The 72,089-nt window shown below is 36.2% G+C and overlaps 1 long non-coding RNA gene across 1 annotated transcript; it reads right to left on the reverse strand.

Annotated features, from left to right (window-relative positions):
• Positions 1–14,634: 14,634 nt before the first annotated feature.
• LOC107310107 lies at positions 14,635–49,209 on the reverse strand. The gene is made up of 4 exons (XR_001553481.2): positions 48,849–49,209; positions 16,510–16,629; positions 16,090–16,223; positions 14,635–15,698 (listed from the first exon to the last, which is right to left on the reverse strand). It is a non-coding gene; the product is annotated as an uncharacterized LOC107310107 (long non-coding RNA).
• Positions 49,210–72,089: the final 22,880 nt, after the last annotated feature.

The raw sequence follows: 72,089 nt of genomic DNA on the forward strand, positions 1-72,089 counted from the left end.
TAACCTGCATTACTCACACAAGACTAGACACACCAAGGATGCTGTACGGTAGGTACAATTCAAACACAGAAATCCTAAACCTTTAACTTCAACTGTGCATCGCTATCCTTGAAACTGACATCATTTACTTAGGCATACAGCTCAGGATCAGAATGTTTGCTATTTGAGGTACAAAAGTTTTCTCCTTCCTGGAGCAACAGTACAGTTTGATACTAAATAAATGATCTATACTGATGGTCACATGTATCTACACATATGTGTTTATGTACATATCTATATGCATATTCTGCATATTCTGCATTACATGTGTGCCTGCCTGTGTATGCACAATATGGTTACTTACAAACAATACATTTATATATGAAATCTATGCAAAGGAACTTAGTTTTCTCCGAAGCTCTGTGATATACATTATTTTTTTTTTAAACTAATTTGAAGAAAAAAATTCACAACAATACAATATCTTTTTTCTCCAATATGTTTGGAATGAAATAATGCAGTATGAAAACTACTGATTGACAAAAATTCTTTACTTGTAAATTTCTGCCATCTAACATTCAGTACTGCATGACAGTTCATACTCTTTTCCCCTCTCCTCATTTTCTTGTTTTCTATGACTAACTTTCCTATATGATTTTACATCCAGAGGTTACTATTCCCTATATGTGTGCAATTTACTTGGCACTTTAGAAACACGACCTGGCTAATCATCATACTAGTGCTAAACAAATATAAATGTTTCACAGAAATAATAATAGGTGCATAACAGTTTATTGATTTTGGAAGAAATATGCCCATTATGAGATATTTTGTTCCTTATGCAGCCCTTCAAGATCTCTGTAGTTTTATTTTTTACTTAGTTTTTGCAGTTCATTAATTTAGACCTTGTTTGCATCTTAAGGACTGCAAAGGTAGTAGGGGTATATACAATATACCTTTCTATTCCTAGATTAAGTAATCTTAAGACTTGATTAATTACACCTCTTTTTACATTAGATCTGCTTAAATTTTCTATTCAATTTATAATGTCATCACAAAGGCTCCCTTCAGCATGGCAGGACTGACAGTAGTTCCAGTATGTAATTAGGACATATAAAAATCTTCACTATAAACAGAATTTTAATACCTACAACATCATCAGAGGAGGGATTTTATTTTATGGAATGCTTTTATCCTATTTTGAGGCTCTAGCATGAGCTGGTGTCTTGTTAATGTGCAATGAAACAATGACAAGATCAAGTCTTCTGGCATTCAAATTGTCTTATGTCAGGAGCTGTTTTGGGCTTTTTTTCTCCATCAGCCTCAGATGATTCTTCAGTACTAAGGCAATGCCAAGGCACTTCTGATACAATATACAAAATTTAACAGCTAAGACAGTATTCCGCTCGTACTTATCCAGTCACTGTAATTTATTTTCCATTACTGATCTATTTCTTTTCAATAGATGTGAAGATAATAATAGAGTTAACTATCATTTTGAATAGATAGATAGGTATTAGAAGGGTATTCTTTATCTTTCTATCTGTATGGATTTAGCTAGAATTAATTTTCATTTGCAACCCTGATCGCACAGAAATCTCATCCTTATATTGCTGTGTTCTTACTAGAGTACAGAGGTGTCAAATACTATCAGGTACTAAATTAGCAAGGACATTTTCACTGAAATTGATTTCTTGAGTCTTTGGAATCCTTGAAATCACTCAAAGTCCTTGTTGCTTTTCAGGTACCCTATTAATCTTTATAGGGTTGTATTGACATTGTTGGCTGCAGTTTTCCTGCTTTCCTGTCTGGACAGAAGTAAACAAACCACAAATGGCCAGAGATCCACTTTTAATTAAGAAAAATCCATGTCAGGTATCTAAACTGAACAGAAAAAAAATCATATTAAATGCATTAGTAATCACAAAGTGTAAATGGAAAGTAAGGTGCTGAGCTACTTCTGGGTAAAGATAATGTTCATGTCAGTCTCACTACTGACTTACCTTTCCTTATCTTTCAGTTTGGTTTGAAATGTAATAAAGACGTTGTTCAGAGTGAGGTGAGTGATCTTCATAAAAACTCAGCACTTTCCAAATATTAATAGCATTAATGGAAAAAAAAAAAAAAGAAAAAAAAAAAAAAGGAAAAAGAAAAGGGAAGAAAAACAGCTTGAAACAAGGAGTAGTGAGTGTGGTAGAGAGGAGGAGGTGGACTGTAATTGTAAGACCCCATTTGCAGGGAAACAAAGAGCAATCAATGTAATAGCAGTATAAAGCAGTCAGAAAAGGACAAAGGCTGCAGTCTGACATCTTTTATTCCTGAGCCCAGGTGGAGCTATAATTGGCGGTCGCAGCTTGGAGATGAATGCAGTGTAAAAGAGCCCTCTCCTTGGAACAGCAGACAAAGAAATGCCCTGGTTTTCAGAAGAACAGTCGAAGAATATCTCTAGTTCTTTAGGTGTGAAAAAAAAAGAAAAAAACTCCCCCCCCCCCAAACAGTCAAAGGGGCCATGGGGGGAATAAAATCTTGGCATGGTATAAAACCTGTGTCTGGAATCTGGGAAATCGAGGCCTGCTTGAGCTCCTATTATCTTCCTGCTCGGCGCCCTTGTGGGCCAGTGAGAACAATCAGCTAAAGAGACCCTGACATCCTCTCACAGTGTTGCTGGCCATATCTTCTAATTTGGGTGCCAAATGCTAACTCCTCTTCACAGTTAGCAAGGATGACAGAAAATCTGGGCAGGATCAGTCACGATCACTGACATTTAGGTTTTACTAAGGCAGAATGACTGGCTGCTTGCTAAACATGAAAGAAAAGACATTTTGCTGCTTAATATTCTCATCCGCTGTACAAAATTCCGGCTAAGAGGTGCACTCCACAAAGAAGTGCATGGCAGCGTTTTTGTTGTAACACAGGAATATTAAATATAGACAGATGTATTATGTCCTTTTTAATGTAATTTACTATCACTACTTTGATTCCCTATTTTTTGTCACTTCAACTCTGTAATATTTTTATTAAATTTATGAAGTACTTCTACTGTACAGACCAGAAAGTACATAGATTTGATAATAGAGAGTGCTTTGCTCTCTTTCTTTCTTTCTTTCTTTCTTTCTTCTCTTTCTTTCTTTCTTTCTTTCTTTCTTTCTTTCTTTCTTTCTTCTTTCTTTCTTTCTTTCTTTCTTTCTTTCTTTCTTCTTTCTTTCTTTCTTTCTTTCTCTTCTTTCTTTCTTTCTTTTTTTAAGAAAAGGAATAACAGACCTTAATAACAACAACAAAATCTAAAACTAAAATATATAAGAAAGACAACAACAAGGGAAGAAGAATAGTTTTTACAGCCTCTCTGAATAAACTAGTTTCTTAGGGAATAACTGTATTAAAATTAATCAGACACCTACACTTCAAATTAACCAGCAAAAAATGCTCATTTTCTTTTCAGATGTTCTATGCAAGTGTGCTTAACTATCATTTACTCAGTGGGGGACATGGATAAAAAAGGCATATAATATGAGTGTATCCGTTTACTCGTGTCTTATGGCCAAGAATAGTTTGGGAATAAAGGCTTAGTTCTCTGAGATTGTTAGTTTGCAGTCATTGACCTTTTGTTTCAAGTTTTAATTTGAAGTTTGGATGAAGGTTTTTATAACTCCTAGCAAATTCAACTGTCAGTTCTTGAGCTTCCAACAGAAAGTGTTTCTTTTCATGTGTATGTGTGTGTCTGCCTATGTCTATGTGTGTATAAGTTCATATACAAACACACGACACACATAACAGCTTAGAACAGAATATAATAACTGGATTAGGTCTCCACTAACAGTGACTTGCCAGCACTACCCATCAGTATGTGCTTAGAGTAAGTGCAGTATTTATGTGATGTTTAAATTTCCTAACATACAATTATTTTCAGTTGAGAGAATTTGCTGAGCTAGATGTGGTTTCTGTGTGCTTAGTGGTTCTTGCTGAGATTATTATTCATGTATTTGTCCAGTGTATTTTTGAACTCATTTACACCTTTCAGACTTACAAAGCTCTTTCCAAAGATGCTAGCTGTTTTTTTGGGGGGGCGATTTGACCTACTGCTTAAATTCTGCTGTGATTTAGGTTGAAACATCATGCAGAGATATTCTTAGAAAGCTTGTCACTGGTTTCCACATAGACAGAAAAAAGATCCTCCATCAAGTCCTAGTCTCACAGACTGCTGGCAGGGGAAAAACTGAAACTACAGAGTTACAATAGAAACTGTTGGATTGTTCTCTTCCTGTGATGTCAGTAGGCAGTGGAGTTATGCCTGCATGCATGTAACAACCTCTTTTACCCTTCAACACATTGCTACCTCATTTGTATGCCTATTGTTTAAAATAGTCCTTGTCCATCTAATTCTCAAAACTTAAAGGAAATTGCTAAAATGAGTGCTCATGTTGAGACATAAATGTTGGTCAAAAAATAAGTCAGAGGTGATTCTAGAAATGTGATGTTACAGAGGAAAAGGTTCCAGTGTCCAGGAACTTTCCCAGATATCCTTTCATTTATTACCATGATCATAGTCTTTCAGAAGCAGTAACTGACTTGCCTTATTTACTGACCTCTCATGCCAATCCTAATAGCTATTCCTGATCAGTTCACAATCCTTATACCTACCAGTATTTGAATTCCTTCTGCTTCTGTATCTTCAGCCTGATTTCTGTTTCTCCCCTTTGGACTGCTCTTTACGGAGTTAAAGTTCCATGCAGCCTTATAGCCACTATATTCAATGATCCATACAATTAAAAAAATGGAATCCCATTTAGTTAGTTTCAGTCCAGAGCATACAACACATTCAGCAGTGATCTTTTCCAGATCCTTATCTCGCCACATACCCTGTGTTGTGTAGTCTTTCTTCAGAAAGAGGAAGGAAGACTGGAGAGGAAATCCTTATGAAGAGATGTAGGTATAGATTACACAAGTGTTTCTTCCTGATGGGGAAATGTCCAGCACTTCAAAAAACTACATCTAATTATTATAAAATGGATCAGTGATTATTATTTGCTCCTGAGTGCAAATGGTGTGCCCTGACCATAGTCTTCCTCTGCATTTCAACTAGGCATATCCCAATTGGAAGTGTCAGTTCAGTGAATTCAATGAGAGAAATCTGTTTTACTTTCCAGCACCATTTTCACTATGGTAGTTGATTTTATTAATGGCTCACTTTGCCAGTGGGTCCTCTAAGATTGTTAGGCCTGAATTTCAGGCTGCACTGGTTGTTTGCTTAACATCATCTGTCAGTTATAATGCATCTTTTAATGAAATCAATTTAATCATTTTGATGATATGTACACTATAAACTGAAATTATAATGAAAATTAAGAAATAATTTCTAGTGAGTGCATACACTGACAGTGATTCCATACAGCCAATCTATTGGTTATTTATAGTTCTACCCGTTGCTGTCTGGATTACTATTTGCAACCTATTTATCTAGTTTTTTCTATAGTCTCTTTCCTATTCTTGCTCATATAAGGTAGAGCAATGATGTTGAATATATATATTAGCTGTATACAAGCACTGAACTCAGATGTACAGGAAATAATACCTCCATGCATTTGTGATTGGATGCACTTCATATATATGGAAAGCCTTACAATTTCTGATAGTCTTTGTAACTGATTTTTACCTTCTTATATAAGGCACATATGTATGGTTTCTAAGCATATCTAAAACTGCTATCATATTTTTATTAATAAAATTTATCTACATGCCAGCATAAAGTATGAAGTTTCTTACTCAAAGAACTTTAAAATCATCTGCTAAATTTTGAAGCCGACAACAGGAGAAATATGAAACTGAGGTAGGAAGATGAGCTTTAATAAATTTTATCCATCTTATTTTTTACTCATTTGGTCCTGTACTATTTATCACTTGCATTTACCTGCTGTATTTGCCATAAAGCCTGCAAGTGCCTAAGGCAGGGAGTATTTTCTTGTTATATGTCTGTATACTATGTAGTACAATTGATCTTTGATTAGGTGCCTAGGTGGTAGTGTGATGTAAATAAATAATAATAACATTACTGTGCATGGCCTTTTGTGACTGAATTAAAGACAGAATGAGAAGGTGAAATAAGTATATTGCAAATTGAAATTAATAAGGAGAGTATCATAGAATCATGGAGTGGTTTGGGTTGGAAGGGGCCCTTAAGGTCATCTAGTTCCAAATCTACTGCTATAGGCAAGGACACTTCCCTCTACAGCAGGTTGCTGAAAGCCCCACCCAGCCTGGCCTTGAGTGCTTCCAGGGAGGGAGCATTCACAGATTCTCTGGGCAACCCGTTCCCTCTTGCCACCCTCACAGTAAAGAAATTATTTTTAATATTTAGTCCAAATTTCCCCTCTTTTAGTTTAAAACTATTTCCCCTAGTTTTGTTGCTACATACCATATTAAAAAGTCCTTACGCAGCTTTCCTGTAGGCCCCTTCAGGTTCTGGAAGGCCACCAAAAGGTCCTCCTGGAGCCTTCATTGCTCAAGACTGAAAAGCCCTATTATTGGCCTCTCCTTGTAGGGGAGTAGACAGCTATTATAGTCCCAGAATACGTCAGAAGAGAAAGAGGCTCAAATTGAAACTTTATTTTGTTTGGAAGAGCCAATAACTGACACTTATTTATACTCATTTTATTTCATCACATAATTGGGATGAGATTGCGTACTTTCTAACCAAGATTCAGATGGATTTGCTAGTCCTATCTGACAGAAACTGGAAGCCTATCTAATTTGAAGCCTACTATTTTTGTAAGACAGTCAGAGAGTCTTTTCTATTCAACCCTTTCTTACAACAACTATAATTTTTGAACTATTCTTGTGAATATGTTATATTAAATGCTAAACTGAAAGGGATGTTACTGGAGATTATCAAATATCTACATATCTTAATGACCAGAGCCGCTACTCTGCTTACTGGCACTGCCTTGGAGAATAAAAGGGCTTAGCAGTGTTTATAATCTGTTAATCCTTGTGCTTTCTAACAGTGTAAAAGAGGAATGTTAACTATTAAAAGAATTGCAAGAAGTAAATGACGTAGACACTTTTTGACTTGGAAAATATTTAGAACAACATACTCATAGGAAGATGTATAGAATAGTGAAGTTCTAAGGCATTTGTGATCATGTTCAGCTGGTGTTCATTTTTTAAACAATCCTTTTATATCAATTTTAAAGTCAAAAGAATACAGAATAATCTAGTAATTGATAGCTCAAAAGGAACGTCAGTGGGTAGCTGCCAAACTGTGTGTCTGGACGCTAACTCTTCTCCATCTTCATCTAACATCTTCTTCATCAATTATCTGAAGGGAAAAATGTTCAGGGTTGTGAAAATAATCTTCCATCTGTTATCCCAGAATTTCTGCAACCACTCTTAGCAAATATGCTAGAGCTGGACTCAACTGTCGTAAGGACTGTAGTAGTTTTTAGGGCAGTTGGGAGTCAGCAAAGATGGGACATTTAAAGGATTGCATTTGCCCTTGAACAACAACTGAAAGTGTATTTTAGGGCTTAATGAGGTCCCTGAGGTCTGTGTGTTGAAGCTGACTGCCCATGATAGCCCTCCCTAGACAAAACTACTACGTCGGAGATTAGTTTATGGAGGTGCTTTTTACTGATTTGTTCTTTAGGTCACAGTGACACTGGAAAGTGGGATGAACTCCCCACCTGAGAGAAATTGTTGAAATAGCTCTGTTGATCACAAAATTAAGAAAGAAAAACATTGCACTGCAGTAAAACCTCTTGGGAATACAGAACAATCTAGAATGTTAGTATATATTAAACTAAATTATGCTGCAAATCTCATTTCTCAACATTATAGCTGCCAAATCGTAAAAATAAATAAATAAATAAATCTCCAGTAACATAGCTTTATTTCTGTTTTAAGTTGATCATGACTGTTCTTATCCAAGTCCCAGTGTCAGGAAGATGATATTAAGGCAAAGATCTCCTGGCAAATTTATTTAGAACTGCCTTGATGACAGTGATGATATCACTACCTTCACAATGACAGTGATACCCTTATCCAGGGGTCTTGATCACCTGTTGAAAATGAAGGGTTACATGGAGCCTTTTGGCCTCTGTAGGGCTTAGATGATGCCAGATCTCATTCTTGGAAAATTTCTGGAAGCAAGAGGATAGGTAAACTATGAGTAATCCCATCCAAACTTGATACTGTCTGGTCGTATACAACCTGCGGGGTTTGGAGAGTCAAAATGACCTGAGATCACTTTAATTGAGAAACATTTCAGCCTGATCATTCTCTATAGTTATGATGATACAAAGCTGGGTCACTCTGACGGCAGTCTGTTATTTAACTCAGGAAAGTTCACATAAGAAAACAAAACTGAAAAAAGCAAGTAAGGTCTGAAAAAGTCTTGAGATGCAGGGTACACTTTATTGCTTTCCCTATAGTACAAATGTTTATGCACTGCAAGCAAGGACTGAATCTAAATTAGCAATCTTGAAATTACATAGCTTGATAACATGCTAGTTATCAGTTATCACTTTCCCTATTTTCACATTTTTAATCTTCAGTTTTAGAGTGGGAATTTAATAAGCCTTCCACAGCCATCTGGGACCACCTTAAACCTTGTCTATGCCTTTCCCACTTTACCTGAAGTCAGCTTTGAATTGGCTCAGAAGAAACTTAGCATTATGTATTGTGTATCACATGTGCCTGCCAGAGCATAGAAAGTATGCAAGACAGCAGGGGAAGTGGGAAAGTTTGCAAATTAGTAATAATAGGACAAATTGTATTTTCTGGACTACATTATTTCTTTTTCAATTGTTATTTTAAGTTTTCCATGCCTTTTAAATTTGTGTATGAGTTCATAAAGTTCACAAAGACAACATATGATCAAAGTACTATGTTATTCTTTGTTTTTGTTTGTTTGTTTGTTTGTTTGTTTGTTCTTTCCCAGAAGAAGAAAGTTTTACAAGAATTTTTACTTTTTTTACAAGAATTTATTATTAGTATCAGAGTAACAAAGAGGAGGCCCAGTTGTATGAACAAAACTCCATTGTGCTGAGTTTTGAATAAACATATTCTAAATAGACAGCTTCTGGCTCAGAAGGATTTAAGATTTTTTTTCTGTCTGTCCCTCTTTTTTCTTCTTATACTTGCTTTTAAGTAGAATCCAAGTAAAGTTAAAATTTAAATCTCCAGTGTTTAAATATGTTTGAAATAAGAAAAACTGAATTCACTCATCCATGATCTCTAACAGGAAAAAAGGTTGGTTGCAAAGTTGATAAGTAAGGAATAAAAAATAATTAAAATTTGAATACAGAAGCAATTCAATGAACAAGCAAAATCCCCTCCAATTCATTGTTAATAAATATTAGCTTTGGGAAGGGAACATTTTGAAAAATTCAAGATTTCACCAAAAATTAAGTAATAAAAATGAATGTTTCAAAAGACTATAGTACATGACATATTTATTACTTGGGCTAGTGTAATTTCCATGCATTGATTGTGATTGTATGTAAAATGAGACTTTTGAATCTGTATGTCTGAATTTCTTAGATTCCAAATTAGCAGAACTATCTCCCTTGTTCTCTTTGCCTTCAAAAAGAGGTATCCAGGGAAATATCACAGCTTTTTGCTGCAGAAGAAGAAAATGAGAGAGTGTTATTATTTGAACACCCTCTGTATTCAACAGTAAAATTCAGATCTCCAAATCATGTTCTCCAAGTATTTCCAGATCACATAATCTTCTTAATCTTCTGGATGCTGTTCAGTGAGCAGAAGGTTATTTCTTTATTAAGAATTACTACTACTAATGATAATAATAGTAATAGCAATAAAACAAGTTTTTTAGAAACATATGCAGTGTCATTCATACTATAAAATTACAAATAGCACATGGTCTCATTTTGTTTTATGGTTGCTTGAACTGTCTTTTATTTTGAATAGTGTGCACAAGAGTTGAGTTCTCCAGCAATTTTGATTTCATTACTTTGTACTGCTGTTAATGACCCATGGAGGCATTTAACAATTGTTAAGAATTTCACTTTCTGGGTAAAATAATTTATTATATTTTCAGGCATTGTACAGTAGCAGAGGCACCTACTGATTTATGGGAGTAGAACTATGTTAATGTATAAGTACTGGTCCCATTGGCTTCACTTAGTCTCCCGAAGCACTTAAAGGACTCTAGCTGTTTGAATAACTGCAGTCATTATGTTTTGCTTACGTAGATATGTACTTTAGTCAGCAGGGTATATGGACTTCTTCTCTTTATCTTCTTTGCATGGTCTGCCTAAAAGCAAACAAAATTCTAGTCCATTTTATTGCAAAATATTTCTTGGAGACTGCCAGAAGTGGATGGTATTTCCTTCCTTATTCTGCTCTTTACTTAATGCAAAAATATCAGAGATGTCAGAAAGTCTGGGCTTAGTTCTGGAGAATATGTTTTGCAACTAAATTCATATAATTCATCTGAACTGATGTATGCATATGCCGTGTTGGGCTCAGGTTCTCACCTTTTCCCATCGGGAGAGAACCGTGACTCCTTTCTTTATATTTTTGGCATTCCTCATCACTGAAACCACACTGCATGGGAGCATATGTTCTCCCTGACTGCCTCACAAAGTGAAGTTGAAAAGTGGCTGGAGCACTCTATCTGAGCATTAAAAGGCCCAGATAGGCCCGAGATATTCTTCATCAAGAGGATTTTCCAGAACTAATTCTCATTGTCTTACATATATGTTGTAGGCGTTAGTGAGGATTCGGGATGTGACGTGGCAGGACCTCCCCTGCTCCATCCACTACCCTGTGATGTATATTGGGCACGTATTTCAAACGTATTCTCAAGAGGCGTAGATGAAGTAATTAAAGTATATAAGGTGCTAACTGCTCCACAATAAACACCATTTTTGCCATCCATCAAAGTGGTGTCAGTGTGGCTGATGGTCCTGGTGCGGTGATGGCACCAGCTTAAGGACAGGGGATGGCTGAACCATGGAAGAACAGGGCAACACATATATGAGAGCTCAATTCATTCTTTAATATCTCTGGGAAAATATTAGGTGAAATTTTCTAGTTTCATCTGCAGTTCTCTCAAATGTATTCAAACATTTGTCTAGAAATCAACAAATGGAACATTTTGGGAAAGGAAAAGATCAATGAATTGAACTTTTCTTTTTTTTTTTTTTAATTGTTTGTTTGTTTTCATTATTTTGAGTGGGATTTTGGAGCTGTCTATGAACTCACGGGATTGAGCAGATAAAATAATTCAGATTCAATGTAAAATGAAATGTAAGTTTTCAAGAGAATTTTGGAAGATTTGTAAGGAGAAGAGAATGGATATAATTCATAAATACAGTCCATTTCCTCCTTCATTTCTTCCTTTTTGCCTTTTCTTTCATCTCTCATCTTCTTTTTCATCTCCCACAGTACTGATTATTGAAATAATCTGTGGACTTGTGCCATACATAGATTTTCAGCTGCTACGTTTTGGAAATTATCCATTTACACTATGCAGTTTTCAAATGGTTTCTGCCTTTGTAAGCCCTGGGGGTGATTTGTTATGTGACTCTGGAAAATAAATATTGCACAGAATGACCCATAGACAGAGAAGCCTGCTAATCAGTAGAAAATATTAGAAATAATGATTAATAAAAGTGTCCTGAAAATCAGTGTACAACTGTTACTGATTTTACTAGTCTTTCCAGATCAGCTTCAGAGTCAACTACTGATGTTAGCTCTACCATTTGGCAAAAATCAGTTAAGTGGTCAAAGCTTTTGAAATTATAAGAGGCTTTTTAATGAAAATGCAATCATGCTTTCTGCCCACCTGGCTGTATAACACATTCATACAAAAAGGGTAAGATTATTGTATTTGAGTTCTGTTTCTTGGGGAAGATAGAGCTGGAACATTAAAGACCATCCATAACTACTTAATCTATATCCCAGACCTTGGCAAAATTTCAGCAATTACAGTATTCACTAAAATAAGTCTATTTATATTCATATAATGACAGATGAATGTCCAGTTACACTGTAGCAAGATACACTTCCTGCAACAATAAGCAGCCTAGAAAGAATTGTAAAAAAGCAGCTGATACAGAACCTCAACTCAGTCCAACTGAGTGAGTTATTGGTTCATCAATGGAATTTCAGTGGAGTTTTCCAAAAGCCTGCTTTCTGCTTTCACACCAGCAGACTGATGCCTTAGAACAGGAGGTTTTAAAGCAGACAACTCAAACAGCTTTTGAAAAGATGGGGAGGCATCACATTTACTTTTATGTCCTATTTCAAAAATTTAAGTTGAACATGTGAATTTGATTTGGATTGGTTCTTTCCTTCAATTTTTAAGTAATTCAAAATAAAGAAGCCAACTGCAACAAAGAAAAAAAAAATCAACCAACACATAAAGCCTTTTGGGGGATGTTTGGTTTGCAAATGAAGAAGATAAAATGAAATAGAGATTTTCCTATGTTATTGAAAGGCTTCCTTTGTCAGAAAATCAATTTCAGTTCCTGATCCATTTCTCTTTGTAGAAGACTTATTTGCCTGACCTTTGCAGCCAGTTTCTGACCTCTTTGTCTTATTTAAATATGTGTGTGAACATGTATATTCAATGCTCAAACTAGCAGACTGGTACACTTTTTCTCATCTTTGTGCTAGATGAATTGATTGCATGCTGACAGTTTTCCTCACCCTACTATGACCACTGTGAATGGGTATACACCTACACACATTCCAGCTAAGTCCGTTGTTTCTAGAAATGTTTAAACAAGAAATAAATACTTAAAAATATTTATGGATTACAAAGTTGACATAAGTAGAGGGAAGATTCAACTGGTTTATGTGTTATATTTCATCTCCTCCATCAATTCATTTGAATTTCATTGGCCAAACTTAGCTAAAAACACTTCAAAAAGATGGATATTCAAATTTAAATGATCTGCCTTGTTTATTTTCTATGATTTTTGTATTCTTTCCACAAGCATCTGCTACTAGCACCAGTCATAAGTATGAATGAATAACAAAAACCTGACTAGCTTCTTGAGAATGTTTCTTCTATTTTAGTAAGGAAAGTGAATGCTGCATCGTGATTTTTACTTAGTTAATCCTGTTATTTCCTACAGTGATTCATCCTGACTGGTCAGAATTAAATCAAACAGGAGCAACAAAAGCCAGTTAGGTCTCACTTAATCACATACTAATGTAACGATAGACACAGGGACTTTTCTCTACATGACCTTTGTTTTTTTCTGTTTATTTTTTTGTTTGATTTTTTTTTGTTAGCTTCTTAGCTCAGTATCTGTATTTACTTAAACATCATAAAAATCAAGAACACAAAAGATAACATTCTTGTTTTACGGTGTTATTATTAGACTGGTGGAAAATTTCCATGTATAAGAAACACTGAATTCTGAAACATGGTAGTCATATTTTTCAAAAAGTTGCCTATTCTACCTGGAAAAAGATACAGGGATACAGCTACTCTGCTCGCTGATTGTAAAGCTGATACTCATCTCATGTACAGCTGAGGCTGTTCAACACTTAAGAAGGTAGACTTACCTTGATTCTCACATATGTGCATGATCTCCTAAACCTTAAAATTGTTGGCTTTTTTTTCAAAAAAAAGTTTCTTAGAATTTCAAAAGCTAATATTCTTGTGAAACTGCTGCAATAGTTTTTAATCTAAACATTTTATTTTATTTTATTTTATTTTATTTTATTTTATTTTATTTTATTTTATTTTATTTTATTTTATTTTATTTTATTTTTGCCTGAAACTTTCAATTGAGTATTTGGCCATTTTAGTATTATGATTGTTTCATTTTTGACCTTGGTTTCCTTTGTTTTTTTCATTGGAATAGGTAATCTTAGAGGTCTTTTCCAACCTTAATTATACCATGATTCTATGATTCTATGAACTAATTTTCAATTTCTATAATTATTGTCCTTCTGTCCTCCCAAATTTATTAATAGTTAAGAATACTAGTATAGTAAATTTAATAAAAATATATATTTTAATTTTAACTGAAGCCATTTCCAACATCTTCCCTTTCAAAGCTTTCTTAAGAAGTAAACAGCTAAAAACAACAAAAACTACAAAAATATATCTGAAAATGTGAATGCCGTTACATTGCAAGGGCTTTCCAGAAACAGGAAAGAAATAATTATTTTGGGTTGTTTTATAGGTGTAAATGGGGTTTGCATGAGCTACAAGTGGTGCTGACAAAATTAGACTTTTACATTCTCCTTTCAGGTGTTGGCTCAAATAAAGATAACTTGTAAACACAAGCAAAATACATGCACAGACAAAAAAAGCTCATATTTTTTCCCACAGTTATTTTTTCCCCCAGAGGCCTGCCTTTTACTGCTGGCTGATCACACTACATCTAATTTGTAAATTAGTCATAACTTCTCAATTCTAAAATTTGCATGTGCAATAAACTATTTCCAGAAATGTGAAAGACTGTTTAATCAAGCAGAATATATATATGCATTATATATATATAATTAGTATTGTATGCATTATTATATATGCATTATATATATGTGTATATGTGTGTATAGATGTATATGTGTATATATATATATGCATTATATATATGTGTATATGTGTGTATAGATGTATATGTGTATATATATATATATATATATAAATCTTTGTCTAAAGTGAAGCATGCTTCTCTTTAGAAGTGTTGACTGTTACTTGTTGTTGGAGGCACTAGACAAAGTGTGCTTGGTGAGGTTTAGGTTGGATATTAGGAAGAATTTCTTCTCAGATAGAGTGGTGAGGCAGTGGAACAGGCTGCCCAGGATGTGACAAAGTAACTCTCCCTGGAGGTGTTCAAGAAATGTGTGGGTGTGGCACTGAGGGAAGTGGTTTTTGGGCATGGTGGTAGTTGGCTGACAATTGGACTAGATGATAATAGTGGTCATTTTCAGCCTTGATGATTCTCTGATTCTATAGTATTCCCTGTGCTAAAGTTGCTACATTTCACAGGTATTTTGAGTATTAATTTCCTTTTGGATGACTTGAATTTAGATTTCCTATAGTGCAATTGGACAGATACTATAACTTCATGAAATTTGCTTGGAGAAGACAGGCCATAGCAGTTTTCAGATTGAGTGGCATTTTCTTCCTATTTCTTTTCAAATGAAATTTGAAATTTAACTTCTTGGTGGCCTTGGTTTGTAAGATGAAATTGGGAAAGGAGACTCCAAAGGAGTCTGTAAATTAAGGTAACAAAAATAAAATATCATTGTTGTCATCACAGAAAATTTGAAAATGTCCTTGACATGTGTACAAATATCTACGTTTTTAGTTCAGTATTGTAACAATTTAGAAGGATAATACAATTAAATGTGCAGGAATACATATGTACCCACAGTTTTGGCTCAACATAGGGAATGTATTTGCATTCAGCCTGCATCTCAAAAGTATCCATCCTTAAAATTAGACAGATCAGGACTTGTCATAACACCAGGGGATTCAAACTTGTGTTCCCTACATTCTCAAGCTCTTCCATAGTCTGTATTTCCATAGTCTGTGTATAGGTTAAAAAATAAGCTATCTCCTATACAATGGTTTTCCTTTTCATCCACACATTGAAATTCCAATTATTCCAGAGCCCTTGTAGCATTCTTCAGAAGGGGAATTCTTGTCCTTTATTTTCTGGGTTCAACTGGTTGATGTGTCAGGAGGATAAACACTATCTCAAATGAATTCAAGTGTAGGTTTGAATCTGTTAGGAAAAACAACAACACAAAACAAGAAAAAAAAAACAAACATTTTTTGTTTCTTTCTTTGTTTGAATTTGTCCTTTCCTCAGTTTTCGCATTACATATTTCTCCCTCTGAATATCGTTAACAACATATTTTACCCAAGTCATATATCTCCATATATTTGCAAAAAGCTATTCCATTTGTAAAATTCGAAAATTACCATAGAAACTGTTCTGTGTTTTCAAAAAGTTATCATTACAAAAAGGAGAATGTAAAAACAATGCCTGTTTTCCAAAAGAGGAAAACACACAGCTTTAGTCCATTATTGTTTGTTGATGGATTAACATCTGCATAGCGAACAGTGATATCTCACAAGTGATATCTCACAAGGATCCATGCTGGGACTGATACCTTTTAATAACTTCATCAATGACATTGACAGTTGGGTTGAGTACACCCTCAGCAAGTTTGCTGTTGACACCACGCTGTGGGGTCTAGTCGACATGCTGGAGAGACAGGATGCCATCCAGAGGGACCTAGACAGGCTTGAGCAGAGGACCCAGGTGAACTTCATGAAATTCAACAAATTAAAAAAAGCACCAGGGTTGAAGCAAGCCTTACTACTCATGCAAGCTGGGGGCTGAAAGGATTGAGTGCAGTCCTCCCAAAACTGATTTGGGGGTACTAGTGGATGGGAAGCTGGTCTTGAACCAGTAATGCACCTTTGCAGCCCAGAAAGCCAACTGTACTGTGGGGTGCATCAAAAGAAGCATAGACATTAATTTGAGGGAGGTGATCCTGCCCCTCTACTTTGTACTGATGATACCTCACCTGGAGTATTGTGTCCAAATGTAGAGTCCTCAGCACAGGAGAGACATGGACCTGTTGGAGCACATCCAGAGAATGATCCTCTCTTAAAAGGACAGCCTGAAAGATCTGGGGATGTTCAGCCTGGAGAAAAGAAGACTGTAAAGTGACCTGATAACAGCCTTCCCATATCTAAAGAAGAGCTACAGGAAAGTAGGGAACAGAATCTTTAGGAGAGTCTGTGGTGACAGAACACAGGGAAATGGCTTCATGCTTGGAGATAGTAGATTTAGACTGCATATAAAGAAAAAGCCTTTTACAGTGAAGGCGGCGAGTTACTAGAGCAAGTTGCCCAGTGATGTGATTGTTGCCCTGTTCCTGGAGACAATACTGGATCAGGCCCTGGACAACCTGATTTAGCTGTTTATGTCCCTGCTCATTGAAGGGGAGCTGAACTAGATGACCTTCCAACTCTAAGGATTCTATGATTCTGTAATGATTAGTTAATATTGTTTACCATTAAAAATAAATGTTCTTACCAGTACTCCTTCTTGGTAGCCTCGCTTAATTTATGTAATAGAAAATAGCAGCTTCTGACTGTAAACAGTGAATTTTAAATAATAGCACTGGAGTTTGAACTGAGTTCTTTTTTCTCTTTTCCTCTAGGATGACTGTGCTATCATACTACTAAGTTTTTTGTGGTGTTTTTTTTTTTTTCCCTCTCAAAAAATAATGTAGTATTTTGAAAGAGAGACCATTAAGGTAGAGAAAAAAAACCTCATAAATACATATCTGTGGGAACATTGGGATATTTTTCATATTTAGTTTCTGTTTAGTTCACAAGAAGTTGATGGAATTGAGTTGGAAGTACTCATAAACTTAGAACAGTTTTTTTTAACTGGCCAGAACCATGTCCTTTACATTTGACACTCTCACTTATGTCCACTTCAGGGTCTCAAATAAATACTCCAATTTGAGCACTCAGGACACGTAGGCATGTTATTGTGATTGTGCACAACGGGAAGCCAGAGTGCATCTGATTTGAAAATACAGCATTTAAAGTCAGGGTGAGCATTTAACATATTAAAACATCATCAGCTCCATGATCTTTTCTGCACTGGTGGCACAACAATTATTTTTGAAGAAACAGCATGAGATGTCATAAACACAGGGTTATGACTTCCCTCTGCTAAAGGAAAAGCTGATTTGTGAGGGAGAAAGCTATTCTAATACTAACATCTTTAATAATAGCAAGGGGAATAAAGAACATTGCTATCTTAGGAAATTACTTTTTATATGCTTAGTTGGTTCCTTCCCCCCTCCCCCCCCCCATTTTAAATACGCTCAGTATGAAAGGCTTCTTTAAAGAAAACTGAAAAGAAAACTGAAGGAATTTCTTCTCCCCCCCCCCCCCCCCTGAGCTGAGGGACAATAGGCTAGTGTGGCTAAAGCAGTAGAAGTGTTTGCCTTTACACTGAGAAAGAAGAAAACAGGGCTGGCATATAGAGAAAGATGAGAAGATGGAATGTTTACTTGTTAAAAAATCAATGTTCATAAGCAACACTTCAAGATTTAGTGAGCTTTGAATGCAGGATGTGATAGGAAAAGTAGTTTGGTACAAATCAAACATGTGGGAAAAAAGTTTCAGAGATGGTTATGGACTGTGGAATAGCATATCGAACAGACTCAATCTTCCTTCAGTCACTTAAAAGCCAGACTAACAAAAACATTATGAATATTATGTATATGCATGATATGTGTGTGAAAATATATTACAAGATAAATGCATATTATTTAATGCAACTGAATTTGAAAATATAATGTAAACACATTTTATATGTCTTATAAAATTCCAGAACAGAGCTTATTTATATTCAGTAGTCAAAATGGGAATCTAGACATACCCCTACCTCATTGAATGCTATTCATCAATGTTCAAAAGGTGTCAGTATTTGTGATTATGGTGCTGAGAAGTGCTGAGAAGGCACCATATATCAGGTCATTTTGATCAGTGGTTATATTGCCTTCAGTTATAAACTGCAGCAGTTCTTTTTTTCCAGCTGCAAGAAAGAACTTACTGTGAAGCAGCTGTTATTGTAAGATTTCCATCTGAATTGTTGCTGCTCCCATTTTAGCACGCATCCTTTGGATAACATTTAAATAATCAATCTTCTCCCTGCTTATCCAAACCAAACCCAATGTGTCCTTCACTGCTGATGTGAATTTGTTTTATTAGTCACATCAGTTAATTTTAATTATCATCATTATTCAGTTATAACCTCATGTCTGACAATAGAAAGGATATCAGTGCCTATTGAACCCCTTATCCAAAAGTAGGAAGGTTACTGAGTGAGATTTATTTTAGGAAAAGAGCAGATGAAAGGCAATATTCAGTGTAGTAACAGATTGCTAGCCGTGCACTGCTATGTAGGTATTAAGTCAAATGTGCATGTGTGGGGCCCAAATTATGATATTATTTTCTTGTTTATCTTTGTGAATTACATTAAAACTGTGTATCTTTGTCAAACTTTAAGAAAGAAGACAAGGTGTTTTTTTTTTTTTTTATTTTATTTTATTTTATTTTATTTTATTTTATTTTATTTTATTTTATTTTATTTTATTTTATTTTATTTTATTTTATTTTANTTTTTTTTATTTTATTTTATTTTATTTTATTTTATTTTATTTTATTTTATTTTATTTTATTTTATTTTATTTTATTTTATTTTATTTTATTTTAACTATCCTTTTCAGTACTTCTGAAATTTCACTCAAACCACTTGATTAAAAAACATTTACTGGGGACATGCTTTCTCCATGGGAGCACAATGAAAGAATCAACCAAACCAATTTCACTCTAATTTGAGAATGCAGTAGTAATACTTCTCAGCTGAACCTGGTCTCTCTCACCTTGTATCCCACTGTGTTACGAATGGGGAAAGAATGTGTTTGAGCACATGTCTAAAGGGCTTGAATGGCAGAGGACTGAAACCTATTCTGGTAATGGAGCTTTATAAAAGCCTCTATGGTCTTTGAACCTGGCTCTTTTCCAAAACGGAATGGCACTGTTGTATCTTGTTTGTCATTTCTGCACTCTAAATAAAAAAAGAAATCAGACAGCAAACTAGCTCCTTCCCAGAACACCTTTGGAAATCACCAAAGCACACTTACAGGGGACAGCAAGGGAAAAAAATTGGAGAACAGTTGTTTTTTTTCAAATGTACTACAGAGCTCCCAGTGGAAGAGAGCAGCTGAACAACAATGAGGCATGACAGAAGAGTCATTAGGAAGGAGGGTGTTCAAATAATCAGTGTCAGAGGTAAATAAATTACAGCACGTAGAATCATATGAGAGGAATTTCTCTTCCAATTTTGAATTACTAGCAAGCAAGTTTTCAGAGTGTGGTACATCTTGGTGTACATAAGACACACAAATTTGTGCAGCTGAAAAGAGTGGAGAATCCAGTCTAAGTATGTACATGGAGGAGGTTATAAATCTTCTGCCATTTCATTTTCACTTCTGAGAGCTTCTGAGCAGTGAAAAAGGGAAACCATCCAAGGCACTGCACGCTGTAACTGTGGTTTTCAATCTGCTAAGCTCTGAAGTTACAGTCCTGCTAGCACTAAATCCATTGGAATAAACTGTGTCCTGAGGCTGATCTTGCAGGATACAGACTTTCACCAACCCACCATGCAAAACAAGAGAATCTCAGCACGTCTTTTGTGCCCACGGCTCCCTCTCCTGCTTTACAGATGCTTCCCCGGCCTTTAGGAATTTTTCTTTTCAGATATTTTCCAGTTGCAGAGTTGGATCAAAAGAGGCTTCTGACAATACTTTTAGGCAGTAAAGCAAAACAAACTGATCGAGGTAAGGGTCTAGGAAGTGGGAAGCTATCAACAGAACCATGCCCTTGTCTAAACAAAACAGAATGCTAAATTCTCCATTGCTCCAGAAGAGATGGAACTCATGCAACAGTCAGTCACCTCCAGACTATAATGTGAATTACTTAATATAAAGTTTAATATGAGCCTTTCTTCATTCTGTTCTTTTCTTCTTGTTTGATTAAACTAACAAGTTTACATGATAAGCTTATATGATCAGCTACTGTATTTAAGCACCCTATTAATTGTTGATAACAATGTTAAAGAATGAAATTTGGTAATTTTTGCTAAAATGGCAAGAAAAACTCCCTTTAAGAAAAAAAAATTAAACATCTAAAATATCTGAAGTGAAAATTTTGTCTAAAATTTGGCAACATTTTTTAATTTTAAAAACCTGAAGGCAAAATATTTCTTTTTTGGGTCAAAGTCAAAGAAGATTTATTTTGGCCTTTTCCTTCCGAAAACTAAGAAAAAAAAATAAATATTCATAAAACTTGGGTGCAGCTCTATCCAGTGCAAAAGAAATCACAGATTGAATGTCCCTCATATGAGAAAAGACAAAGTATTATACCTGCTACCACTAAGTTTGCCCTTTATGACAAATAGAGATTGATGATATAATACCATATTAACTTTCTTTCTTCTGTCATGTTTGTGTTAATTGCAGAGCCTCAAATGTGGTGCCAATTACTACAAAAATATCTGTGAGTTGCTGACTCATAGCAGTGATTCAGGAGACTATGCTAGTCTTGAATTTCTTTGAGAGAACAAAAATCAAATAGACTGACATTTTGTTCCCCCTTCCCCTTTTTAGATGCAAGCACATTAGTATATTACCCAGTTTTCATTGGACTCATAAAAATCATGTTTCAAGCCATAATGTTGTACTCTTTGTGACAGAGGCAAGGTTATTTTCTACAGGGCTCTGTGAACAAAATTCATGAGCAAACCCTTAACTCGACAGAGCTTGCCTGCTGCTGTATTTTTGTTACCATTTGGCAGTTCTGACCTTTTTAAACAGAGTCACTAATTTTCATGAAAATTAGTGGGGATCTGACCACAATCCCCATTTCTGAAGTTGTTCATGAAATTTTACTGCATAATTGACTTAGGAGCCTACAGGACATTTTCTAGGGCACTAAAGAAAATATCATCACAGAAGGAGACTAAGAGTGAGATGAAGGGGTAGTAAATAAGGTAAGGAAGGAATCTGGCACAGCCATAGCACGTGACATTTCCAGCCTATATTTTTCTGCTCGCTGTTTCATTATCTTAGCTTAATAGCACTATCTATTCTTGTTCTTGATTTTAATGATGAGGTGGGGATCAGGTGGCTGGGGTCTGAACACTGTGAAGGGCATACTCTAAGCTGCCACTTTTCTCCTTTTTTCCTCCATTTTTGTTTCCTGTGTAGCCATTAGAATAAGACAAGTCATTGAAGAAATGCACACTTGAAAAGAAAACACAGGGCAGGAATTAAGTTCAGTGGTTACTTCTGTTTCTATAGTCATTTTCACCTTTTCAAAAGGGAGGCGAAACTGCTATCAGAACCAACATCTGCTCTGCACTCACTGCACAAGGTGGAAGGTACTGGAGGATCAGGGCCCTAATCTCTTTATCCTAGTCAATTCATGATATGCCTTGGACAAATTGTCAAGACACGGCCCACTCCTGCTGAGCCCGCAGAGGGCTAAGCCATGCTGTGAATGGAACATATGGCCCTTCTGACAGCACTTACACTGTAATCAGGTCTCAGCATGACAGAAGGATATCTCTTAGATCCATTTTATATAGGCTTCAGTTCGATCATTCCTGTTTGTTACTCCATCTTTTATAAACTAGGAAGGATTTTCAGTTCAATAAGCAGGATGCACATACCTACGTGCTATGATCTGAAACGTTACATTCACAGTAAGGCTGTGCAAGTGCAGCAGAGGAAGCTGTCAAGCCTCAGCTTTATGCAAATGCAGAATAATTGAAAGGATCCAACAATACCAGCTCTTTTCCATGCTCAGGAGACCCCTGGTTGCATGAAATGGACAACAACACTGGTGATCAGATGAAGGTCAAAAAGTAGCATACAAAACAAGAGCTCAGAGATGATCAAGCCAAGTGAAAGTCCTTAGGTCAGAGATGTAGTACCTTTCCTGGCTTTTGGAAGAGATATTCAGTATTTAGCTTTACATACTGATACACTAAACTGATAGCCAACTACCATTGAAAGCTCTCCAAAACTTTTTGGGAGTCTTAAGGACAACTATCCATTCGAAAGGGTGAATATATTTCCCTCACTGAGTGACCTTTTGGCACTTGGCCATTAAATTGACCCGCCTCCTCTCCACATGAAGGCTCTAAAATCCATGGGTGTACAACATTTTGACTTGCCTGAGCCACACTAAGTAGAGGAATTGTTCTGTGCTGATATTTTGCTTGTTGTTGAGCTATAGGTACCTATAGGTATCTGCCTGGGGCCTGGCCAGGCTGCTTGACAGGGAAGAACTGTCACCATGATGACATTACAGCAGGAGGTGCAGCTAATTACTAGCTGTCACGGGTCACATGCAACCCACAGGATGTATAAGCTTGCTTTAAATGTTGCAGTTCAAGATCAAGGATAGTTTTTGTGATGTTTCCTTTGGATGACAACCTGAAGCAGAGTAGGACAAAGATCCCAGTTTTCTCCTTACATCAGAGATAACCATAATGAAATACCAGAGTGGATGTGGCCAAACTATACTTCCTGTGCAGCTCGTATCCAGTCCAAAGTACCACCGGTTTCCTCAGGATAGTGCAACGTTGTACTATCTTTTGTTGCTGGCTGCGATCAAAACAAAAACACAGCCAACAAACAGTGTTCCCTTCCTAGTTCTACAGAACACTTCACTTTCAGCTTTGGTTTCCAAGTGCTCCTGAGAATTTCAAAAGCTGAAAGAATTCATGCACTATCCAAATGTAATATGATAATGATAAAATGTAAGCAGATTGGTAGAATAAACTAACCACTGTGAGATATTTTTATTAATTGATTGTACTCTACAAGGCAATCTGAATAGGAAATTAAAATATTTTCAGAAAGGAAAAAAGTAATACAGAAAAGAAATAAAACAATGGCAGGAATTCAGAGGATAAAACAAAAGGAAAGATACAGAGGAACAGACCACACTAATGCCATATGGCAGACAAATCTAAATGTGGTCTTACCTGTGTGGAGCTCTTTATCTACACATTCAAGCCAGACAGGAGAACTTAGTCAAGTATATTTAGAAAAATGTGGGGGTGTCTGAGAAAATAGAGTGAGGAGCTCAGATTGAATTTCCTGTTTCTGCAAAGGGTACATTTGTAGTACTAACCCTAAGTAAGGCCTCCCAACAGAGTTTGTTCAATTAGAAGATTTTCTGTGCACATCTTAGTGTCCTGTGTTGCAAAATGTTGATATGAACTGTTTTGTGTGCTAAAGGAGACCTGTTGTACCCAGTCTTGAGCCAGAAGCATCAGGCACTGAAAGAGGCCAAGGAAAGATCATGATGGACGAGGAAAGATCACAAGAAACTACACCACAGCTTCTGTGGCCACAGGCCATAATGGAAAATAAGAATGATTCTTGTGCACTGATGTCTCACATATGTGGTGTACATTTTGATCACATTGAATAGTCATAATGATCTGCATCACTAGTGGTTTTGGACTCAGCTGGTTCCTTTCTTCACTCACATAATATGGCCTTATGCAGAAGGTGAATGTGCAGGACAGGTGCATGATTCCCATGTAGCTTTTCTATCTATATCTATCTTAGCTTCATGGTGACCCTAACAAAGATTACTCTGTCACTCCAAGGGAAAGAGCAAGTGGATAAAGCTACACTTGGGGGCAAAACTGGAACAGACATTAATCTATATTTTTGGTAGTGATCACAAATGACAGAACTGACCTTTCATGAACTGCAGTTATGGGTAGGTCTGCAGAGCCTAAAATTGGTTTGGACAGCATGTCTGCTCAAGCTAATAATTCTGCTGGTACTTGTCAGGGGACATGTCACTCCTGCTCTTGTATACTGTGAACATAAACTTTGGTCTGGGAAAACATGACGATTCTCAGAGCCAAATTCATCAAGCTTCATCAATATAAGTTGAATGCTGTTGAGTTTTGAGCTGTTAAGTTGTTTAGGGACAACAATTTCTGGGTGAATATGCTGTGATACGGAGTCACCATGTCACCAACAGAGAGAGTTATATAACTGAAGACTAACTGTAACAAAGAGTGATCTGAGTCTATTGTACTCATTGGCAAATAAATTTACAGCACAGCTTTTACAAACCACAGGCCATTCTTAAAATATAAAGGGCTGCTCCAAAAGTAGTGCCTTTTATTTTATTATGTTGGTCTACAGCATGAGAGAATTTTGGTGGTACTGTAGTAAAGGGAGAATATTCTTGTCAGTATTCAGTTTCACTTCTGTTCCTGTGTGACAGATGGCAGCAGAGGGGCAGTCTGACAAAATGGCATCTCAAATGGAAGTGTGTATGTAGCAAAGGTATGTCACTGAATTTCTCCATGTGGAAAAATGGCAATGACATTCATTGACATTTGTGAACGTTTGTGGAGATCAGACAGTGGATCTGAGCACAGTGAGGTGGTGGGTGATGCATTTCAGCACATGCTGAAGCACAGTGTTTTGTAGCTGAGAATTTGCTCTATCAAATAGTGTTATTGCATTCATTGTATCCATTGTAATTTCCATGAAAATAGATAGGAGGCATTACTTTCAGAGTGATCTATGTTCCTGTGTAAAAATGTCACTATACCTTTGTCTTTGCACTTGTGAATTATTCCCATTCCTTGACAAAGCAGCAACCTAATGGTCTAATATTGAGAAGAAAATGTATGTCTCGGTGAAGATTTTTCTTGTGGTCTTTGAAATTACCTTCAGTTTTGTAAGGATTATATATGATAGGCTTAAAGAAACTGGAATCCACTCTTTGAATGATCTCTAGGATATATGATAATTCACAGTTAAAGAAGGAGAAGACATCATTATGTTTTGTTTTCATCTACTGGCAGAACTGTATTACAACTATACAGCAATTTTGAAGATGCTTGGTTGGGTTTAGGGAACACAGTCAGGAACAAGGTGTTCAGAGTCTGGATTCCTATTTCTATTTCAGATAATTACCTAGAATGTTAAACCTAAAAATTCTTCATCTTGATTTGGTTAAGAAATCTTTTTCTTGTCTCTCACCGTTCTATAACACACAAAAATGCCACACGTTTTTGCTGATTAATGGATTAACTCCTGCTCCCATAAGCAAGATAATTATTTCCATATAGTACATCTGGATGTCAAAAAGGATCTCATTCTACATAATGAGGACATATCAGGTAAGTCTCAACATCATTGCCGCATATATGTTTGAGCACATGTTGAATTATCTATTTTACTAATGTGATCAAACAAATGAAAGATAACTCAAGATATTTATATTTCCTAGTTAAAAATGTGGCTTGGTTAATGTTCTCAACACTGCTGCACCTGTTAGTGTTGTGCAAAGTCTCTTCCCCAGGTTGGCATCACTATGTTAGCAGAATCCCTATCAAAGATGTAGCTCTGCCAAGGTAAATTTGTTTTTGCTGGCTTTGCTTATAATGTTCAGAAAGCCAGTGGGGAAAAAACAAAGAGCTAGCTGCTGGTAGATGACATATTTTTGCTGCAGCTAGATGAATGTAGATGAGCCTCTGAAAGAAAACTTAGGGGGAAAAAAAAAGCTGAATGACTGTGTTCTCTATGAAAAAGGAAGTAGCACTCCCATCCACTCTTAATTCAGCAAAAAATTTACAGTGCTTCTAAAGAAGAGACCATGAGTTCCATAAAATTGAATTAGTTAAGCAAACTTAGCCACAGAACAGCTTTCAGTTATCACATGGAATATTTTTTTTTATATAACATAACTTAAAATTTCTGTTTTCATTCAACAGTCCTAAAAACGCTCCCTCAGAAAGACAAGTAACTTTATTCCATTGCTACATATTGCAGAATGACATGATAATCAGTTTGACTGGAGATCAATGGTCTAGAATTCTTGATTGCTGCTTCTCTGTTAATTCCTTTTGAGTATACTGCTTTTCTTTTATACATACATGCACTTATTCATTGGGTAAGATTTCCATTTCCGAATTCACTCCTAGCCATTTAACTCACAAGCAGAGTTATGTCCTTTTAGAAAAGCTATATGGGCTATGCATACCAAGAGAACCATGGTGATGAATTGAGTTGCTTGCAAGAAGTAATGAAGTCCTCCTTTCTCTGGCTGTGCTCCGTAACTCCATTCACCAATAAAAGCCCATATTTTTATCTTAAATTTGTAAAATAATTTATTTGCATGCAAAATTGTGCTGTGCCTTGGAGTTAAAAATTCCACCTACTTTTCACCAGATATTTCACCAGCTAATTTTGTCATGGTTTCAATAGCTTGAGATCAGCAAAATCAACTACATTTATTTTTATATTTCTAATGCATTTCTACAGGAAAAGAAGTAGAACATTGCATTAAGTAGGAGTTTTATTTTCGTAACATTTTTTTCCTCATTATCAATTCAGTGGTTAAATTTACATGCAGAGGTGTTGATTCTCTGAAATGCAATTCATCTTACTTGAGTTTAGCTGTCACAAATAAAATAAATGCCCTGGGAATCGTTACTATTTTGGACTGGATGTGTACACTTTATGGACTAGTGTGATAATTTTCATTAGTTTGGATGAAAACATAGCTTGGCTTGTAGCCTCAATAGATAAGAGCAAAGTTATTTTAAGATGAAGATAAGGCAAAGTCTGTGGTATCACATTTAAGGCATGGTCATCTTGTGCTGTTATTTTGCTATGTGAGTTGAAAGCAGAATGTAATACTGAAATATTTGGGAAGAAAAGTCTGCTTTTTAGATGACTGATCTAATCCCTGTGAAATCCATATTTGATTTTTTTTGTTGTTTAATTATGAATACTTTCAAGATGAGCAGAAATTGCTGACAATAAAATATAATGAAGTCACTCTAAAAATATTCATGAAACAAAAAGTTGGGGTTGTGAAATATTGCAGAGCAGTTTAAATCACTGATATTTTATTTTGACTATTTCAACATGTCACAATTTGATTTCTTAGAAATAATTTACTGTGTCTACCTCAAGTTATATTGTAAACAGAGAAATGTTGACCAAAAAATTGGAACCATTTTTTGAAGAAGAAAACAACATGTAGTATTTTAATATATACTTGTCATTAGAAATGATGCTTGATCGCAAGTGACTCTGTATTATTTCAAATGAAAAATGTTGTTAAAAATTCCCAATTTCTTATATTACCTATTACTTCTACTAGGAAGGAGACATAGGCATTCACTAGGAAGAACGGCCTGCCTGGCTAACTTATAAATATTCTGACAGATTCTTTTAAGTCAGAATCAGCCAAGAGGAAGTCTTACTTTTCTTTCTGAGCTGATCTTCCTGGTACCATCTGTAACTGAAGTTAAAAAAAATGCAGTAAATGGAGATAGAGTTCCTTCACTGCTTGGGCACATTACCCTTTCTGCATCATGTTAAAGTTGTCACTCTGCACTGTCTGACAGCACCATCTGGCTCAGAATACAATATTTCAGATATGGCCATTTCTAGAGCTAAATGTGCTTCCACCATATATAACTTGGATGCTTTTTGCCTTTGTGCTATAACTTCTGAAATTGTAATGCCGATGCTATATCTTCAAATGATCCAAAAAAGCCAGAATGTTTAAACAGAAGCAATGAATAATTCACGTCAGAAACAGAGCAAACAAACAAAAGTCAATGGGAATCTCCTCATCTTCTGTGTAAAGCAGAAGGATACAAGATATGCACTGCTGTCACTTTTAGAGAGGTTAGAATAACCTTTGCCAGCTGTGGAGAACTCTCAGGAGCTCTTCCAACAGTAGCAGGTCATTTACAGCACCTCTGGCTCCATACCATCCAAACTGCCCTCCTTTAATGTATCAACCAGGAATGATCTGTAGAATGTAAAGATCTCTCTCTACAAATACGGTCTTCTGGGTATCATAATCACTGTCTATATGGCAGTAGTACTGGTTAGAATTGCAGAGCCTGTTTCACACTGGGCCAATCTTACCTAATTAATTAGGAAAAAAATATTTAGTACTCATAGCAGCATTTCTTCCATTAGCAGGTGGGGAAACTAGTCTTGGAGATGAGAGATTCAGTGGAACACTCAAACTATCCTGCACCATTCTCTGACAAAAAGCATCCATAAATCTGATTTTATGTGGCGGTTGCAATAAGCTTCTGACTGCTTTGTCTCATTAGAGTTGTGGAAAGAAATTGGAGTATGTCCCTAGCCTGGCAAACTAGGCCCTCTACCTGTAAATTATTAAACCTCTTATGTGTCAGGTGTGCTCAGAAAAGAATAAGCCAGAGAATAGAAAGAAATAGGGGTTGTATCACTAGATACAGAAACCAGAAAAAGATCAGATGAGAACAATCATGTTTTGGTTTGCTTCAGCTTTATTTGCTTATTAAGAAACATGGAACACTGCAACTGTCAGTGAAAGGTCACAGCAATATGGAGAAAAACAGGCTCTGTGCACACACTCCTGAGTGAAACTTAGCACTTTACTGACTAATATGGGCATTGTTTTTGAAGAAATACTCATTGATGGATAGTCGTGCTCAGTCCAAAGGCATCATTTTTTTCATCATACTGCAAACAGGAGGTTATACTCCACAGAACTAACCAGATGAATTTTGTATGATGCAGATTTATGTGAGTAAATACCAGTTCTGGTGGCAGAGTGGACTGCTCAGCAGCAGTGAGTTTTCCAGAATGCTGCTGTATCTTAGTGGCTCCACCTAAAATAACAAACCCTTGACAAATGTCATTTGCTAACCTGAGTTGTAAGAGTCTTAGCCCACTCTTGATCTCTTAGGCACATCAGATTGACCCTGGCACCTCCGTGTGTCACAGTACATCAAGCACAGCTTTCCCTCGGGTTTTACTTGAAATGATTTCTTAGGCAATCAAATCCTGACTTGCCTGGTCTCTGTGTTACACCTCTGGCTGCGTTTTTGCAGGTTAACTGAACAAATACTTCAGTACATAACATTTCAGGAGAAAAATAAGAATCAAACAATTAAGTAAAAATAGAGGTAGTTAAATGTAAGATATCTGAATATGTCTAGTTTCTGAGAAAAAATGAAACAAATACTGCAGGCATCAGTTATAAAATTGGATTAAGTGCATAGAACAATGAAGGGCCTTGAGTGTGATTGCTTTGTAGTGCAAGTCTGAATAAAGATGTGCCTTTATATTGTTATCCTAAAGGTTCTCCATAACAATGACAGTCATCTGCAAAGATATGAGTCTCTATAGAATAATATAGCAGATTTAGCCATTAAATGCCATTGGGAGCAATGTGGCTACTCCTAGGAAAAGTGTCATTATTGAACATAGATAAAACAGTGAAAATCTCCATTTATCTTCTACATGGTTTTACTTAGCAATCAGTTTCTTTTCTGCTTCAAAATCTGGAATAAATGAAGCACGGCTGGAGGACAGAATGCAGGGACTGGTTGGTCTGAAGCTTTGGGAGAGAGGCAGCTTTTGGCCTCTCCAGAGGACCCTGTTAGCTGGTCTACTTTTTGTCAGAAAATGAAGAGCTTTCATACTAGGTACCATTTACCACAGTGTTTCGGGTCAAATCTGAAGCTACACAGCACAACCCAATTTCATTTACTGCAACTTCACATGCATTTTGTTTACTGAAACAATAAAAACAAGACAAACTTCCACCATTATAACATTTTCACTGACACAACAAATGCAGAAATATGCCTTTAATATACCAGCATGCAATGATTTGTAACAATACGTGAGCACACAAACAATGACTGACCAGTGGCAGAGTGAGCTCTAGCAGCATGATTCATTCCAGACATTAAATCCTTATAGCTCTCTTGCATCCTTAGTTCAAAACCCGACGCTTTCCACATTGCTCACTAGACCCCGAGAATAACATGATCATTTTGGAAGTTCAGTCTTGCCTGCGGGCAAGAACTTGTCCCCTCATAGCAGAAACAAAAGTAGCACAGCAGGACCTTCACTATTAGGGACAGTGGCAGGAATTGTCCTCTTGAAACAACAGCTCCCTTATGTGTAAGCTTAGGTGTGGTTATTTCATTTTTATAAATGTCACTCTCCACTGTCTCTATATCAACCTTGATACGTAAAGAGCATAATCATTCCTGGCAAATAATGAGAAGTTCCAGAAAAATATTCACAGTTTGGAGATGTTTTACAGACTTAGTGTGAATAATAGGGAATGAGAATATAAAACCATACTGATATTTCCCAAATTAACCTTTTGATTACTGCAGCCCCTCTAACAACTGTGATTACGGTAGATGGGATACTTTGTGCATTAGGGCAGCCCCTGCTTCTTGGACAAAGATTTGAAACTCCTCTGCAGTACTATTCTTCCTACCCCTGCCATAATTATCCCCCTCCAAGCTTTTTTGCTTAGTAAGACATATATCCCAACCCAAATAAAAATGTTATAATGAGCCAGAATGTGACTGAACATGAAGTCTGATAAAATATATCAATATAGTGATAACTGTTCTTAAAACATACATTTCTTTACAGATAGAATCGTGTCTATCTGAGATGTAGCAACCAAACAAATTTGTCAACAAAATAAATGTACACTGCTGGCATCTGGCTTCTAGAAACTGGATATTTTATAAATATAGAGATAGATAAATTAGCTAGATTAAATAGACAGATATAGGATGCTTGGGCTGAATAGCCATGAACCCTAAAGGGATTTGTGTTATAAATTCTTGTGCAGTAGATTACTTTGTACTCAAGGCTTATAGCTATCAAGACTTTAAATCATAGAATTATTGGCTTGCATGAAAGATGACACACGAATCTTTCTGTACTATAAAGAAAAACATGATAACTGTTCATTTTTTAATTTGTTATATGAGAAAAAAAACCCTTCATTCTCTTATTTTGATTCAGTAATGAATTACAAAATGGCAAAGAGGTAAAAAGATCTTTAGTCTTTGGCATTAAATAGGCTTTAAGGTCTTCCTGATGAACAATTAGTACCCTCAGGCTATAAGCTGCCTCAGTGGGATTCTAGTGCACTCATTTGCTATACTACACTTGAGCAGAGTAATGCTTGCATTGCTTAAATACAGAAAATGCTCAGCAGGCAATGGGAAGAGCTGTTCTGAGCCCAGCCTTAGAAAAATAGAATATTGGAGGAGCCAGGTCAGAAATCAAGGTATTATTTATTGCAGTAGCCCTTGTGCTGTTTGAAGCAATTACTTTCATGAATTTAGAAATGCTGGAATTCCAAACTAAAGATGAGTAGGGAAAAGGACAGTTTTGGAGCAGTAATAACAAAGCACAGATGTGAATTCCTCACAGGCAGTGCTTCAGAATGTTTGTTTAATGCTGAAGAGTATTTGATGCTTATTTCTCCCTCATTCTGCCTGTTGTACACATAGGTCTTGCGGGTTTTAGCCCTATGTACTCTATATATTGTGACAGGGTCTTGTGAGTCTTTGGTGACGCAGAATGTATTGCTGAGGACCTGTATGAGTGAGGACTGTTTTTTCTGAGAGGACAAAGGAGGATGTATGATGCCCTCAGGTTATGCCTCCCAGCTCTCTACTCCTGTGCTCTATATCTAAACCTTGTTGAATCTGCCAGCTTGGCACGTATACACAGCTCCTGCACCTTCCACTGTAATGCAGACAAGTTTTCCTCTGAACCTGTGTTTATAACCTAACCACCTCAGGTGTGTTGCTGCTGATTGTATTTTGTACTTACCCAGACAGAAACAATGCTCAAGGTGTCTCATCTGTGGGATGCAGTAATTCACCCAGTTCAGTGCTTTTGCAGGGCTCAGATACACTTTACATTAAAACACCTCTCTGTGTTTTTACAGCCATAATTAGCTGGAACAGCTAGAAAACCATATGCAGACAATATTTAGCCTACTGTTTAGATTCTACAAACTTCCCTGTAAAATTATTTTTATTGTTTAGTCAATATTTGCAAGCAAGTTAATCCCTTTCCTTGAAAGACACTATTCATCCTTTCTTCTGTTATTCTCAGATGAAAAATGTGCTGATGATACAATAAATAATTTCTTACTTGCGTTAAACTTATCAAATATTATTTCTTTCCAAATTATGTACCTATACCTTAACTCCATATATGGAATCATAATGACATGGAGTGTGCAAGACGTATGTATGAAAAAAAATACTCTAAAATTACTGTCCAGAAGAGAACAAAAACCTAAACATCTTAGTGAAACTACTTTGGTAATCTAGGAAATAGAACTAGTTACACAACATGCATTTGTAAAGGCTAATGAGGCTAACTTCAGCTGTCACTAAAATATCACTGTATAGCTTTACATCTTGTCCAAAAGACAATAAGCTATCTTCTGATCTATTTTATCCCCATGTTAGTGCAGAGTTAAGTTATCTAAATGTGGTAACGATGTTGCTAAAAGCAGTTTCCATATGCTTTGAGAGTACTAAGTTATTGCTTTGGTTATGATCTTAAGTGGCTATGATAAATGAACTGAACAATTACATCTTCAAGATTCAGTGAGATTAAATATAATTGAAAAATGCTGTTAACACTGGAGAGGGGACATGAACACCACTGTTGCAAACTTCAGCTGATTCAATGAAACTGGTTTCACTTTTCTCTCTTCCTCAAGTCTACCACCAGTACATGCACAGTCTATATGACCTAACTATTTTTACCTGAGGAGTATGCAGTAGAATAACCTGTTAGATGTTCATAGGTTAGAAATGTGTTACTACTGAAGGAACACATTTTCAACAGTTCTCTTATACTTCTTTTAAACTTTAAAAGCATAAAAAATGTGTCACATAATACATCACGTATTTTCTCTGTTCAGTTATCGAGACCTTGATGTTACCTACTAGTATTTTTTTCAAATTTATTTTAAAGATAACATTGAAATTCACAGCTGTTTCAAAAGGAACATAAAATCCACTGAAAGGAAAGATTTAGAGAATTTTAAAGCAAATTTCAATTGCTCAGCCTGTCATCATGCCATCCGTTGCAATGAGTATAAATAACTTCCCATTAATATATGAAGAAATGGGAGGGGAAAAGAAAGAGATATTTGCATTGCAAGAAAACTCCAGGTGCTCTTAGAGTTATGTGGGACATTTTCCAGTTGACAATATGGAAATTCTGTCACTCAGGCCAGAAAGCTTGTTGCTATGGGGACACAATAGCACCATCATTTGACAACTTGGCATTTGTTAGAATTGGCAGAAAGAAACTTTGAGAGAGGGGCTGCTGGAGTATTTCAGGTGGGTGTGTACCAGGGACAGGGGGATGGTTAGGAGAAAAATATACTGAGAAATTCCTTCAGCCTTACAATCTCTCCTTCACATATGTCCTTTTTAAATAATTTATTTTTTGGTGCAGTATACCCTCTCAGTAGAACAACAGGTTTTGAATCAAGAATGAAAGGAAGGCTTGTGTTCAGATACCAACCAGCAGTGCATCAGTTCTAGGACACATATATATTGAACAGTAAGAAAATCATGCAAGAACTGGCAAAGAGATAAAGGTGCATGAAAGCCAGCATAATTTTTGGTTGTTTCCTCTGAGCAATCACATCATAAACCAAGAACCAAGTCCCTCTGTATCTCAGATGAGAAGGTAGTTGGAGTAACTGCAGATCAGTACATAGAAAGAATTAATTAGGGAAAAATTAAAAACTGGTAGTAGTAATTATCAAGAACTGGTTTATAAAGGTGAAAGTACTAACTGTGTTTAGCTTGGCTGAGTGCCGGATAAGATATGTGTCACTATTTTGCTGATAATTCTGGAGTCTGAATATTAAAGCAGTTAGTTAAGGAAGTGCTTAGGTACTGAAAGAAATGGAAATGGAACGGAGGAAAATAAAATATAAATCAAATGTAATGGAAACAATTGCACTGCTGAGTCCATAATGCTACAGAATGATCACAGTGTCTGAGAAAGGGTATTCTTTGCTTGGAACATCCCAGGTGACATTGGACAAAACATGGAAAAATGTTCATTAGGTATAAATTGCGCGCTGTGTTGTAGCTAAGAAATTTATCCATCTTTTATTTTGAATTCTGGGAGGGTGGATAAAATCTGGTGACTGTATTAGGGTGCCTATCTGGCTGAAACAAACGCAGGAAACAAGAATTGAAAAATGAATCTGTAGCAGGGCATGAAGAATTGGGAATGTACTATATTTGAGTAATGCACATTTGCCAGCAAAAACCTCAATGTTCCAGTGCTGCAGGAGTGTGCAGGATGAGAAATGGTGTCTCAGTCATAGGTGAAAATGCTGAATTTTCACAAACTGCAGTGTGGTCTAAATATATTAATGGATCTGGAATTATATTATATTATGTTACTGGGGGTATTTGGGAATGCTTTTCATTCTTTTATATTTTCCTAAGGGAATTCTAGCTTCCTTTTCTCTGCTAGAAGAAAGAAAATGGTGTATGTTTTCTATGCTATTATGGTACAAACTATATATTAGATGTGATAATGTTTTTTAGTCTTTGTTCTTGAATGCAAAATGCCTCTGTTTCCCTTCTGATCTCTTATGTTCATGTCACCTAGATTTTTATTTTTTTTTCCTTTCCCTGTGCAAATCAAAATCAATTAAAAGTATCCCCACAGGACTTAGTTTTCAGAGAACATACAGATCCACACCTCTAATTGAAGTCAATGATAGCTGCAGGCATGTGGTATCTCTGGAATGGAGGCTCTATACAGCTAAGTAAGGAAAAACATATGGATTTTGTAGGTAATATACCACCGGAGAAATCTCTAAATAGACTCTGAAATAATGAAGCTACATGTTTTATGCTATAGTCCAACTTGCAATCACTAGGCCATCTCACCACAGGGGAAAATGGATATTGAGAGTTATTGAACATTGCCAATTTTTGCTGTGGATCAGCTTGAAGTTATTTAGCACAGATGTTTCTGTAATTGTGACACACTGGGAAAATCCACAGGCTCAATAGCCCTCAAACTTGCACTTCCATCTGTGCAGTGTGATGGTCTACAGTTACAGCACACGGATGCAAGATAAAATTCACAAGAATAGTGTCTGGTTCAAGATCTACTGTAAGATTTTTCCTAGCACCATCTGTACTTTTATTTACCTGTACCTCAAGATTCTATGTTTAGATGTAGTATGATTATAAGACTGTCATTTATGCCTAGTGAAAATAATAGTGTGTTAAAATACGTACAAAATTTGACAGTATGGTTAGAAAGCTCTCATGATGTGAAATGGCTGACAGAAATCTAACAGTATACTGTTAAAACCATCAGTCTTTCTATTTATATTGCTCAAAGCTAGGTCATCTTTGAGCCATTTTAGTAGCTACTGTAATACAGGTTTCATATGATTTTATTAGAAAAATAACATGATTTGACTCACAGTGGTGAAAAACTGGATTCTGGAAAATATTTCCTCATTCTGCTATCTTTGTAGTATTTGATCACATTCCAAAAAGTACTGGAATAAAATAATAATAATTGCCAACAACATTTTGAAATCAAAGCACTGTGTACTAATCCAGAAATGTAGAGAGAAGACTTCTGCCATCTTTGAAAGATAAATAGTCATGACTGGAAATTATTCATAAATTATTTATTCATAACTTATTTATTCACTGCAGGCTCGGGCTAAAAAGGAAAACTGGGTAGATTTTCAGAGTTTAGGCATGTGCAGCCCAAGTGACAGAACTTGGTGGGGTATATATAGGGTATATATCTATATAGGGTAGAATATCTATATCTATATATATCTATATAGATATATACCTATATCTATATAGGGTAGAATATCTGTTGTCACACTTTTTCCATCTGTTGCAGTGGGTTTCATTGTCTAACCCTCAATAGCTAGAATGAAAATTAAAATGTTACCATAGCTCTTGAATTTATAGGTATATGGATGGGCTTGTCATTTAACATTTTTCTTTGTTTTGTTTTCTTTTGTTTCTACAGCAAACTGCTTTTTTTGTTTCTTACTGCTACCCTTCCTCGAAGTTTTTCCACTGTTTTCTTCAGTAGACTCATTGTTGCACTGGGAAGTAAAACAGCATCTACTAGTGGACACTGTAAAAAAATTTCCACCAGACAGAAATGTTAAAATAATAAAAGAGAATGGGTTCTCACGTCGTAAAGAACATTCAGTCTCTGAGAGATTAAGGGGAATTTTTCTCATGTCTAAAGCAGATAACAACCTTGTACAATTGTTTCGAACAGTCATTGAATTTTGCCTTATAGAAACAAAGATTATAATGTAGCAGACTATAATTTGCCTGGAATACAAAAGACATTATCTTTTGCTAGGAATGCCATAGGATCTAGAATTCTCAGAATCCATTTTATGTTTTCCTTCCTGCCCTCCCAGACTGATGCTTTGGAAGCCCATATCCATCCATGGGATGTAGCTACCCAGAACTACTGCATACCCACTGCAGTATTTACAGTGTTTTCTCTCTCTCAAGAAGACAGAAAAAGAATTGTGCAGTAACACATAATAATAAAGCACACCTTCTCTGTATGTAAATATGACTTTATACCTAAAGTGTATCATTAATACCTAGCAGAGTTATCCTGAAGAATCTGGTGCCCCAGCTATAACTAGATATTTTTTATTTTTTTATTTTTTATTTTTTTTTTACACAAAAACTAAAACCTTCACAAAATCTGAGACTGTCATATTCTCCACTCTCATTTCATATTCCTTATAATATTTTCAAGGTTAAATCAAAGTTAAGCCATGATGCTAGACCTCCGTTTTCTTCTTTCCTTACTTTATTTCTTTATTTTTGTACACTTTTCCCTGTTTTTTTCTTTTTCTTTCTTNTTTCTTTATTTTTGTACACTTTTCCCTGTTTTTTTTTTTTTCTTTCTTTTTTTTTTTTTTTTTTTTTTGGTTTTGTTTTTTATTGTTTTTTTGTTTTTTGGTTTTTTTTGGGAATGACTTTGGGGAGCCCTTAACAATATGTGTCAAAATGTAAGGTCTGGACTGCATTGTGAACTGTTTCTCTGCTGACTCATCTGCCACAGCTAATCAAGACTTTTTGGTCTACATGCTACAACATTTTAAACCTGTTAGCAGTAAAGAAATGCTCTTTGCTCAAAAGCATTTAAATTATAGCACATGGTGGGTGGCTGATAAGATTTTTTTATTTTTTTTTTTAATGGAAACTCTTTTCTTGTTATTACTACCTGGTCTCCTGTTCTATTTATCAAGTCACAAGGTTGCTGGTGTCTATTAACATTTTTTCTGAGCTGGGGAAATTGTTTCCTATTTAGACAATCTCACACATTTTCAAGCTGATTTCAGCTCTGTGTGTTACTGATTGACAAGCCTAGGTTACTCTTTTCTTGTCTGACCACCACATAAGACGGGGAACACAGATCCTAAGTCTATGTGTTTTGCAAACAAAGTTGAGGATGGGAAAGTATTTGCTGATTTTGTTGGGTGTAACATGTAGAGTTCAGTATAACTTCTCAGCTGTTCCCACAACAGAACATAACTTTGATGATTCTTCTAGATTTTATTCTCTCTTTTTCATCTGTTTTGTGATGTCTCTGTGTCTCTTCTGTCTGAAGATGCTGGTAACCACTGTCCACCTCAGCAAATTACAGGTTCCATAGGGAACCTACATAACTTGGACTCAAGGATTTCCTCTAGAATTTTGGTGGCTAGGGAGGAAGACTGCTTTCAAAGGAAGAATCTGTGCAGGTTGTTGAACACTGCAATTTTTCACATTGTTTCTGAAGCTGTGCTCAAGTAATGCTTCACTGCTTGTTCTCAAGCTTTCCTTTTCACCCAGTTAGTATTATCAGACAGCTACTTCTTCTTAGATGAAGGAAGATGAGTCTCTTTTCCTCTGCATCTCACATCTCACATCTATATTCCTCTACATCTCACGAAGTCTCAAAGAGAAGCAGAAATTAACTCTGTCTATGTCATATTTACTAAGTGCCCATTTAGAGTGATGTTTGCTATTCCTTCTTCAGTACAAAATTTTGATGCTTTGTTACCAATTAACTTTTCCTATTTTGAGGTCCATGAAAATTAATAATGTGATCCAGAACTTATTTCAGAATATTATATGAATATATGTGTGTGACATATAGTGCAAAGTCACTCAAGATTTTTTAATTTTTTTTTTAAGATCTTTGCTGCTAATTTTGTGCTTTACAAAACAATTAAAGTGTGAATTTTGCAGATGCAAAACATTAAATTTTTCATATGCTCTAATACATCCCTTTTATTGAAGTTATGATATTTATATATGAGATATTATTCATATAACATTAAGTTGTTCCATTTTATTTATTTATTTATTTAACTGTAAAGTGATTATTAAAAGTCTCAAGACATTGTCACAGCAGTGGTGAAATTGAGACTACTTTAAAATAAATAGAACGGTAGTTACACTTATTCTTTACAGAGATTTTCGTGGTCAAAAACTGATGAAAATCACAGAATCACATGATCATACAGATTGGAAGGGACCTCCAGAGATCATCAAGTCCAACCCCCCTGCCAAAGCCGGTTCCCTACACCAGGTTGCACAGGTTGGGTCCAGGCAGGTCTTGAATATCTCCAGAGAAGGAGACTCCACAACCCCCCTGGGCAGCCTGTTCCAGTGCTCCATCACCCTCACTGTGAAGAAGTTCTTGCACACATCTGTGCAGAACTTGAAGTTCTTGCACACATCTGTGCAGAACTTCTTATGCTACAGTTTCTGTCCATTTCCCCTTGTCCTGTCTCCACACACTGCTGAAAAGAGCCTGGTCTCTCCACTTTGACTCCACACCTCAGATATTTATAGTCCTGGATCAGGTTCCCCTCTCAGTCTTCTTTTCTCAAGGCTAAATCACCCAGTTCACTTAGCCTTTCTGAAGTTGGTTTTCTATAATTTTAAAGTTTAATAAACTTTCAATTTTTTTTTTTTAATTTTTTTTTTTTTTTTTTTTTTTGGCAAAAACTTCCATTTCTGGATTGGAAGGAATTTCAGATGTTATAATACAGGTAAACTTTAAAGTGTACTTAACCTACATAAAATCTGTCTTTCTGTCTCAACTGCCCATGAGTTATGAGTTCCTAAAATAAGTACTCGGTAAAGGCAGAGATGATAGTTTTATTTTTGTAATTGAGATATTGTGCATTTTTGGTTCATCTCTCTTCTCCATAGTGGAGTTTTCTTCAGTGGTTGGAAATCACGATATTTAGGTGGAAAAAAATACCTGAAGAAATTATTTCATCACTTTTGTTTGTTTAACTGTTATTTAAAGCAAATGCCACCCTTTGGTCTTTTCTTCTCTGAATTACACAAACTTATTTCCTTTAGTCTTTCCTCATAGCCAATTTTGTAAAAACCACTGATATTTTTTCTTTTTCTTTTTGTATCTTTTTTTCTAGACTGCCTATGTTGATCTATGAGTTTGATGAACTGTTGTGCCTAGGATTAGACACAATATTCCATTTAAGGTTATAGCACTGAATAAAGCATTGAACAGAAGGATTACTTCACATTTCCTTTCAGTCATACTTTTCCTTATACATCCTGTTATATGTATACTGTGGCTTTTTTTTTTTTTTTTTTTCCCATCAATACAATACTGTGGACTCAACTTTTTTCTTTTTTTTTCTTTGTTCTATATTTTTTTTTTTCAGTAGAACTCTTTGTAGCCATTTATTCCTCATACTGTATTCATGTAGTTAAATGATCCAGCATAAGCATAGCATCTTGCATTTCCTGCTGAATGTTTTCATATTTTCTGTCTATATCTGTGTTTTGTTAACTTCATCTTGAATTCCATCCTGGTTTTTTTTTTGTTTCTTTTCTTTCTTTCTTTTTCTTTTTTTTTTTTTTTTTNTTTTTTTTTTTTTTTTTTTTTTTTTGTAATAACACTGCTCTCTAGCAACACTGGCTATATATACAGGCTGGGGGATGAGATGCTGGAAAGCAGCCCTGCTGAAGAAGATTTGAGGGTCCCTGGGGAAAGAAAGTTAAACATGGGTCAACAGTGAGTGTACACAGGCAGCCAGGAAGGCCAACCATATCCTGGGGTGCATCAAATATGGCATTGCTAGCTGGTCAAGGGAAGTGATTGTCCCACTCTACACTGCAGTGGTGAAGCCTCACCTCAACCAATGTGTGCAATTTTGGGTGTCACAGTACAAAAAGGACATAAAGCTATTTGACAGTGTCCAAAGGAGGGCTACAAAGATGGTGAAGGGTCTGGAGGGAGAACTGTATGAGGAGCAGCTGAGATCAGTGGGTTTGTTTAGCCCAGAGCAGAGAAGGCTGAAGGAAGGCCTCATAGTTTTCTACAGCTCCTCACAGGTGTGTCAGGTTAATGATAAAGAAAAAGGTCCTTTACCAGAGGGTGAGGGGCATGGAACAGACTTCCAATGGAAATGCTCACAGACCCAAGTTGCCAAAGTTCAGTGAATGCTTGGACAACACTCTCAGACGTATGATCTGATTTTTGAGTGGATTTGGACTCAATGACTTTTACGGGCTCCTTTCAACTGGGGATATTCTATGGTTCTACAATTTCTGATGAAGAATAAAATAAAATGTACATATAGAGATTGGCTGATTTGATTTTACTAGCAGTTAACTTTTCACTTTGTTGTTATAATTTGAATTCAAAACAATGACAATAATTCTTCAAAAGAGAATTTTTATATTTATTTATTTATTTATTTATTTTGTGAAAAGGTGCTATCAGCTCTAAAATCTGTGGCTTTTAAGATCACTACCAAGAATTGCAATGTTACCCGACAAAGTGAGATGAAATCGTAAAGGTAGAAAATGGATTGATTTCAAGAAAATCCTGAAAATAAAACCTGGGAGAGCAGACTGAGCTCCTAAGGGAAAATGTGGAAACTTAGGATTTTTCAGACTTATGTAGGAAAACAGCCCACAGAGACCAACTCTGTCTTGACACACAGATGAGCTCTGCTTAGGTCAGTCATAGAAATAATGCACACACTTCACAATTCTATAGCTGCTAGAACAGAGAAGCTCACGATCCCATTAGGCAGTGCAAAGGAGGAGACTGTTCTCCTGTGCTCAGTGTTTCTCTGTGCCTGAAATTATGTGTAAGTCTTAATACACTATCTCTTCATTTTTTCTTACTGGTATCCCAGTGTTGAGTATTCAAAGTAATTTTTGTTTTAATAGTCTAGTTCTTATTCAATTATTTATAAACTCTCACACAGAGAGATAAACCTTCACTAAACACGTTTTGAAAAAAGTCATTCATCTTTTTTAAAATAAGTAATGAATACCTTGCCAGTGGCTTAGATTGCTTTGAACTTGTGAAGGAATAGAAAGAAAATAGGTTTTTTTCATAAATGTCTATTACTAGATGTCTTCAATTTTTCACCTTATTTACTCCATGCAACCAACTACCTTGTTATTCCTACGCTTTATATGGTATTTTATAGAGGTTGCAATAAAGTGCAAGAGAGAGAACAGACCACATGTGACAGATGGTAAGGGTACACTTGTGCTATTGGGAAAAATATTGTAGAAATGAGGACTATTTGGAAGCATAAAGTGAAAGGCAGTGCATTACACATAGGAAGACAATGTTTACACGAACTGAGAAAGTGCGAATTTAGCTTTGCTTCAGATTAATCATGGTCCGAAGTCACTAATGTGACTGATTTCTAGAGGCTTAGGGATCTGCAGCCGGAGACTGGGAAGATGGTGATGAACTATGAGAAATACATACCACTGGCCTATTTCCCAGCTCCCTCCCTCCCTAGCTACAGAAAAGCTGGCAGTCAGATATATCCATCAGTTTTGGCACAGTTTTCTCTCCAAACTTCAGAAATCATCCTAACAGAGAAAGACTGGGAGCCTTACCAGCTGGAGGCATCTATTTCGGGTCATGTTGAAATTGCTGGGAAACCACACAGAGATGGTTTTCTCTGCTGGATGGATATTTACTTCTGATTATGAACGTCAAGGAGAAATCCCTCACTTTTCCAATCACTTCTTTTGTGCATTATTAGTATGTGACTGAATGACCTCTGTCATGATATTGCGTTATTTTGTAAGGACAACTCCTTACTGGTTTTGACTATTGCATTTAAATTTGGTATAGCTAGAAGAAAAAAATGGGAAAACAATTAGAAAAACTAAGGGAAGTTTTAATCATTCTGATGATAAGAAATTAATGTATAGGTTCTTTTGTTCATATTTGACTTGCTTGACTTACACAGTAAATAAATTCCAGTGAAACTGCGCTTGGTTTAATACATGAGAGTTTCATTTAATGTATGTTTGTGGAAGTTATAAGTGTAATTCATACAACTGAATTAACGTTAGTTCTTGACCTTTGTCTCTTTAGTTGATATGCTTGTCAGAAAAGAGGTTGTATTTTACTAAGTGTTTTACATAATACGACAGAGTGGGCCTCTGATCTCAAGTTGGACCCCAGACACTACTGCAACTCAAGTAACAAAAAGTGTTGTGGTTTTTTTTTTTTTGTTTGTTTTTGTTTTGTTTTGTTTTGCTAATAGAGATCATATATATATATATATATCAGGATTTGTCTCCTGCTTTTTATTCTTTCCTTCAGAAGTTTAGAGTGTTCTTTGCTAGTAGCTCAAGCACTAAATATTTAGCTTCAATTCATATGAAAGTTACTTTGATCTTTGTGTAAATAAACAGGCTCTTTTTCTCCCATAGGACTATTTCTTGAAAATGATTTCTTTCATCAAGTAGTTTGTCGCATCTCTGTGAACATCAATACTGTTTCCTTCATAACTTCAAACAAACATTTCCTGCACATTTACAGGAAACATATTAAACACTATAAATGGCAACCTAACTTGCACCTGATTCAACAGTGAGACTTGGGCATTGAGTGACACAGTCCTCTCCTGTCATCCTGGCACGTCTCCACATCTGCGGAAACTGACTGTCCATGGCCTGGAAAGGTTTACTCTTCTTTGAGTAAGGAGCTGGTTAGAAGGCCATATCCAGCAGGTAGCAGTTAATGGAGCTAAGTCCAGCTGGAGAGCCACTACAAATGGTGTCCCCCAGGGGTCGGTACTGGGGCCCATCTTGCTTACTTTCTTCATTGATGAGTCTACCCTCAGCAAGTTTGCAGATGACACCAAGGTGGGAGGTGGTGTCGATCTGCCTGAGAGTAGGGAGGTCTTTCAGAGGGATCTGGATAGGCTGGATAGCTGGGTTGAGGTGAATGGGATGAGGTTCAACAAGACCAAGTGCTGAGTTCTGCACTTTGGCCACAATAACCCCATGAAGTTCTATACGCTTACGGCTGAATGGCTGGATGACTGTGAAGAGGAAAGGGACCTGGTGTTGGTTGGTGCTCAGCTGAACATGAGTTGACAGTGTGCCCAGGTGGCCAAGAAGGTCAATGCCATCCTGACCTGCATTAGAAATAGTGTGGCTCACGGGGGCAGGGAGGTAATCATCTCCTTATACTCAGTGCTGGTGAGGCCGCATCTCAAGTATTGTGTTCAGTCTTGGGACCCTCACTACAAGAAAGACATTGAAGTCCTGGAATGTGTCCAGAGAAGGAAAATGAAACTGGTGAGGGGTCTGGAGCATAAGTCTTATAAGAAGTGGCTGAGGAAGCTGGATTGTTTAGCCTGGAGAAGGAAGCTCAGGGAAGACCTCATTGCACTCTACAACTTCCTGAAGGGAGGTTGTGATGAGGACTTCGGCCTCTTCTCCCCATCAACACACAGGGCCCAAGAAGATGGCTGCAAATTGTACCAGAGGATGTTTGGATTAAACATAAGGAAAAACTTTTTCTCTCAGAGTGTGGTCAGGCACTGGAATGGCTGCCCAGGGAGGTGGTGGAGTTGCTGTCCCTGGCAGCATTCAAGAGTCATCTGGATGAGGAGCTATGAGATACGGTTTAGTGGACTGGGTAACAATGGTAATAGGAGGGAGTGTGGACTACATGATCTTGTAGTTCCTTTCCAAACTTCAATTCTGTGTATCTATTTAAACACATTTACAGACATTTGTGCCATCTGACAGTTTCAGTATTGATGGTGTAATCTTTGTAATAATTTTTTGCATGTGGTTAGTGACACTTGCCCTGGAAAATCTCAAAGCATAATGCAAGCAACACTATTAAGGCTGTTATTCAAGGGCCGATTGCTTAAGAAGCAATCAGATATTTAACAAATGGGGGAAAGGGGAGGGGCAGAAAACCCATCAGCGTGGAAGTTTACCCCTAAGACAATTTCAGTCTCCAAACAGACTATAAACCTTGAGGCCTCATCTAAAAGAAGACCAACAACTTAGCTGCTTTCCCTTCACACACACTCACAAATCAACCAACCCAAATTCTAGGTGGAACACATTTTGCCACCCATCTTGTAGATGAAAAGTTGGTATATTTTTGGGTGACTTCACTCATGAAATCTGTGGGTTTGTTTGTTACATTCACACAAGATTTTCACAAATTTCACAATTATTCCACTGTAAAGTGTTCTACTCCTTACTTTCTGATATGTGAAACTATGTGTCTGGAATCTGATGTATGGCATTTAAAATGTGATTGATTGGGTAGAAAGCCACAGAGGAGTCTATCTCTAGAAGATATAGTTTCAAAATGTGATTACTTTTCTCCAAAAGTATGAATTTGTTGAAAATCAGAGAAAGAGCTAATGGTTCAAATGAATGATCCTTTTTCTTAGCCAGCTTCTTGGCACTAATTTGTATGGTTGTCCTCTTCACCTTGTATCAGCTCTGCAAATGTTAAGTAACTACGAGGCTGCTTCAGAAGTTTTCTGAAGACTGCCTGCTTTCTTAGAGAGCAAGCCAGCCATCTGTGAAGCCAATTTTCATAACTCTACTGGCCTTTAGTGCCCTTTTTTTTTTTTTTTTTTTTTTTTTTTTCACTTAGAAAGCTTTGATATAATTTTAATTGAATCAAACTTGTGAAATATAATGTTTGGGAAACACTGCAACATAATTGCCTGTCTGCAATATTTTCATTCTAACATGATCATTCTCTCCACTGTCTTGCTTTGGAGTTCCATTTTTACAATGTTATTCATGCCTGCAATTCTTTGCTTTGCAATCAGTCAAGGCTATATAATTCTAGTTTGGTTAAGCGATAAGAATATTGAACAGCTAAGCTTTATTATCTTTTGATGAAGGAACTCTTTATTCTTCCTGTCTTAAGACTCAGTTAATATTCCAAATAAATACATGGCTTCCAAATAGGTACACAATTGGCCTTTAGTTAATCTTTAACCAAAGAGATTAAGGAAATTCAAAACTGTTTGACCCTGCAATGCATTTGAATCCACAAACAGTTTTGGTGCCTTCTAGTTATTCTTTCTAAGAATCAACTTTTCATTTGTTACCATCCAAAAGGGAACATTCTTTTATTCCTGAGTGAGCAGACTCATACAAAGAATAAGCATGGCTTTATACAACTGTGCACTTAACAGACGCAACATATATAAACTTTGCCTCTTTTTGTGCCTAGATATTTCACTGTTATTATTAACTCTCAGTGCAAAGACTGTAGCCAGTTTGATTTTTCTATTCAAGTGCTGTATATTACACAGCCAATGAATCACTAATGGGTCTGTAAAGCCCTAAATAATGGAGTCCACTCTCAATAGACTGAAATGCAATGAAGACATAACCAATCTTGGTTCTTGCAACTCAATCCAGGAGTAAGGCTTACATAAAACTGAACGTGCATGAGAAAGAGATGTGTCAGGGTGCTAGTTGTGCTCCTGGGCAGAATACTGTAGAAATAATCTTTTATTTATTTATTTATTTAATAATAATAATTCTTGCTTTTGAAACAAACATTTGCATTCATTGTTATTTGGATCACTGCTGAGTTGGAATATGTGTGAGTTATAATCAAGGCTGCTGAGGGTGCACAGTAAGGTATGACAGCCAAAATCCATTGGTATCTAACTGCATTTGTGAAAATTCAAAAACTTGTTAGTATGTCTTATAAAGAGCTAATCCAAATTTTGTTACCATTGTCTCACATGCATTTGGGAAAGTCGATCGTGGTTTTATTTTCTACTCTTATGAACCATCAAGTCTTGAGTTTTGTGAGGATCAGGATGGATTTAGAATCATAGAATTACCCAGGTTGGAAAAGACCTTGAAGATCATCAAGTCCAACTGCAGCCTAACCATAGTACCCTAACTCTAACAACCCTCTGCTAAATCATATCCCTGAGCAAACATTTCTGGAGAAGTACTTGGATTGATCCAGATAGTAATCCATATATTCAGACAGCAGATTAATTTAGGCACTTAATGGCCTTCTGGCATCTGACTGAAATGTTTTGGCAAAAGAAATAATAAGAATGACCTTATTTTCCAAAGATATGAATGTGTGCTATTGAAACTAACTATCATCTAACTTACCAATTCACAACACCTCACTTCAGAAAAAGATTCAGAAATCTTTTATTATGACCTTGACATATTGATGCACTTTACATTAATGTGAGTGTTCTGATGTTAATTCACTTTCTCTGTGATTAATTTTTTTAAAAGTGTTACATTTTATGTTTGCTCATGTTTATGACTACAAAGTCATGTCACTGAGAGTGTGCTAATATGTAGGCATACATTTGGATTTTGGATTTGTTAGATTTCAGAAAAGATTCTGCAAATATCATGACTGTAAAAGTACATTGCTGACAATGAACAGTCTCTATTTATTTATTCTATGTGAAACTGGTGAGGTTTCTTGAGTTTTTGCCTTACTCTTTCATACTTGCACTATTCTCCTTCTCTTCATCTTTGATCTGCTTCTGCTGCTTTGTGAGTATGAAAATTCTTTCATTGAGACAATCAGTGAAAATTTACTTTTAAGGTGGAGGGTAAGACTAGTCTGCTTTATTTTTTTAACTCTTCTTTGTTAGCCAGTCGCTGATAGGTAGCAAATCTCCAGTTAACCTGGCTTCTCATGCCACTTAACCCAGAACAAATTATGCTGATGGACCAATGCTGTCCCTGGGATAACTCTATTAAGAGCAGTTGGATTACACAGCAGTTGGATTAAATTGTGGTGGATTAATTTACGGCAGATAAAATAATTCCTTGGAACATTTCTGAAAATATGAATCTCTCTTCACATACAGGCTTCAGGGGGTCCAAAACAGCAGCAGTTTTAAGAATACATGGTGGGAGAAGGAAGGAGATATTTGCCTTTCATTCTCCTACATGCCTGCTGTGCCCTCCCTTTCCTAGTGCCTTTTCGGTGCCCTCCTTCCTCCTTCTTTCCTGCTTCTCTCAGTGCAGAGAAGTAACTGGGTCAGTCTAGCGGGTCACTGACAATGCAGTACGCACCTCACCATGTGATGTTTTGAGCCATACAGGATTACATGCTTAAGTTTCTCAAAGCCTATTTTATAGTGCCTAATAAAAATCTTCTCTTGGTGAAACAGTAGAGAGAGGCAGGTGGTGAAAATGTGCACATTTCAAAGGTGAAAATACTTAATATACAGATGTAAACTAAATATTTAACAATATTCTGAAACTCTGTTTTTATGGAAGGTCTTTCAAAGTGGGCATTCCTTTGTTCTCTCATTTTAAAGAGCAAGAAAAGACCCCCACAAAAACCAGCCGTACGTAGCATGGAATCCTTGTTCTAAAAGGAAAAGAAATCAAATCTTTTACATGCTATTTGGTATCAGTCACATCATGTTATGTAACATGACTGACTTGTCACAACATAATGTACTGGGGAGGAATGACAAAAGGTGTTTTTTGTAATTACCTTTGAAGAAGTCAAAACACTTCATACAGACAAACTAATATATTTTCCTGTTAAAGGACCTGCTCTAACCACAGATTAAAAATATACTTTTTTTTTCTTTTTTTCTTTTTTCTTTTTTTTTTTTCGAGTCTATCTCTGAAAATGCAAACACTGTTCAAACAAAACATCATAACTGCATCATAATTATGAACAGGATTAGATAATTTTTTTACACTGGAAAAAAAATTGAACAAAGTATAGAGATCTACAGTTATACAACAAGCAGGGCAGTGCACATATCATGCTGTTAGATGTTTGATATTTGCGTATTCTGTGATCATTCTGACTTTGATGATCCATATTGCAACAAAAACTTTAATAGATTTAGCACAAACATTCAAGTTTCTGTAAATTGCATGTCTTTTATTTCTATCATAGCAAAATGAGAATGTTTTTGTTAGTGGACATTTTCTCCATCCCACAGTTCTTATGATAATAATGACAGTTTATTTTGCTTCCTGTCAGAAGCCCCCCTATGACTGATTTATGTCAAACCATTTTTCCCTCCCTTTTCCCTCACCATCTTTTCCTACCTGTTCTCTGTGTTCTTCTCAGCTCTAATTCTGGCTGCTTTCCATCAGGTTGAAAAGCAGCAGTAACAGCCCCAGTATTAATCCCAGGCAATGCATATCACAGAAATCAGACGACAGTATTAGTAAAGAGTTTGACTTCAGTGTCCATCAAGACTACATCACTTGAATGCAGTTAGGTCTAACACTGATGTACTAAGGCATGCCTGTTCTTTGGCAGCTGCATGGTCTTGTCACCTCTGACTTATCTTCCCAACGGTGTTGTGTCCTTTGCTACACTAACTGCTATTTCTGGAAATGTCACATCCTCAATCAGCAATTATGGATCTTACATATCAATGCCAAGAATGAATGCCTGATTCAGTAATTCACTGGTGCTTGAAAATGCCAGTTCTAGAAATACTTCGTCTTTCTTAAAATATGATTGTGGCTTGGGCAAGTCAGTCAAGAATTAAGGGACTCAAAAAGTCAAAGAAACTGGTTAGACTGTTATCTGTAGCCTTTCTGGGAAGCGCTTGTTTCTCTGCTGAAACTCCTTTTCTCTGATCAGGAGAGCCTGAGAGGATTAGGATGCTCAATTGTGTTAGTTAGCAAACTCATCTAATGATGCTGTAGTATGTAAATTATATATGCTAGAGTATGCTAATGCTAATTTTTTTTCTTACAACGGTGCAGGCTAGCCACAATACCTTCATTTATTTGTTGATATTTGACTTCATGGTATCAAATTATCACTTGCATTCTCTGGAATCACTTCAGATTTATAAGAGAGATGGAAAAAGTGAACTCACGATGTAATAGTAACAGCATAATTTCAAGACACTTAAATGTGACACCTCAGAAAAAACAGATTATTAACAATATTGTACAAAATCACATTGATTTCACACACCTTTGTCAATAACTATATGAAAACTTTCATTCTAATAGCCGTTATAAAATATTTTATTGTTCTTTCCATGTGTGTGATGTTGCAGATATAGGGAAAGAAATAGACATCAGTTAAAATTGCCCTAGAGAATTCCTAATTTACATTTTCCTTAGTGAAAGTGGGACTGGGACAACTACTGCTGAAATAGTCAGGATTTTTTTCTTGCTACTAAAGATGAAAAGCTCTTAATTCCAAGCCCTGACCAAAAAGATGGTCATTTTAGAGTAGATTGAAAACAAAACAATATTGAAAATTCTCTTTCCTTGACTTCAGTTTCTTGGCTTTAAAAGCTCATAAACAAATGAGAATAAAGATACTTCCTACCTTGAAGCACAGTTTGTGCTTCTGGGCTGAAGGAATGAAAATGAGCTAAGTTTAAACGCTAGTGGCTTTTCATCCCAAAGGTCATTTGATTACAGACAAGTTGTTTACAAGACTGAATCTCACTACTATTGAAGTAAATTATTCCAATAAGGTTAGATAAAATTTGCTCATTTATTTTATATTTCAACTAGTTTAAATTCAAGGCTGATTTTCTTTCCTTGAAGTGTATTTGATACACTTTTACATTAAGAAAGTAAAGCTTAAGGGGAAGATGCTGTCGTCTATTTTTTAACTTTCGTATGACTGGTAAAAATAAAAATGTAGTGATAAAGTATTCCTCCATATTTCCTCTCCAACTAGAGGGGAAGGAAAGAAAAGTCAATACTTGGCTGGAATCATGAGCAGCTTGTTGGCTGAGTTAATCAGTCAGGAGCCCTGCAGCTGGTCAGCTTCACCTCACCGATAAATGTCACGACTCACTGCTGTCAATATGAATTACCAGAAAAGGTTTCCTAGAAACTGGGGATGAGGGAGCTGTTTTCCTCTGAATGAATTATACAGGCCAAAATAATACTGAAACAAGATTAGAATGGTTTGCTCTGATTGACTAGGCAATTATTTAAATGTTCCCTGAAGGTAAGACAAACGGTGGAAAATAACGCGGCCCAGGTTACAGACTGCAAGAAATGTGTACATGTAGCAAAGGCAGCAAAGGCTTAAAAGGTTATGCTCAAGAGATGATGGAGTAAGTCACAAGAAAGTTTGCTCTAGTTTTGAGTCCTAGGAAAGGTATCTGAGGAAGCACAAGCTTTCTGTATAAAAAATAAAAAAGGCAAACAATGCTTGAAATTACACGGAAAGCCTTCACCCCAGTTTGCTTGTTATGTGCTTTATGCAGCACCAGCAGAATTCCTCACTGGAGGGGTAAAGCCAGGCTTTGCACTGCCAGGCTCATGCTATCCATGCTCCAGGAACAGGAGGTGGATGCCAAGCACAGGGTTTTAGTGCAGCACGTGCAGAGTAAAAATACAGCTCTGCAAACATACAACAGGCCAACATTAGTTTCAGTCACAAAGGATAAGGAGCACCCACCAATCTTTGAGCAGGCTGGGCGGTAAACACTTCTGACATTTGTTCCCAGAAATAACAGTGAGTGGGTAGCTGCCCTAAAACATACTAATGCATGTTTTAATCACTGCTTCTACACCTTGTCCTCATGTGTTGCATGTTAGGCTGTGTCCAGTTGTTGCCATTGCACATGACAGTTTTTTGACATTGCAACATGTAATTTCAGGCAAAACAATAAAATTTTAACAACTGTAAATATGCTATCTTTATGCACCTTCAGAGCACATATTCTGCAAGCAATTTTTCTGTTGTCCAGAAAATAAAATCTCCTTTTTGTAGAAAATCCAAACATTGAAACTAAATGGTACAATCATAGAATAAAACACCTCTCCTATCCCCCAAAAATGTTACCTGAAAAAAAAAAAAAAAAAAGAAAAAGAAAAAAAGATTTGTTAGAAAAATGAAATGGGATGTTTATTTTAATTGAAATATTTAATTTAGCAATGCTGAGTTATTTTCATTTCAGTAATACAAGTTATTTTCATTCAGTGAAGCAGAAAATGGAACTGAATGAAGTAAAAAAATATCAGAATATGATGTTAGACTATTCTGAACAGAACCTAAAAAAATCTCATAACTAACCAAAATGCTCACTCAATTTGGATGATTTATTTTAACTTCATTTAGGTAATACCATTGTATGGTCGCAGATACAAAAAAATAATAATAACTAGAAACATGATTTCTAATGGAAGAGTGTTGAAAGCTTCAATGCAAAACTGTAAAAATTAAACATTCCAACATTATAATAATGTTTTTGAAGAGAATCCTTAATGGCAGCAACCTGCCTTTGTGAAATATTTTTATTCTTAGTCCTTTATACAATAGAAAATTGTCTTGTCAATCCATTCAAGCAACTCTTTATTTGCTTATGTAAAAGAATGATAATGTACTTAACATTTAATCCAGCATACCTATTTAATCCAGAAATTTTCCTACAATATTAAAAGTAAACCCCAAATCAGAAAGAACGTTTCCATTTTATTAAAATAATGCCTTTTGAATTTATTCAAATGAATCAGTAAAATGAAGTTCTAAACTGTCTTTCCAGTTGAAATGAACATGAGAATGGACAAGTTCATTATTTTGATTATAGTAACATAGCGTTTCTCAGTGGAAGTAAATGTTCCAGTACCGTATGAAAAAAAGATAACAAAATGAAGGATTCAAAAATAATGAGTAGTAAGGCAATTCACTTGGCACAGTATCAGGATCTGGTGCACTTAGGCTATTCTCTTAACTACCTATTGAAAGTATCTGGATTCCACTTTCTTTCTTTTGATATTGCACAAGAAATAAAGGATCAGTTATAAACAAGATATGAACTTCTGAATTGAGCCCTGGGGCTTCGTACCGCTTGCTTTTGTAGTAGGCACAGGTTACCCAGAAGCTGTGGAATCTCTTTCTTGGCGACCTTCAGCAGCTGCCTGGACGTGGGCCCTGGCCCCTCCCTGCTCTGATGTCCCTGCTGGAGCAGGGGTTGGGAGCGATGGACCTAGAGGGCACTGCCAGCCTCTACCATTCTGAGATTTTGCAATAAAACAGACCACATATGGGATAAGTGTTTAGAAGTTCAGAATGTGCACTCCCACAAATATCCAATCACAGGAGAAGTTGTAAGGACAGCAGTTTATTATGTTCCATTCTATACTTCTGTTTGCTTTAAAGCAAATGAATTTTTGGAAATGTATTCTCAAAATAAATAAATAAATAAATTCTTTGTATTCCTCATAAAAGCAAAGAACTGCTTATAGTTCCTTCAAAAAAAAAAAAAAAAAAAAAAAAAAATATATATATATATATATCAGTACAGAAAATGGTATTCAAAAACATTAAAATTAGATGAACTCACTTCCAAATAATAACATACATGAAATAATATTCCAAAATGCATCTTATTACAGCTGTCATTAGGAATGCATGAAAGATGACTGATTTTTTAGATCTCATCTCTCTTCCTATTAGTAAATTTCTCATGGCCAGTAAAATTCCAGGATATACATGTTTTTTTATTTCTAGAGGATTTATTTACAAATGAATCACAACAAATAGCTTGCAAATCATGGTTCCAGCTCTGTTAACCACAAAGGTGAGGTTTGTACAATGGTGACTGTAAGTATTATACTTCAATACACAGTTGCTAACACATTTTGATCAACTTTTATATTTTTTAACTAAAAAACTAATTTGTATAAGTATCTGTATTAATTGGATGAGATTCCATTCTATGTTATAAGCTATTATATATCTCTACATGTGCCAATAGAGAATAAAAACTAAAGAGAGAAAAGTAAAAAATTATAAAATTTCCTTAATAAGTCCTATAATCTCAATGACAAATGATGGAAATATCTCATTTAGGCTCATGGGAAATAACTATGATGAGAGTAAAGTGGACTTTTGTCTCCTTTTTGATTGGGAGGTTATATAAAGGCAGAATTCAGATTGAATGCAGTAGAACTGAACTAGATAGGAAAGTTCAGGCAAGAGAGAAACTCTCTGTCTGGACCTGGCTAGTGTTATTAGGAGCTGCAGAGAATGCAGAAATGCAGCAGAGACAGACAGGAGCCAAGCAGTAAATTGACTCACTCATCTCCCTGCTGGAACTCTCCCAAAGAGCTTTTATTTTATACAATATACACCTCCATTGCTCACTTCAAGGTCAAGTAACTGGAGATGTCTCACCACTTTCCAGTTCCTCAATATTTAAGATTTTCCAAGTTATGTTATATTTTCTTTTTTTCTTTCACATCATCAACTTTTCTTTCTTAGAAGAAACGGCCATCATCAGAAAACTGTGGATGCAAACAGCAGTCTGTAAAGTCTGTAGACAGTCCATTCTTAAGAATTTCAATCTAACACTGCAGGCAATAAATCAATTCTTTGCCCTTATGTAGCATCATTTATCAGCAATGTCAAAGTTCCACAGCAGCATTAGCCTACTGTAAAGAGGAATACGAACCCCTAGGGATTCTCCTGGTAAACTGCAAGGACAAAATTCGTAGAATTGACATTACATGAAATAAAATGCAGACTGAGATTGTCCTCTTCTCTCCTTCCTCTTTCAGGGTGACATGCACCACTTGAAGAATAGAAGGCAAACAACCTTCAAGCACCTTCAGTGAGAAAAATGTTTCCTTATGTTTTTAGGGCGTTCAAATAGCAGACAGGACAACAGTAGCTTGTGAAAATACCTACAAAGTGGATATGGATTTCTCTATGTAAGCCACAAAAATAATGCCTGAATCTCAAGTAAAACCAGAAGTCACAGACTGTAACCTTTGGACCCAATTATCACATCCTATCATGTGCTATGTCTAGTATTAAAAAGGGAGAGAATACGAGAAAAAGAAAGTATTCCTTTCAACTATTTGCTCTAAAGATATGGATCAAACTGCTGAAGGCATTTTCAGCACAGTAAGAAATGTAAAGCTCACGTGTGGCACCTGTTCTCCACTTTAAAAGCAGAGTGTCAGCTACGTCCTGAAGGAGAGGAAGAAGGTCTAATTTGCTGAAGGCCATCCAAGAAGTTCCGAACAATGAGACTGCCTTCTATATTACATTACCACTGTTCCCCCAAACACAAAAATGTTACAGCTAAAGATACAACCTTATGAGAACTACAACTGCATAAACACGCTAAGAGTTCTCTAGAGTCATGTAAGAGATTATTCCTTTATGCCATTGCCTCAAAACTTGCTGAGGATCTAAGCAAGTCCTGATCAAGGGTTGCCTCAGATCATTGGAATGTCTTGCAATGGGACTCCTGCTGGATCCTGGTGATGACTATCCCCTCATTATGCAATTCTTGCCTCTTTCTATCATTTCCATTGCCCTCCTTCCCTTCCCCTTTACCCTAAATCATAATAGTGTCTTTCCTCCACTTCCCCCTTTTCCTGATTACAATTTCTAATAAACTGGTCAGACCAACATTTGAACCATTGTTTCTTAATCTCACGCCAGGTATAAATGTACCAAAGAACCTCCTCTGCATACTATAAATTGGATAGAGACAAGTCATAAATACTAAATAGCAAGTAATATTGCTTTGCTCATGAGAAAAGAGTGTGAAGTAAATAAAAATTGAGAAAAAAATAAGCAACTCCTGTTAGTTATCTCTGACACTTACCAACAAATGGCCAGTTTGAAAATGTGCTAGTCCTGATAAAAAGAAAATTTCAGTGTTACTCCTGTCGAGATTTACTTACCAGTTATAACTCATTAAATCCGTATGGATTTTTCTCTTGACACTAGGAGAACAAGCTTATCTTGAATCATGAGACAAAATGTATATTCCCTACACCTGCCTGCGATGCTTATAGTAAATGTCAACACCAAGCCAAATTGACAGTCCTGATTTAGCCAGATGAAGATGAACATCTTGGTGATGACTGCAAAGTGATGTAACAGAAGAAAACAGAGGGAAGAAATGATTACTTATTTGCATGTTCGTCTGATTTCATTTTTTCATTAGCAATTCTTTCACAAACAATATTCCTAAAGTAAGTCTCTGATACAACACACCTACTTCCATGTTGTCATCTGATATATGTGTGCACCTAATACACAGCACTGGAAGTGCATTTGACTTCTACAGTACACCATCCCCTCCTTTTACCTCTCATCAACAAAAGCTGTTCTCAGTTACAGAATGTAATCTGTGTGTGCTGTATTCAGTTTTAGAAAGGTTGTATGGATTCTTCTTCAGCGTTCCTTTAGAAATACTGCCATCAATAAGAAACACTCTTGGCCTTCCAGGCAACTTGGGAAAAACTGGTGAATGATAGTTTGCACTGATCGCTGTGTTATTACTAATATGAAGGAACTTATTAGTACTAAAAAGCTCTTACATATTTCAGAAAATAGAGTAAGTATTTTCAAAAAAGCAAAATGAGTTTTTTTGTTTGTTTGTTTGTTTGTTTGTTTGTTTGTTTTCCCATAGAACATATTTGCAGAAAAACCTATGAGGGATTTCTAATAAGACAAACATGATGAAGATTCTAGCGACAGAGAAAACCTAAATTTCAGCTGACACAGAGTATCTTTTACTAATGAATTACAAGGATCCTGGGCATAGAAGCAAGTGCTGCAAAATGAAATACACAAACACTGTGCAGAGAATGAGTAGATGGAGGAATCTTTATCTGCCCTTATGTCAATTCTGCCTTTGATTAATCCACATCTTTTAGTTACCACTTGATGTATTTTACAATTAAGGATTTTACTTGTTCTTTGGATGTGCAGATAAGTTTCATGCTAATGTTACTGATGTTCTTTTAGTTTCCGCTTGTGAACCAAACCCCCTGAGGTTGTATAAAGAAAGACTCACCTTCTGACATAACTGCAATTCTTTCTGAGAGGAGGAATCAGCCTCAAGGAACTTAAAACTGAACGAACTTTCTGGTAGCACTAGGTTTGTATTTATACATATGTGGTAACAAAAGTTTTGTTTTCATGACACTTTTCTTCTAATTCAAAATTTTCCACATAAACATTGTTGTCCTTCTTCCCTTCTCTTGACTGATATTTTCAGGGCAATTTGTGCAAAGGTCATCTTGTGGACTTACTGTATGAGGGTATGAAATTGTACCAGAAATGATTTCTTTGTGTTTGTGTTCTCAGGAAAAAAAAAAAAAAGCTGCTTTGGAAGACATGCCTGAAAATGATCTTGACTCAAATTTACTGGACATTTTGGACAAATTTCATATTAGACTCTGTTCCTTTGCCCTTCTTTGCACTGTTCATTTTCTGCTAGTTTGTATTTCCAGAAAAAGAGATTATCAGATTTCAGCTCTACCTCTTCCTCCATCAATCACACTCTCAATTTCTACCTTGCACATTCACTGCTTGGACTGTTTGTTTTATACACCCTGCTCTTTAAGTCTGATTACTTTCAACAATTTAAATTTTTTGTTTGAGTATGACCGGTATGGAATCATTCCTCAGAAACATGCCCATAAAAACAACTTTGGGCTCAAAATAGTGGTATCTTCATACCTCAGATAATGTTTACACAGAATAGATTAAAAATAAGAAATAAAAAACAAACAACACAAAAACTGTGTTTTTAACATGTGCCCACACATATATATGCAAACCTTTCACAATAATAGAGGAGTAAGAAACAGAAAAAAAGAGGTTTTGGTGAAACTTTGGCTCCCTCTTCATATTCACACAGTCTTCAGTGATATAAACCGCACTTTAATAACTGAAAACAGAAACAACAAGAACAAGCAAAAAAAAACCTTTTCCTTTTTGGAACAACGAAGGCATAAAAGAAATTACATCTTTGGAAAAAAAGTTTCAGGATAAAGAATTAACATCAGCATAGACATATAAATAACTGTCTTTGAATCAAAGACACTAAGAGCTTTCTTAATGGTCACCTGCAAAATCTGATAAAAATCATTTGCTTTCTGACAGTCAGATCTTTTAATATTGGACAACACAATTATATCTGAATTGCCTGTTCTAATAAGTGCCTGGTAAATAAACTTCTTTGTGATTGAGTGGTACCCTTGAAATGGCGCCCCATATTACAATGGGTCCCCATAGTTTGGCGTGCTTAAGACCCTGACCCCTTGCCTGGAAGTAATGCAAAAGCTGGGAAATGGGCTTGCCTATTTTGGCCTCACTGTACTCCAGGATCTCCCAACTCTGTTTATCAGAGCTACCCCCTGACTACCTCTCTTTTGGGTTAACTAAAGAGATAGAGGAAACATTTGCAGAGTCCACTGTCATTCCCCTTTTCTTTTCAATCAAAACTGAAAAATCAGTGAGAACAACCACAGATGTTCTTATTGTGAGTTTAAGTGCAATGTATCATCCCTACCTGACCCTTTTAGACAGGACTTTTTCTTAATATTCAACAGAAAATCACAGAATTATCAAGGTTGAAATAGACTAGAAGAAATCTAGTCCAACACATTACAATATTCCCCAGCTTCAATCCATTTCATCAACACAACATCCAAAACATTTTATTGAACACTCTCCCATATTTTGGTGACTCCACACCTTCCCTGGGCAAGTGCATTTCCCAATGCTGACCAACCTTTTATCCGAGAAAGTAAATACATCCTAATGTTCCCAGCCCCTGAAACTCTCCCCCTGGTGCAGCTTAAACATTCCCTCTAAGTTTCTAATCATCAATTTAAACACAAGAAGAAGAGCCGACCCCCAGCTTCCAACTACAACTCCCTCTTCAGGAAATTTAAGAACAGACAACTAAGGCTCATCCCACATAGAGCCACCCATCCTTTTCTCAGAAAGAGCTGAAACAATCCTAGTCTTCCTCACTCTTCCTCCATAGGCCCCTGTGCTCAGAACCCGTCAAATCAGCTGTTGCTAGACCCCTCACCTCCTCTGACAGTTTCAGGGCCCTCACATTTGTCCATTTTCTTTAGCAGTGAGAGGGCCCAAAAACCGGACACAGTACTGACAGGTGCACGGACGGCACCAATTTCCAAGTAAGGAAACGTGTACCTCCCTGGTTCCTGCCCTAATCAACGACTGTTTTTTTGAATGCAAGCCAGGTAGCCGTTTGGCCTTTCTTTTGGCCACCTGGGCACACTGTTGGCCCATGTTCAAGCAGAGCCAGAATCAGTAACCCCCAAATCGTTTTTCCTCCACACAATCCTCCAGCCCCCACCTCTTGCCCCATAGCTATAGCACACCCGCTGGGGTTTGTTTTATTGTGGCCAAGTGCAGGACCGGAAATTTGGTCTTTGTTTTGAACTTCATCTGTTATTTGGCTTTCGGGCCTCGGCTCTTCCAGCCTATCCAGAATCCCTTCTTGCAGGGCCCTCACTACCCTGCAGGCAAGATCGACACTCCTTGCCAATTTGGTGTCCAATCCGCAAAGACTTACTGAAGGGTGCACACCTTCCCTGCCTCATCAAGTCCATCAATTAAAGAACTGGTGGAAGGAAGGACAGCCTCCAAGCACGATAGACCCCCTGGAGAACACCATCATTTAACCCTTAGAGTCACTCCAAACTGGAGTGAAGGTGTGTGAGTGATAGTAGATCACAGAGGAAAGAGTGATTGAGTGAACAACTGCTCGACAGACACAGATACATCAGCGGCCGTCTAATAGTAACAGCGGTACGCCTTGTCGACACAGAGTGATATGTATATTCTGAATGAAGCCGACGGAAACTAGACGGGCCCTGCCCCATGGTTAAAATCGTTAGATTAAGGTGATAAGGAGAACAGAGTAAATGCTGCAGAAGGACCGTGAATAAAGAATCCATACGAATACAAAATAGTAGGCTTTTTTGATGAGGTCTAAGCTAGACCCCATCAAAGCCCCCTTCCCTTCCATCTATCAACCGGGTTCTACGAAGGATCGTAGAAGGAGATCTCGGATTGTCCCAAGCGACTGCCCCTTCCTGGAACAATGCTTGGCTAGTTTCCCTGATCTCCTGTCAATCCCACAAAATACTTATTACAACCTATTTTTTAACCTTCTTGGGTTAGAAAGGGGAAAAAACTGAAGGTGCTATACTGTTCCCACTCCAATTTTCACTCATGTTACTAAAATGAACATCCGCAGACCTATCCTTCTATGTTATTTTCATATGAAGGTTGAAATAGAAACTGCACAAGGAGCTCAGTATATAGCATTTATTTTACAGATTCTTGTGGCTGAGGCTCAGAGGGGTGCCTGGTGTTCACTGGAAGAATTTGCAGCTTTCTGGTCTGCAGATTAGGAAAATATACCTGAAAACAAATAAGACAGTTTAAAGAGAGTGAGTTGCAAAAATAACATATGAAAAATAACAAACCTTTATTTAACATAATGAGTTTTAGACCAATGATAAAACTTCTTTTGGGCAGACTCATGAATTCTGAATGCTTGCAGTTAGCAATATTCATGATGACAGTGGCTTTCCTGAGATGTGTCGAAAGGGACCTGCCTCTTTAAGTCTCCAACAGTTTCAATTACCTATCACCGGTAGAGAAATTTATCCAGATTCCCTGATTTGTGAAAAACTTACCTTTTTTTTGAAGATCATTTTCAAATCATCTAAGCATATTATAATGTAACTTTTGAAATTGTTACACGTGGTTAAAAAAAGTCTGTTCTAACTTGATTGCTTTTACACTTACTTTAATGAGTCCAGTGTTTCTAGAGTTATGTGCCAAATGGTGACACATGAAACATCAGTAGCTTTGCCTAGCTCATGGTAGCTCCTTCAGCTTCTACGAGTTCCAAGGAAATAATATCTGAAAGGTCTCTAATGTACTTTGCAATACACTTCAAACTCAAAGTTCCTAGCCTGTACTTTAACCACTTTAAAATCTTTTAAAGTACCATGCAATATTTACACATAAAATACAACAAAAAATCATAATATTCAGAGGAATCGTAGCAAACATCTAACATTTTCATCATTTCCATGAAATAAGTACTTTTCCTAATAGGAGGAAGAGTAGCTAATTTTTCACCTGGAATAACTAATCATATTTCCCAAGCCAAACATTTACTGGATGTAAAATTTACAAAGTTAAAAACAACTACAAAAATTATGAGCAAGGCACATTAATAAAAGAAGACCGAAACAGAAAAGGTAATAATAGTAGCTAAAATCTAGGGGCCAACAGATAAATTAACTATTTCCTTACCACAAAGAGTTACAAATTCCCTAGTAAGGTCATGCAGAGATACCATGTCTTCTGACACATCTTACTAGATAATAGCATTAGACAGCAAAGCAAGTTTCCAGACATTTTTAAAATAAGATCATCCTCTAATAATATTCCTTCATTTTCACTATTTCGTATTTATTGTGGATCTCCATAAATACACTCAGAACCCAGCTGAGTGAATTCATTTTTTATTTCTGTATATGGCTACTGGTCTCTCTGTGAGTACTTTACATGTTGAGGCCATGACCCTCCTAGAAGCAATTCTTCTATGTAAGTAGACCAACTGGTTAGTCTTCTGATGGTCTTCTTTCCTCCCACAGTAATACTGACATCTCAAGAAGAGAAACAGTCAAGCATCAGATATCTATCATTCATCCACTGCTGTAAACTAAAAGGCTGACTGGACAAAGAGAAGATCTGAATTCTCCACTGAAACTCTGTAGAAACTTTTCTTCTGGTTTCCCCAAGCCACCAGAATTGTACAGACTCATCTTGGTTTTAAAGTTCCTCCTTGACTTTCAACACCTGCTGTTTTCTCTGGGAAAGGGCACTTGAGCCTGAAGCCAAAGGTAAGATATGGTTATGGGGGTGACACTGGGATTGTTGTCTTGTCTTTGTTTCCCTGCTTCACAGCACATGAAAATGAAGCTTCATAATATTGAAGAAAAGTGAAAAGGAAGCTGCTCTGGGGCATCTCTCATTGGCATGGGTGGCTATATGGGACCCTTCCTGATGTAGGATGTCAAAATAGCGTTGCACTTTATTGTATTTGTAACTCATTTTCTGTATTCCCTTTGTGCTCAGAAAGAAATGTCATCACAAAAGTGATATTCAAAAGAAAGCGGGACTTCAGAATAACTTATTAAATTGGTTTGCACTTGTGCAAAACTTTTATTTACAGTGTAGTATGTAAAAACACTCATATGTTTCATGGCATAATTTGGAATATCACTAGAATTTATTTTTTTATTTTTATTTTTACTGTAATTATGAATTTTATGGGAAAGCCCTATTGCAAAGCAAAATAAATAAAACTAGATGGGGTTTTGTTATACATGCAGTTCCCTATCTGGCCAGTTGATATTAATGGATCTGCGTATGGCTCAGTTATTATTCTTTCCAGCTCTCCAGAAATGAAACTTCATGTACAGCAATTTGGTCTTCATTGCTTTAAACTTGTAGTCTATCTGTGGAAAAGCCAGAGTATCAGTGTGATTCTATTAGGCTCTATCTTTCGTTTTGACTGTGATTCCTGGCTCATCTAATTTTGGTGAAAACAGTCAACAAATAAGAACTTTAAAAGGTCTAAAGGAACTAAGGACAGAGTGAAATGAAAAATAGGTGGATTTTAATACTAAGACTAAAATGTTACTATGGTAGACTTTCCATCAATTAAGAAAAAAAATAAGCAATAATACAACAGATCTGCTTTCTAAAATAGAAGTCCACAATTGCCAGTTAAGTAATGAAGTTAACTGCAGAATATTGATATGAAATCTCATGAATTTCTGCCTGTGGGTTCACAATGAGAGCTAGAAAGTACACATGGTCAAACAAAAACAGGTATGTGTGCATTGAGCTACATCAATAGAGAGTAAGCAAGAATTAGAACCAACAGAGCTTTCAAGATGATAAGGCAACATCTGCCACAAAGCCTCTGCTTTGTGACTAGGGCTGGGCCAAGCAAGGAAAGTGGTTTCTGTGTGTGTGATGTGGTGGGAAACAGTTTAAAACAACGTCCTCCTCAGTAAGAATGTACCAAGGAATAATATGAATGGGACACAAAAGGAAATTGTGGAAGTGAATTTTTTGTAACAGCAATGCCAAAGGGAAGAACAATTAAAAAGAAGCATGAACTGAGTGCCAAAACAGTAATTTGTAAGGGCTTTTATTTTATTTTATTTTATTTTTTTTCATTGAGCAGAAGAGAGATTTAAATGATAGAACCCTTAGGCTTATGATCTTGGCAAACTTTATTTTTTTTTTGAATAAACAGTCTTACTTTGCCAAATACATTTCACCAAGCTTTCACAGCTCTTTCAAAACCACTCTAGGCAACAAAACCCCATAAATTAAATGAAAATAATAAATATATTAAAAAAATAAAACAAAATAATAGTGATAGAAGTAGCAAATAAAATTCAAGCTGAAGGTTCTTTGAAAGAGTTCTAACACAGATAAGTAATGGAGTTTGTTTTCCTGTTTGCATCATTAATTTGCAATAAAACATGAATTAGGAACAGTTTTCTAAAAGTGCCTTCTCTGTTTTGCAATATGAGACTTGTCAGAGAATGTAATCTGTCATTTTTTTTCCTTTTTAAAGGTCTGCTGCTTCTGGCTTGCATTTGAAATAAGAGAAATTTGTGGAGAACTGCTATGCAGTCTAGAAGTATTGTGCTGTTTTTGTGTACAATGATTTTCCTCCTGTTGTGCTATTTCATCAAAAAAGCAGGGAATTTTCTCTTATATTTGCAGAATAAAGGTGTGAGGAGAGCAGACAAGTTGAAAGCACCGGAAGAGACTACAGGTGAATAAGCAAAGGTCAGTAATACAAGAAATTAGATTTTACTGTTCTGATAGCCGAAAGAGAGGTTCTGTCATTGACATGCAAGTTGTAGATCAGAAACTGAAATTCCATTTGTGTTACCCAACAGGAAGGACATAATGCTAATGGCTATGACTTTCTGTCCAGGAGACTGGACTCCTAAATGTAGGAGATCAACGGGTGTCTATCAGACCCTCTGTTTTTGTCATTGTACAATCAAGCAGTGCTGAGTGTTTTGATAACTTTGAAGTGACCTTCACATTGTCCAAGGTGAAACTACAAGTAATTAATTCTGCTTTTATACATTTCTTATATTGTTACTATATCATTAACCCTTTCACCAAGGCTTTTGAAAGCAAGCTGGAGTAAGTTGCATCAAGCATGGTGTGATGTGGAGATATTGTGTGGAATTTTCTGCATTGTGACTAATGCTTTATCAGAAGACTCCCATTGTAAGCATCCTTTCTGATCCTCCAATAGCAATCAGAATGATTTGTCCATTGCTATTAGACCTCCACAGAAGAAAAAACAGCATCAGAGGTGAATTATGAGGGGAAAAAGGAAAAGAATCACAAAGTACTGATTTCAGTAGTGTCCTCTTGCAAAAAGAGGCTACTATATACAGTTGTTAATACAGAAGTAGACATGTAATGATGCCATATACATAAAATTGCATTACTTGCATCTACTTAGGAACAATGCTACTAATAAAATAAACCCGAATCAAGCCTTATAATAGGGAATACAGATAAAAAGGCCTGATCAATATACTAAAAAAGAGAAAGTAGAATTTTGCTTTTTTTTTTCTTTCTTTCTTGTACATCCTTTCTTTCTTTCTTGTTTCTTGATCTGTATCTTCTTGTTTTTTCTTCTTATTCTTCTGTCTTTCTTCTTGTCTTTCTTTCTTCTTTACTCTTTTCTTTTGCTTTCTTTCTTTCTTTCTTGTTTTCTTTTGTCTTATCTTTCTTTTCTTTCTTCTTTTTTTTTTTTTTCCCAAGGAAAACAAAACAACAAATTGTGGATAATACCTTATTTGTCTTCACAAGGCAGGAGAGACAGATGACTTGATGTCAAAAATGTTTCTTCTGGAACAGGCTTTTTCAGAAGAGACCTCTAATTGTTATATAGAATCTATTTAAAGAAGAGCAGGCAAGTTTAAAATGCAGTGTATCTACATTGAAAAGCATGGTATAGAAAGAGCAATTATGAAAGGGATTTCCAGAGATTAGAAAAAAAAAATAAATCTGTCTATTCAGGCTACTTTACAGAACTGGAGTCTACTAATTATTTTTTGCCTTCATTTTCATTACTGTTCAGGTTTAATTGTGCTTCTTCGCTAATAAGCAGCAGTGTGATATGTATCCTTATGCACTGCATTGCCACCAATAGAACTCTGCTTCTGCCTGCAGCTTTTACCCTTATGTATCAAAGTATATAATGTGAATTCCTTGATCTTTGTTCTGGGTACCTCATAAAGAGTTAAATTTTCTGAGAAAACAGTGAGATTATTGAAGTAGTTTCTTAGAGAAACTATTAACAAAAAAATGAGACCTATTGTAAAATGTAAGGATTAATTTATTAATCAGAGCTTTCTGAACTCTCACATTAAGCAGCTTTGTTATGCTAATTCCCTTATAAATGAATAATGGACTTACTCTCCCATTATTGCCTATCATTTTAAAAGACCCATTTAGAAAACGAAGATGTCCTTTTCAATTGAAAATTATTATGTGCTTTATGGCACAAGTTTTTTTTTCAATTTGAATATTTGCTCCCTACAACTTTTTTCTTCTCTGCTGCTCAACCTGTGCTCATTTGTCAGTGTTCAAATCAAATACAGCCATAACCATTTGTCATAGAGACGTGTGTTGTCTGGAAAGAAAACACAATGGAGACAATAGGCTCTGAGAATGGAGACCCAGATCCACAAAGCTATTTATTTCCTTATTTATCTGTAGGTGTAGCCTTTGCTTCTATAGACATTTTAAATAATATTCTGCTGTGGATAATGGCATAAAAGAGGAAAAGCTAAGGAAGTGCAGCTGTAGAAAGTAGTCATTTCAATCACAACATAGGAATTATGTTGTACAGAAAAGTATTAGAAGATCTTAGTTTTGCCACACCCTTCCTGTGTGATCTTGGAGATCATAGAACCATAGAATCTCCACGGTTGGAAAAGACCTAAGAGATCATCCAGTCCAACTGTTCACCTATTACCAATAGCACCCACTAAACCATGTCCCTCAACACAATATCCAATGGCTCCTTGAACACCGCCAGGGTCGGTGACTCCACCTTGGGTAGTCCATTCCAGTGCCTCACCACCCTCTCTGAGAAGTAATGTTTCCTAACGTCCAGTCTGAATCTCCCCTGCCGCAGCTTGAAACCATTCCCTCTAGTCTAAGAGAAGATATAATCTTCTCTTGATGTGTATGTGTGTGTTGTTAGTCAAGCACAAGCCTTGGGTCCAAACCTACTCAGCAGTTAAATTTACATCATCAGATCTCTTGTAGAATGGATGATGAGTTCTAGCATTCTTGAAGGTATAGTTCAACCAACCACATGGTCTTAACACAAGTCTGTGCCAAAATGGCCTGAGATCTTAAGGGGTCTCCACAGTATCACTTGTGAGATTGGAAGATATTTGTATACTGCCAAAATGGAGGCTGAGATCAAGCTGCCTGTAATGAAAAGAATCTCATCCCCTCTAAAAGTTGCAGTTCAGTTTATCAGTTGCATGTGTCAAAAAAAATCAACACCTGTCTATAAAGTCAGAAGATTTGTCTTCCTTAAGCTTCTTTTTGAAACCATTTTTATCTTTCAGAATAGGCATTTGATGTTGAGAAAATGACACGTGAAACAAAGATATCATTTTCTTTGTTCTTTATTCACCTTTTCTGCCAGGTCTGTAAACTCTTTTAGATTTGTCTCCTGATGTGGATGTATAGTACCTACCACAACATTTCTTAATGGCAAAATAAATGTCATATATATATACTTATATATATATATATTAGCAACTCTTCATTTAAAGGGACTATTACATTGACATGGATCAAAGAAAAGATGGTTTATTCCACATCTAATGCATCAAGAGATTAATAGGGAGAAAAGTTCTCATCTCTCTTCTGATCCATACCCTGTAGGCTCCATAATTGAGTATGGACATGATCTAAATACATTGTTTTGCATACAATTGAACAAGCAGTCATGATGTTTAATAGCACAAATAGAAATAAAAATGTAAACATTGAAGTGGATGAAACTGCAGTAGCAAAATTTTAAGTAATAGCTCTGGCATTGCTGAAGAAATTGGTTTCCTAATAGTAATTTAACTCAACTTGCTTTTCCAATTCAACTGTTCTTTTCTTTTAGTACCTGCTAACTCTCCATCCTTTAGGGATGAAAGCACAAAAGAGTCAGTGAAACTTCGACTTCACTTTTTCAGAAATATGAAGAGTTCCACCTCTGAATGGTGCTAAAAGTTAGTGAAGTTAGTGAAAACACAAAGAAAATAATGAAAGCTCAGAGCAAAGTACATTGTTTTGGCTAACAGGCTGTATTTTGTAATGACAAAGAGGTAAGTGGTCAAGGCTTAGAGAGAATTAGAGTTGAGAGAACACGGTTCTTTTCCATACTACAGTACTGTTTATGTACACTTCTCTGAGCATCACCTACCACTTGGGTAATGAAGAAGAATGACAGAATTCATAGGAATTGCAGCTAAGACTGTTATTGTAACATAAATTCGCTATTCTTATATGAGCTCTCGGTGTTACTTCCAATATCTCTAAGACTTTTTCTTAAGTGAGCACACAATAGCTTTGCTACCCTGTGGTTAGTTATGAGGACAAACACATTAAAATCAGGTGATTTTAAACAACTATCAATATGGATGTATAGGAAAGAACTCTTGCGTAGCAGTTATTTTTCATTTCCGTTAGTCTTGTTTTTTTCAATTGTATCAGTATTTGAATATTTAGGATGGCAGAGGAAAAGAACAAAGAAGCATTCACAACTGGAGCTCAGTTTTTATTTTTAGCTTAGCCTTCTGCCTGAAAAAAATCTTTTATCCGTCCCCCTCTCCCCCCCCCTTCGCCATGCAAACCCAAATGGAATTCAATTTGGAATTCCAATTCAAAGTGACAGCCTGTCTGCTCTCAGGAAAGGACATATTTTTGCCAAAGAAGTGTAGCTCCTTGCTTAGTCTAACAGACTCTGAGGGAGGACCTGACTTCCTTTGTCTTGGATGTCAAACCAAGGTACAACTCAAGGGACCAAATGTATACAAGAGAATATTTATTTAGCAGACATATAAAGCCATAGTTTCTTACAAAAAGTTAGAGGGAGATGGAAAGAACTCAGAGCATTAAATTACAAACTAAAGAAGATGGCTTGATCATTTCCCTTTATTTTCACTGCATGTTGTCCCTTAGAAACCTTCTCTGAAACAACATAAAATGTACAGCTTTGAATGATCCTGGGGGTTGAGGGAAGAGGGAAAACATGCAGTCCAAAATAATCCTGCAGCTGCCTTTTGGTCTGTTCAATTTTACAGCTAATCTTTCAGCTGTCAGTTGTCTTCCCTGTAGCCGAGAAATACTAACACATACTATTTCTCCTGTCCCTGTGGGCACCTCTTTTTGCCAAATTTATCCACACTGCTCCTACAGTGTTCCAAGGCTGGGAAATTTGCTTGTGATTGGCCTTGTGCTCTGCCTAAAGGACTGTGGGGGAGGCATTGCAATCAGTTTAATTGCTTATGAAAAGGTTAATAAATGGAATGGTGAAACAAACTGGTCCTTACTAAAAGTGAAAAAAAAAATCCTATTATAACTGTGAAAGTAGGTAAATTGACCGTTTATTTTCAGGTCTCTGTCCCTGGAGTTCATCTGCTTTGGAACCTGCAACAGGAGGAACAGAGCCAAGTGTTCGGTCATTATCAGTGATTTATGAAACCCACATTTTTTCCAGGCAAGTATTTGAGAATACTTCTAGTCTATTTTATTCCCTCTCCCATTCTCTTTCCTATTATCTCACTGCTGATGTGTGCTTCCCTCAATGGAAGTCAAAGCTATTCATGTACTTTCATAATTGCTCTGCATCTGAATTAAAATTAAATAAATAAATCCCCATCGTTTCTTCTAACACAGGTGTTCTTGCTTAAAAAAAAAAAAAAAAAGACATAAAGAGGATGAAAAGGGTCTCTTCTAGGTGGGTGTTTAAATGAAAGATTTGATGCTGCAGATTTGGCAGGTTGTGAAGGATACCACAGAACAACATGTTCAGTCTTTTTCAAAACCCCTTTGTATCTCTTTGAGACGATGAACATGTGTCCCTGAGGACTCAGGTGATAAATAACCATAACCTGTAGAGCTGGTGTTCTGCCTTAAATTACTGAGAACTTTAGAGTGAGGCAAATGTGCTTTGGTAGATGAGCTAGTGCCCACACATTGTACTAAAGAGCTTAAAGTTAGCTGAAGAATTTGTAGTTTTGTAGTTTCTTGGGTTCTCAGTATAGTGGATGAGTACAAGGCTCACTCAAAACACTACAAAACTGTTCCGTTATGAAGTGTTCGTTTACTTTTTCTTGATATCTTAAGTTTCCACATACAATTTTCAGGTAAGATTTAGCCCAAAGCCTTTCAGTTCTGTTTCGGGTTTTTCCACTACTAAGCCTCGTCTTTTATTTTCCCAAGCTTTTGGAACAGAGTTCAAAAGAATTCAGCTCTTTAAAAGTTCTTTAGTAATTATTTTCTATTCCTACTTTTCTCCACAGTTAACGTGAATATATTTGAGAATTCTTTAGTCAGGCAGCAACACAGACCATTATTGCAAGCAGCATTTGGTTTCTGACTATGATATCTTTTTAGCTAAAAATACGGGCATTTCTTATGTACGTTTACCTATTTCACTGTGCAGTACTTACACCTGCAGAACACAGGGCATTGCCAGCATTTCATACTCTGACCTCTTTCTGGATGAGAGTAAGAAGGTTGTTTGGGCCAGCAAAGTAGAAAAGCTAAAGCAAAACCAAACTGTATTTCTGGGTATATCTGGAGATTTAATACATTTAATAACCAGCTAAAAAATATAGTTTATAACAAATAGATCTATAAATACTAACTGATGAAAAAGCCCCCACATCTGAAACATATATATTTTCTAAACTGCTGGTGTTACTACAAATATTAGGGAAGGCTGACCTGTATTTTTCTCTGTGCTTTTCTTCACAGTTCATCTCTGTTTGATTTCTTTTCTTACAATGAAATCACAGTCTTTTACCACTGACGTTCCTGTGTAATTATCAGGTTATGAAAACAGACTATAGATAAAAGTGGAAAAAGATGAATAAATGTGCTGGTTGCATGAGTACTGGCAAAAAATAAATGTTAGCCTTAATTTTCAACAGAAAAACAAAACAAAACAAAAAACTGTGGAAGGCTCCCCCAGCACATGAAGGGTGATCTTTAAAGTGCGCTAATTTTAGCATCTCCCATATCAGAAATTCTATTATGTTTCTACTAACTACTTGTTGAGAAATATAATACAAAGATGAATTTTCACTCCATTTTTTTAATTTATTTATTTTTCTCTTGGTCTCACTACAAATCATTTACAAACAAATGATATAGTATAACCTTTTCATAAGAAGGCTTAATCCTGAACAGGATATAAAGCATGCATAGACTTATTGTATAGTTGCTTTGTAAGAAGTTGTGAATACTGAAAAGAGTCTACTTCAATATCTTGAAAACAGAGGGCAAACATAAATAGTCTTGGTCATATTATTAGTGGTTCTAGCAATTGGACAGATCAGTACAATGGGACAAGATGTTTCACCAGAGGTGTAATGACAGAAGGATTGACACAATAGAAAGGTGCTATAAAAGAAGGGAAGAAGATTGCTTACCCATATCAGATTCAGCAGCTCACCAGGTTTAACCCACCCACCAAGAGAAAGCTCTGCCAAGGAGAGATCTCCAGAAAAATTTCCTAGTACCAGTCAGCCCTTAAATGGGGTCTAAGAGAGTTAGAGCCAGGCTCCACCCCTTCTGATCACACAGCTGAATTGCCTTCACCTCTGCTCCCAGGGCTGACCTGGTCCTTTCCCCAGGTGATCAATCAGTGGTTCAGGCTGTGACTCAGCAGTTCCCATACAGTGGTATTTTGCAGAACAGAACTGTATTTCAGAAGAAGCCTTTTCAATACCTTGTGGACAATTTGAAGAAAAGAAATATATATATATATTATTTATTGTTATAAAAGAAGTTACACTAATTGCAAATATCCTCCAAGAAATGTACACTTTCTGCTGTCTATTAAATTAAGCATTATTCTTTCAGCTACACCTCTACCTACCTAAACGCTGTTTCAAGAGTGATCTAGACTTAAACATGAATTTGCTGTCATCTCAGCTCATACTACATTACAAGGCATAGATACTCAGCCAATAGGAAGGACAAACCTTTAAGTGGAACTCATCATGACATGAGGTTGAAAAGATAGAAAGGGGAGAGCCAAAAAAACTTATTTTTCTGCATTTTTTTCAGCTAAACTAATATCTTGGGACCACTAGAAAATCAAAGATAATCATTAGATATGAAAGCAAAACAAGAACATCTGGATTAAATATTGATGCACACAGACGACCAGGGTAAAATTTTCATTACTTGTAAAGAAGCCAATATTTTACCTTGGTGTTCATCCTTTGTGGAGTAGAACTGTTATGGCAATGTGTTATGTATTACATGGATAACTAATGTGATATGGGTCAAGGAATTGCTGCTTGTTGTATTTAGCAAATATGAAGACAGAAGTTTTTGGATTAAAAATTAGTGTAAGAAGGATCAGACTTCAAAACTGCAAAAGACAGATATGATTTGAGATCTGTGCCCTTTTCTGAATCTGTTTTCAACCTTGAGCTTCTTTCTCTTGTTTTGACATTTTCTCATGGGGATTGCCATAAATTAGATATCCCGGTGTTAATTTTAGCCAAAGGACATGAGAAAAGATGTAAATTGTCATAAAATAGGTAATTATGCTTCATGCACTCCCTGATTATTCCTTTTTAATTGAACGGCCTATATGAAGGAAAGACCATAGTAATGGAATAAAAAACCACAATACTCTGTACATGTATTACACTTTGTATCTTCAAACTGTTACATAAATTAGCTTATAAATGTAACAGTTTTTCAAATGCTTTTGTTTTGTTTTGTTTTGTTTTGTTTTGTTTGTTTTTTACAGAACATATAAATGAATGTCAGTGTCAGTGCACAGGTTGTTTATATGTGTCAGTGTTAACTAAGTAAGAAGTAATAGAAAATGGCACAAAGATCTCATGTAAAGGGGCTTCAACATGGAATAAACATCCTCTGGATTGCTTTTGGTTTTGTTTAAATGTAGATAACAAAAATTCTCAAGCAAGCAAATACCAGTCCAGAGCACTCACGAGTTTTGTGGAAAGGAGCATGCAGGTTTGATGTCAGTATTCAGAACACTGTTAATTATGGTAGGGCTTTGTTGCTGTTGTTGCATTTTTTGTTAGTTTTACTTTATTATTTCTTAACTCTTTGGCTACATATCTTTTCTGCAAACTGTCATTTCTTACTAGGGCCACAAACCTGGTGTAGGTCAGGATGTTTTACTTTCAATTTGG

The sequence above is a fragment of the Coturnix japonica genome, chromosome 2 (assembly GCF_001577835.2).
Source record: "Coturnix japonica isolate 7356 chromosome 2, Coturnix japonica 2.1, whole genome shotgun sequence".
Taxonomy (NCBI): Eukaryota; Metazoa; Chordata; class Aves; order Galliformes; family Phasianidae; genus Coturnix; species Coturnix japonica.